This window comes from Aulostomus chinensis, chromosome 16, assembly GCF_037954235.1.
Source record: "Aulostomus chinensis isolate RoL2024-O1b breed Wild chromosome 16, RoL_Achi_v1.0, whole genome shotgun sequence".
NCBI lineage: Eukaryota > Metazoa > Chordata > Actinopteri > Syngnathiformes > Aulostomidae > Aulostomus > Aulostomus chinensis.
In genome coordinates, this window is record NC_141335.1 from 11,687,484 (window position 1) to 11,758,638 (window position 71,155).

A 71,155-nucleotide genomic window follows, 5' to 3' on the forward strand; every position below is an offset into this window, starting at 1 on the left:
ATGGGAAGTGTTAGCATAAGTCTGTCAAAAGACTGTATGTTGTTACTCATTTCATAAACAATGTAAGACAACCCTGGTTATATTCATGCAGGAAAAGACCATCTGAAGAAAAGTGTAATTGGTGACTTCCAACATAAGTTTGCTAACACTTCCCATTCACTACCATTCATTATGCTGAGCTAACAAGCACTTAGGGTTTCTGAGGGTCTCAGCTCCCTAAAGCTTCTTTTACACTGGCCAATTAAACTGCTAACGCCTACAGTGGGGTAGCTTTCAATTAGCATTCAGTCAAGGGTTGATCTGCATCAATGTGACCGCTGTAACTTACAGTCCTTCAGCAAACAGTGAGCAGTCCTTCTACAACTGTCAAAGATTTTATGGAAGCCCAATGCTCTACAATCCTGTGCCATTTTGACACCTTTCACTTGTTTCTTGACTGTGTTTGTGACGTCAAACATGACGCACGGGGGGGGGGGGGGGGGGTAGGAAGGCAACTGGATCTATCTGCTTTTTAAAGCCCACCTTCACAGTTGGAGAAAGGTTTAATGCAGCACAGACTAGACATAATACCTATATTCTCGTCTGGCTTTGGAAATGGATGGATAATAAGCCTGTATCTCAAAAAAGTTGCCATGTTCCTTTAAATTAGATAACATTTTCATGCTGCCTCCAGCCACTTGCACTGCATAAGCTTGTAACACAATGTAATACAAGACGTGTGTGCCCCTTCTTGCTTCCAGGAACAGAGGAATCAGACTAGTCTAGATCAGTCAGGACCTGTCAGCATGCAGCAGTCCTCATTTGGACTCATCTACTAAGAAGAAGAAGATGATGATGATGATTATGATGATGTGGAGCAGCATAAACATCCCTCCACGCTGTGAATGAGAAACCTCCAGCGGTTGAAAGCCTTTTCTCTGCCCTATTCATCAGTTCATGGGTGTCGTGGCAGCGGAATGGTGAATAATAACACCCTCCTCCTCCCACTCCTCCTCCTCCACAGCACCGAGCGTGTAGCTACAGGGCCCAATAGGTGATGGATGTCACATTGCGATGCTTCCAAGCATTAAAAAGTAGGGCAACATCCTCCCCCACCCGCCCTCCCTGCCTAAATATTGACTAGAAAATACCCCCAGTAGCACCACTGGAGCTTCACCATTTTCTCTCAGGTTCTAGCCTGACGCAGTGCGTTGTCCGGGCTAGCTTTAGAGAGCCAAGACAGCGGCTAACTGCACCTTTATTCCGCCTTATTCTAGTCGCCATGCTTTCATCCCCGTCAGAGGGAAGAAGAGAAAAAGCAGCCAGCTCATTGGCCGAGTGGCTCTGCAACAATTTAACCCCCAAACAGCGCTGCCATTTCCTGCACCGACTAGAGCGCCAAGTAGCCCTCTCCCCGCTCGTTATTGTCCCGCTCCCGCACCCGGTTTCACGCCGGTGTGTCCGGTATAACTTACATTCTCGGTGTCCCGCTCGTTCACCGTGGGCAATGGCGTTCTGGTCGACATCTTGTGTGCTTTGCAGGCCGCTAAGCGATGCAGCGGGCTGGGCAGAGCAGAGCAGACGCGGCGCGGTCCGTCAGGGAGGACTGTCCCCTCTCTACATCCCCTGGAAACACCGCAAACAGCGGCGTTTTTACCGCTGCATAGCTCGCACGGGGGCCCCGCCGACACTCCAGATGTTCTTACGGGCTTTGTGCACTTCCCGTCAGGTAGCTAGCGGCAGACAGAGGAAGAGGAGGAGGAGGAAGAGGAGAGAGAGACCGAGAGTGAGGAGTGAGGGAGAGAGAGAAGGGGGGCAGGCCAGGAAGATGCGTCGGTAGCGGACGGGTCTGCGCAGCGGCAGCGCATCTCAAACCTCCCACCAGGAAGGATGGAGGGACCTCTCCCTCTCTCGCTCTCTCTCTCTCTCTCTCTCTCTCTCTCTCTCTCTCTCTCTAACCCTCCCTTTGCTCCCTTTGTCTCCTCTCCACTGCTCTTTATTCAAGTCACCAGAAAACAGTTAGCCAGGCACATAGTTGGAACATTGTGGAGCAGATTTAGAGCCGATCCAAGCTGATCCAAGAGTGTACAGCCTGACAAACCGGTCTGTACTATCATGGAAATGTGTCATCAAGCACTATGAATGAATGAAGGGCTCATTATGACCGGTGAAATAGGAGTTCACTATTTTATGTATTCATGTGATTGCCGCATGTGTTTGTGCTTGAATGGAATCTAATAGCGGAGTGATTTGTGGTGTCCAGAGACAGGCCTAGTTCAAGGGTAAAAGCCTGTGTCTCTCATTTACATGGACAGACTTTGCCATCTGTTGGAGTCTCACAGCATTACAACCCCATTCATGCCTGATAACATTACAGTTCCTGTCATTTTCCTAAGCGGGGTGGGGTCAACAAATCTGCCTGCTGATAAGAAACCGACTTTCAATCCAGTTCTCATCCATAAATGATCACCTATGGTTTTCTGGGTGTGGCATATGATGACGATGATGATGCATGTGTACGTGTTTGCGATCTCTGTCCACTAGGTGTCAGGCTGCACCCGCAATAAGTTGAACATGTGTATTGTTTGATACTAAAGAGCTCAAATGTCATCTCAGTCGTTTTCATTCAGCTATTATGTCTTCAGTCTCACACGCCTTGAATGCACCAGGCGAGGCAACGTCCTTTCCTTTCGTGCATGAGACATCAAGTCTCGTGTCACTGTTAAATCCAGGCAGACAGATAATGCAACATCATGAGTACCGCTCAAATTCTGATTGAAATATGAACTGTTACACTTTTATACTCCTAAATACGATTGACAGTCACAATCTAAATTAATGAATGAAGACCATGAAGATTTTTATGGGCTCTCTTACATGCACAGAAAAAATCTGTCAAGTCACCACTCCAGTCGGGTCCCACCCCCAGCACCATCTGATTGGTTACACATCCTGAGTCATACATAGCCAATAACTGAAGGCTACTTTGCTACCGACAGATGGCTTTGTATTTATTTATGAAAAAAAAAACAGTTAACCACACATGAAATGTCACTGGTAGCTCCTTGTACTTTTTGTTTTATGACGTTTTGTGTTCAGGTTATTCTGAATTTTGATGTTGTTTACAAAGCCTGTCTGTCCTCACTGCAGCAGCCATGACTACAAGAGATGAAAACAACCTACACTGTGCTCTTGTATAAGTGACTGATGTCACATGAGGTTGAACAAATCTGTATGCAGAGGTGGAGGAAGCATAAGGCTGCTGAGTGGAGTGTTTGGATGGCCGATGAGGTTTCTGATGGCTTCTCTGAATTGGGCACGGTCGCTGACAGGAAGTAGATGCTGTGCAGCTGAAACTTAAACTAGTCGTTGATTTTGTGTAACTAGAAGAGTTTTGTTTGTCTTCCTATTTTCATCAAAACATTGCTCATTTTAACCCAAACCATGGTCTTTAAGTGTTTTTGTGAATAAATCTAACCAAAATCTGCCATTTTAGAGGATCAGTGGCAATAATAAACATAATTGAATTTACTTTGTTAACCATGTTTTATCTGTCACTGCTAAACAGGTTCTTTTCATACTTATAAGTGCTACATTTATTTTTGTATTTTTGCTCAAATTCGATTGAAAATTCAAGCTCTCGTAATTAAGTGTTTTTACACAACAGTATAGTACTTTCACCCAAGTGGCTCTCCCACCGCTGCACCTTCCTCGATGTTACATGCCTGGTGGTTTGTCTCACAGCAGCGAGGCCCCAACTATAACAATGGACACAGCGTGACATAACGTATCACAATAACTGATGGTTATAGGACCTGAAAGCCACTGAGAACATTAGGTCTGTTATGGGTTTGAGGAATCTCTAAGTTTATTTTTCACCAACTACAAACTCAGTTCCATAACTGTGTATCAGAGAGGACCCCCCCCCCGCCCACACACACACACACACACACACACACACACACACACACACACACACACACACACACACACACACACACACACACACACACACACACACATCTGCAGTCAGGTAAGAATGCCCAAATACATTTCATTGAAAATATTTAGCCTTCCTGATGTTTTTAGTAAGAGATAACAAAACATTTTGCAAAGAGATAAGATAGCTCAAACAAAAGGGGTCCAACACTCGATCTTGGCATGTAGAGGGGCATTTTTGGAATTCTGCATCTGATCCCAGGATGGATTGAGTCCCAAGATAGCAGATCTTATCCTCTCAGAGCCCTAACAACTGGGACCCACTAAATTATTCCAGCAAACACATCTTTTTTACCACTAATGGTGAGCTATTTGGCTGTGTTTTGTTAGTATCTATTTTGGATTAGATAACATTTACCTAGTTTTATGTGTGTCCACAATGAAATAAAATGATGTGTGCTTGTGTGGATTTACTTGTGCACTTGGAAAAATAATCAATGGAAGTCTTCTGTTGAGCTGAGGCCCTCAGGACTCCTCAGCGCTGAAGCATTGAGAGCACATTGTTCGTGCCTGGGATTTGTATTCTGTACCTGAGTTGCGCTGCTGTGGAATGTAATGGGTACTGACACTGGTTTAATGAGTGCATGTAAACCCAGGGCCAAATGCAATTACATGCTCTCACAGGCAACCATCAAAAAAGAGGCAGCTGTTAACAGCCATTAATCGCGGATGGTCATGCAGCTAACTGTATTTGTAGGGCAGGGGGAGTGAGGAAAGAGTAGAAAGACAGAATGGGGTAGGGGGTAAAGTCATTATGAGACAGATAGCGGAGTAGCATCTGTCAGCATTGGCATGTTACCATTTTGTTCTTTTTGCCTGACTCAGTTTCGCCAGAGAAAGTCAAGCCACGCTTTCCAGTCAGTAAAATGTTGGGACACATCCTGCAAAAGTGTGGGAAATAAAACGAGTGCCTTGGCCCTTCGGGATGGAAGATGTTTTGTAGAGTTAGATATGTATTTTGGTTCCAATTTGGACAAATATAGCAAAATCCATCTGAATTATTGCTGTCCTTGCAAAACAACATCCATTTCAGCTAAAAACAGTGATAAAAAAAAATCATCAGACATTCCTGCTTTAGAAACCTGTTAGCTACACACCTTACAAGGCAGAGCTTGCACTCCACTGTCTGCTCTGACAAGTCAATAAAACCCACTGGTATGCTGAACATTTTTGGTAGGCAAGATAGATACAAGGCTGCAGTGGAATTTGATCAGGCAGTGAGCCAGCCTTCTCTTTATTACAGACCCTCCCAGTGAGCACACCTCAACCTGGGGAAAAGTATTACCGACTGGCACGTCAAAGAGTCTTCACCCTCCTCTCACCTGCTTGTCTTCATCCCTGTCACACATGCATGTGTTCACGCCCACGCATGTTACATACAGTACAGTACACACACTTGCACTTGTGCGATCCTAAATTCTCCCAAGTTGCAATGGGAGGGATGGCAGGAAAGTGGAAAATATGAAAAGGCTCGGCAGATGTGAGCTGACAGGGCGGGAGGGATGGATGTGCACTGGGAATTTTCGGGAGATGTAGATGAACAACAGTTGCTTTCCACCAGGCTTTTTTTTTTTTTCTTGATTGTTTGTGCCATGTGATCTCAGAGGGGAAACTGCATTTACAAGCAGGACTGCATTAAAGGAATGATGGGCCCCTGGGCTATGAGTTTTTCAAGGCCCCCACTCAACTCAGCTGTTGCCTCGTGTACCTGCACAAACATTTGCACAAACGATTTACTTATGGAATAGAGTTTCAGACTGGAATGTAGGATTTTGCTTTGCCATTAAAAAAAAATGCTCAAGCGAAAGCTGAAGAAAGAAATGACACATTTATGTATGTACATTACAGAGCGATGCAGTCATCATGTGAATTCAATCTTAAATGTATCAATTTTTAATGCGGAGGCCTCAAGACCACACCCAAGATGTAAATGATAGATGTGATGTGGAAGGAGTACTCAGGAATACCAAATTAGGATTTATCTGCATTTAAAGGGGACTAACATGCCACTAAATTTCAAACAAAATGCTTTTTTTCTCTCTCTCTTGCTCTCTCTCTCTCTCTCTCTCTCTCTCTTTTTTTAACACCACTACATTTATTTAAATCCATCAGTTTAAGTCACTTTGAAGGGACTGGAAAAAACACCACTTCAGCACAACCATTAGAGGTCAGTGGTTTGCGCTATGAATGTTCCCAAACACTGGAATACACAAAGATCATGGAGAATGTGTACTTTTTAACTTTTGGGGCTTAAGTAATGTCAGTGTCAAATACTTTTATACTTTTACTGAAGAACAATTTGGAATGGAGACTTCTACTTTGACTAGAGTTCTTTTTGATCCCTTTCTCTTGATTACAGTCTGAACACTTGCAGGAGAAGAAGTCTTTGCTCTTATTGTACATTGATGCAACTAAGTTTGCCCTCTACTTTCAACCGATCCTTTATGGACAATGATCAAATGCATGCAGTGCTGTGGACCAACTCCAGATGTTTCTTCCAGTACCAAGGTCAGGAGCACTGACCTTCGTGGTCGAAACCTGAGAAACGCATACAGACAACTGGGGAACCAATGATCTCCACGTTCAAAGGAACTGGGATGGTGGGGACTCGAACCTGTGACCCACTGTGTATATTCTCACACAAACACACACACACACACACACACACACACACACACACACACACACACACACACACAGGACGGATGGCCAAAATCATTAAAATCAAGATTTAGTTCTTCTATAAAACGTATTCATTATCAATGTTAAGGAGCATTTTTCACATGGATATTGAGTCAGATCAAGATTGTACAGCTATTTGAATCTAATTTGTGATTAGGAGGCAAACGTTTAATTAATTTGATTTGATCCTCCACACCATGTTAGACTTCCTCTCGTTAAACTTCCAGACAGCAAAGAGGTGCACTCAAGGATCAACATGCTTCCTCTTCCGACTGAGCCGCTGATCGTAAACACTACAGCAGGCCCCCTCAGGACAAATATAAGTGGGTTTTTTTTCCCCTGATATGAATTTACTGTTACTGCAATTATCATCCTTGTATATCATGTTTTCCCCTTGTAATTATGTCATAATTCAAAGGTTTAGCGAACTGCAAAAAAAAAAAAATCAGGTACGTCATCATCCAGCAAACTCTTCTCTGAGGAACAGAGCCATTAATTGTCAGGATATAATTACAATCCTAACACCCTGAGGGCCCGTCTCGTTCAGTCATCCCAGAGTTACTGCTTCGAGCTATAATAAGAGAATGTAATCACACAGGTATGGACCTCCAGGATTTATTTTTCAGCCCGACTCAAGGCTGATTAAAACGACTTCTGTGGCCGGGCACCAGGCAGAGACTGTTTACGACCTGGCATGTGTTCAACAGCCACATGAAGTGGGACCAGCCTGCGCGCCATACCAGCAGAGTTCCCCCCATTTACATACACAAACAAGCACACATGGATCTTGCTAATTTGTTTGACGTATGTATATTGCTGTTACCTCGGGAGTGATTTCTTGAGTGGCATGCATACCAGTGTGTGGTTATGCCACCCTGGTGTGGCACTACTTGTTGCCAGTGTTAACAAGTGACCTCATCACATTATGCCAATAAACTACTCACACCTCACCTCTTCATGCACTCTCGCCATTAAAACACCTCTTACCTTTCTGCCTGACAGCCGCTCGGAAAGAGCTCAAGACAGGCCGAGGAGAACATGAAGTAAACTGCGCCACACTGAGAAGTGATGTGAGAGATTTCCCTGTGAGAAGTGATTAATCACTTGTTGTAACAGCAGTTTGTGATCAGTTCAAACTTGCTGCTGCAAGGCAGAACTGTTTCCATTGGTGGGTTTTTATTTGATTTCTTATGTTTATGATGTGTTTGTGCCTGTACGGTGGGAATCCCTAGAAAAGACAAAATGAACAAAAGTTTAGGAATTTAATCTTTTTAGTACGACGTTCTCCCCCCGTGCAGTCAGACGGATTTTTACCTGATCTTGAGACCTTGTGCTGTCGAGGTGAATCAGCCAAACGTGGTTGTTGCGAGATATGGAACAAATTGGAATACAAAGACAGTGCACTGCAGCAAACAGGATAAACTGATATAAAATCTGCCTGATTAAAATAAAAGCCGCTCGTGCAGAAACCTGGTAAAAGACGTCAATATTAGAGATGTGTCTGAAAGTTGGAAACTACCCACAAGATTTTAGATGTATTGTGCATAAATCGTAGTGTAAAAACGTACATTTCTGCTGATTAGTTCAACACCATTCAATTGATGGAATGCACATTCCAATCAAGATATTTCTCTGAATAAGATTCGGTTACATAAACAGTATTTTCGAATGAGTTTAACTTGCATAAGGTCAGAGTAGAAGTAGACAATGATGGGATTAAGCTGTAGAGTGCTGAGATCTATGTCACATTCTTGAGGTACACTATAGACATGTATACATATTAATCACACCGAGCACTACCTGAATTTTTGCTGCATTTTATGAGACTGCATTGCTATGCACACTGCAGCTTCCGGTGGCCGCTCCAAACATTCGAGCTGAGCAGTTTTTACTTTTTAAATTAAAAATTTTTTTTTTTACATAATTAGTAAAAAAAAAAAAAAAAGTGAACCAACAAAATGGTTTGAAGCCAAATTGAGCCAGTAGTCACATATTTGCTTTATAGCACATTGAAATATGAGGGAAATAGTCGATAAGAAACACCTTGATCAAAATACTGTCTCAATTAGAGTAGGGTCATTAGTTGGATTATTGCCATACATGTAATTATTTTGTAATAATAATTGTTTAAGCAAGAAGGTTCCAGGGTTGAGTCCCAGCTCCAGCACAGGATCTTTCTGTGTGAGTCTGCATGTTCTCCCTGTTCCTCTGTGGGTTCTCTCCGGTTGCTCAGGCTTCCTCCCACAGTCCAAAGACATCAAGAGGGGACGAGGCTGATTGATACTCTAAATTGACCGTAGGTGTGACTGTGAGTGTGAATGGTTGTCTGTCTCTATGTGTTGGCCCTGCGATGGACTGGTGACCTGTCCAGGGTGAAGGCTGCTGGGATAGGCTCCAGCCCCCCTGCGACCCTTAACAGGATAAACGGTAGAAAATGGATGGAACAATTTTGCTGCGATGTGCCAACAAGGTAAAGCTAACCCAGTTAAAAATATGGAATTTTTGTATGTACTAAATATCCCTTCTTTTTTTTTGCTACATAAAACAGAACCGGACCTCTAGATTTGGTAGAGTGAAAAAAGAATTGGTGTTAGCCTTTATGATCACCAGCATTTAATGATAATCTAACCTCCATCATCTTTACTGACGAATCAGTGTGTTCCTTTCTTCTGAATTATCTTGTTGCTTTTTGTCAGATTCGACAGTGTAAAACATTACAGTCAATATCTTAAATCAGCTCCAGTTAAAAGGGAAAAATGTTGTTACATAATTGGAATGAAATAGTGGGTCACAAACATCCAGCATGACTAATTCGGTTCCTATGATCCTCCGCCAGTCACTTGGACTTTCATCTATATAATAAATCTAGTAGTGATTAATGAAATGTCTAGTTATATACAAGAAGATTAAGTTAATTATCTTCACCACTGCCCTGAGTGGAATATGAATCAAAAACTTGAAAAATGTTCTTCTTTTTATGAAAATTGTAGCATGGTTGAGTCATAGAAAAAGTGGGTGAGCAATGTTTTCTTCTGGGGGTTGAATCACGAACGGACAGCGAAAACAGAGAGCGCCAATGAGTGAGGAGCTGAAGATGGGAAACAATGACACATCGTGGATCATCTTACAAGTCCCAACGCTGCTCTGACTAAAGCCCTAGACAGCAGAATGATTGAGTAACAACTTACCATAAAACCACTCCCAACCAATTTCAGATTCTAAATATGTGTGTGTGTGTGTGTGTGTGTGTGTGTGTGTGTGTGTGTGCGTGTGTGTGTGTGCATGCCGCGTTGCAGGCTTTACGTTTGTCCCTAAGCCCAAACTGACTCAACATACTACATGACTACATCCCCCTGGATCTATATAAACAAGACAGATATGACAGCTAGGTCAATGTGTTTACTGCATTTATCATTATTATATTCAGATGAAATCATCCTCCTGTTTTCCCAAAAGCATGAGTAGAGCAAACGGAGCATTTCATACAAGCGCTGCACTTTCCATGATACTGGAAGTGAAGTCAGATCTTGTTCACACGCACGGCAGAGGGCTGCATTTCTTGCCTTCACACATTTGACTCAAAATCATATTTTATTCCACAATATAATTTTTGCTCTTCAGAGTACAATCAATGTAAGATACATGTGAAAAAATATATTTTAAATAGAAGAAGGGGAGAAAAAAAAAACATGAAAGCATTTCTTTGAGGGGAGTTATAGCATGAATGATTAGTGTTATAGTGTTTACACCTGGAAGGCACTACGGCATGATCGGTGCTGTGACCACACTTTTGATCAAAGATGGATAACTTTATACATTTTTCTACACACAGAGTCCAACAACATGTGGTTTTCAGGGCTGCATGTCTCCACTGTACAGTGTTTCTGCAATAAACCAGAGCAGACACATGGAGTCATGAAAGGTATAGCAGTTAGTGAAAGATCTCTCATCTTGCCAAAAGTGTGGTGACATTGTATTAACTCTTGTATAACCCCCTGTGTCACACATGAACCAGCTACATGGCAAAGCACTGTAATTATCTCCATCACGCACGCCAGCCTGGTGCCAGCGTGACTCCTCGGCTGGGAGCGACATAAGAAAGCCGAGCTGTTCCTCCGGAGAATCGCAGTGGCACCAGTGAGCAGTTGATTCAAACAAGCATGACGGTGCATCGAGCCAAGGTGTGCTACGAAAAATGACATTTCCTGTGCGTGTTCTTGCCGCTCAGACCGAGGGCTCTTAATACCTCATCCAATAACTGTTATTTGACTTTCAAGTACTCTCAACTCTCCCGTACGGCGTCTGAAGGCAAATAATAGCCAAACAAAAACGTCCACTTGCAAACTTTCAATGCATCATCTGGTATAATCCATGTCGTCTGTATGCTGAGTACTCGCAAACGCTTAGATTTAAGCAAAAAAACAAAGCTCCTGAGCTCATTCGCAGTAGCACCGAACTGTAACTGCTATTATTTGCTTTACCTCAGACCAAAATATACGTGTAATAAAGATGTGGATTATAGCAGACGATGTGCTTGAGAGTTTGTAAACAGATATGTTTTTTGACAGTTTTGCCGTTGTTAGCCGTCAGTCACCACTGGCTTCAAGCTAAATATAAACTGCTGGCTCTTTCTACACTCTAGAGATTAATGAAGTGCTGGGGGGAGGGGGGGGCATCTTTGATACCAATACAGAAATATTTTTCAGTACTTCAAAGGTAAATTACACTTTTTGGATGAAGTATTACTTTAAGACTCTATCACACTAAGGTATAAACAGCTCAACCACAAGAGTTGAATAAGCTCTTTCTCACTCTTACCTCTCTCTCCGTGCGTGTTTCACACTTCCACTTGCTTGCACACACACACACACACATCCACACATGAGCACACAGATTTGTTACCTAGGTATATACACGACTCAACCCCTGTGAGCTAAGTCACGCATCAGGCCTGCTCAACAATGTTACAATGTTCTGGAAATGATTACTCACAAGTAAAACTATACACAAACGTGCATGAGTAGCATGGTGCAGCAGAACTAACATTTATCAACAGAGAATTGTGATTGAGAAGGTTTGCAAATGCATCAAAAGCTGCTCATACGGGATATTTGTCATGTGCATTTATATAGAAAATATGATTTCCTCTCTTTCTTACAACAGAGTGCTGCACTGCTGCTCACACGTTTAGCAGTGGTGGTGTGAGTGAGGTGATAAATGGAGCTGCATTCCACATTCATCACAGTTTGAATATGCGTCCACTAGGTGTCTTTTCCTGAGGAAAGCAGCAAACAACCAATATGAGTGGAAATATGGCATCCAGTAACCCTTCACCTCAGGCAAAACATTTCAACTTTATAGAGGAAAATGTTATAATGTTAAGTGCTGTTATTGAACCGTGATTCCCCAGGACCCTTCATCATGATGCTTCCCAGCATCCTGATGGAAAAAGACACCCAGTGGTCACATCATTACACTGTCATGAGCGAGCCTATTGTAACTGCCATCCCGGGACAGCCTCCGTTATGTGGCGTATATTGTGATGTATGGAAAATTACAGTATGTTATGCTGAAACAGGCGTCTGCTGTGTTGCACAGCTGACGCGAACTGTGGTGTTCAGAAAGCGTAGGCCCCGACTATGATGGTGAGCCGTAGCAGTGAGCTGGAGCGGTAGTTCATGGTCAGATGGTGCGTGATCATCTCCAGGTCCACGACATGCTCCCTGGGGCCTGACAGAGGCTTGGTTAGCACCAGCATGGCGCTCACGTTGCTGGAACGCTGCAGGAAAACAGGATGAGCAAGAATGAGAACGCAGATTAATAGTCAGTGGATTAAATTACGTTAAGATACTATTTCTTCAGTGTTTTCACTCCTATAATTGACGAGTTTTCCCCATGGTTGGGTTTGTTTTGAATGCTAATAAGTGTCTGAAGCAGGAGAAACAGTGTAATACAGAAGGCAGATCCTGAGTTCTCGATATTTCTCCTACTTTTTTGCAGATATCATCTACAATTCATACTCAAATTTATGGAGAACACCTATTAGTTCTTCTATGTTGGGGTTGGATCATGTTTGCATAAGTATTTCTTTACAGCGTGAAACGCCACGCTACCCGAAAACACACCACAACAAAAAGGCAAACACTTCAAGGGGGGCACAAGATGGTTTCTAGAAATAAATAGAAAATGAAAAATGATTAAAAGGCCTAAATAAAGCGGTGCAGAAATGAGTACTAAGACCTGAAACCAAGGTAACATTATTGAAAGTCTGGTTCCCTCCTTTCAAAGTCAATAGGTTATTGTTTCATAGCCTGAAATAAGGTCTGTTGTTAACATGAGCTTCAAATATTTGAAAGTTTTTGCTGTAAAATATAAATCAAGTCAGTAAATACCACATGCTTACAGGTGGCTAAAGAGGAGTGAATGTTTAAGTCTTGCTGTAAATGAAATGTCATATGTCGGTTGTATAGTTCACTCATAGCCAAATGTTAGCTCTCCATTTCTTGTGATTCCATTCATGCTTCAAAAATCCTAAAAGTGTTGGTTATTCGTGTAGAGGATAAAGATGAAAATAAGTTCAATCTCGTCAATTTTTATGTCTTTGAGAGTATATTTTTGGCTATTGTTATTTTGGTTTTTTTTTGTTGTTTTTTTTTAATTTCCCTTTACTTTTTAGAGGGCCTGGATCATCACTTCACTTGTCTATGGTGCCCGTGAGACGTTACAGGTACCATGTTGATTGATAGTGGTTTATTGTACAGGGTGGAAACGTGAGTAATTTTATGGATTTCACTATAACCTGCTAGTTTTTACAGCCCAGCACAACAACAGTTTATTTACCAGCCCATTATCATCCTATTACACTCTCCCCTCACACACACGCACACATTCACACACACTTGACTTACTCGAAGGAAAAACTCTCCTGCCTCATTCCCGGCTTTGATCCTGAAGGTGTTGTGTGTGTTGGCGTAGATGTTGGTGGCTTGGATCTGGAAGATGTCTGCTGGCACAGGCCGGTCCGCCTGGATGCTCATGTATTTGTAGACAATAGACGGAGGGAGACCCTGGCACTCAGTCTGAGAGCGGCAGATACAGCGACTGCAAACACAAAACAAACAGGGAAATCTCAGCCTGGCTGGATGAACTGATAACAGAGAAACAAAAGAACAAGATGGTGTTTACTAACTTTTCAGAAGTTTTGGTGTAAGGCGCCTCACAAGGGTTTCTGGGATAACAGCGAAAGCCTCCATAATAGTTCCAGCACATTTCATCATCTTGGCAGTTATGGGTTCCTGTCTCACACTCGTTTATATCTAGTGGTTGGCAGAGTGACAGAGAAAAAAAATAGTCAAAAATAGCTGGATTATACTGGTATGGCCCACTTCTAAAACACACACTTGATTGATGAAAGTTTAGTACATGTAATTCAAGGATAGCGCTTTAGGGTTGTGTTACGGCAGCAATAAAACAGGCGTGAAACAGGTTTGTTCGTGCATTTCCAGCAGCTGTGGAGTCGAGGGAAGCCTGCAGGGATCTAGTCGAGGGAAGCCCCCGCTACAGCATCAGACGGCAGCTCTTTCCCAGCAGGACCATGAAAATAGTGCCTCAAACCACAGGGCTATTTCTGGCACAACTACCTGGATTCATCACCCAAAGGTCCCTCTGACACAACAAGCTGGATTCATGGCTCTCTCTATAAAGCGTGCACCTGACCGAGCGGGAGAGGGAAAACATAACAGCTCACTCTTTGAAAGAGCGCTTGAGTGTCAAATAAATCCACTTAAATAAAAAATAACATCATGCATATAAATTTGCAGAGGAGGCTGTGCAGGGCAACATAAAGTTTCTGTGATTGTGCCACTTCATCTCTGCATTCTTTCCATGACAGCTGTGAGTAGAAGTAGAATAGTGGATGATAGCTAGAATGATCAAGTTCCTCCGAAAAGTTATCTTCAAAGAGCTCAGGAAGAGGAGGAAGGGAGGGGATGAGTCGCTGGGGAGATTTGTTGTGTGTAAAAACTGAAGGGAGGGTAAAATACATAAATGAATACACGTAGGGGGATTTAAAATTAAAAAAATAACAGATGGTGGAGGGATGAGGAAGGTGGGGGAGGAGTGTAGTACCTTGACAGAATCTGTTTCCTTGGAGCTGATAGCCTTCCGGACACTCACACGTGTAACTTCCTGGGCTGTTAATACACTGGTACTGACACATGTAGCTGGAGAAGCTGCATTCATCAATGTCTGGAAAAATGCAAGCAAGCACACACACACACACGTGATTTTTTTATTAAAAGGGTTATATATCAACCACAGCATGTAGTGTATGTGAGGGTTTGTGTGTGTGTGTGTGTGTGTGTGCTAGTTTGAACGTGTGTGTGCGCGTGTGTGGGTGGGTGTGGGTATGTGCATGGGCGCACACCTTGGCAGGACACCATGTCTTGTGCCAGCTCATATCCTTGGTCACACTGGCACAGGAAGGAACCAATCAGGTTGTAGCAGTGATGCTGACAGGGACTCTGTGTATCACATTCATTGACGTCTGAAACACACAAGTGTTACACATGCATGATTAAACAAGGATACTGGTTCATTACAAGCAGCGTCTTAATTCAATCACTTCAGCCCTTTTTGAAATTAGTAATATTCACATTACATTGAGCTGGACATTCGTCATAGGCAAGCTTTTATGCCAGTTGTGAATAATGTTTATTATCTCGGTACCTGTAACATTGTACTAACTTTTTTTTTTTTAATAAAAGCAAAAATAGAAATTCTTTAGAGGAAAAAAAAGCTGAAAAGTTAGCAAATCAAATACCTGTAGATACATTTTGTGTTTGATCAGCTGTTTGATCGGGACAAATATGTAGTGTGTTGTAACCACTCTCACTCAGCATTGCCCTGACTGTGTTTTAACACATCAGGGGTGATGTCAAGTGGTATCTCTCGTGACTGAACACTTTACACTCACCGCGATGAACCGTCAGGCACCGTTTGATTCATCATGAAACATACCAAGAAAAATAACGAGCTCAGCACCAACCCAAGTTGTAAAGCGGTCATGCTTATCATGCTTTCTTTGCACTTTTGAATTTTGCTTTTTGCCTCCCATCCCCAATTAGTGTCCTAGTCATCGCCCCACCCTGTCTGCACCGCTGACACGTGGAGTCGTCTGCTATATCTTTTCACATGGTGGCAAAGGAACTTCATCAGCAAAGCACAACTTATGGGAGGATTCCCCTCTCCAAACAAACCACAGGGGGCGCTAATGTAACAACCGGGATTCATCAGCCTGCTGCGCCATTCTGTCATATCCATTGTAGCCAATCAGTTTCCGGGGGAAATGGTGGTCTATTACCAACATTTCAAGAGACTTACTTTTATTTTTACCAATAAATCAAAACCATAAAACCTGTTAAACTACAATCAACCTTGAAATACGCCACAGAAAACCACACAATAACATACGATTTAATTTTGGGAAGGAATTTCTCCTTTGACTTCTCCAACACAGGCCAAAAGACACACACACACACACACACACACACACACACTAAATAAAAATAGACAGGGAACCTAGCTAGGAGCAAGTCATGGCGTTTTGACGGGTTTCTAAATCTGTTTCAGAAATAAACAGCAGGCTATAGTGTAACTTTCAATAACATCCTGAGAAAACCGAGGACTTGGAGAAACAGAGCAAATGTTGACAGTGACCATCTGTACAGGGGTAGCTCCAAAATATATATCTGACCTCTCCAGACCCCCTATGAGCCTACATGCAACCTGAGATACTCTGGTTCATTGGTCATTCCGGACCATTCCTCAGTCAAATGTGATTCAGCTTCTTAGTTTTGTTGATGTATTTTACTTTATCATGTGCACAGTTACTTCTTTTCTCCCAGTGTGTGGTTTTCTCTCCCACTCTTTATAAAACGCGACATAAACAAAGATGATTCATTCTATTTATAACTGCTGTCATTTGCTTTCAGCTTAATATATTAGATCATGTGATATTCAATCTGGTGGACACCAGCACAAGATGTCTCAAAGGCTCCTTTTGGATTACAATGGAAGGTTGCACACACACACACACACACACACACACACACACACACACACACGTGTGAACACATGTTGTTTTTAGTGACTTACCAATGCAGCTGTGGTTGTTGCTGGCCAACATGTGACCTGCGTTACACTCGCAGAAGTACGAGCCCTGAGTGTTAACACATTTGTGCATGCAGTAGTGTGTCAGAATACACTCGTCTCTGTCTGCAGGAAAACACAAACACACAGGGATGCACCCAAGCACACACACAAACACACACACAGACACACACACACACACGCACACACACACACACACGCACACACACACACAGTTAAATAATGTTTACTTGCCCTGAATAATAAATGTTTCTAGTTAGGCGCACATTCATCCCATCACCAAAAAAAATCCCTCTCTAATGTGCTTTTAAAGGTGCAACCCTAACAGATATTCACACTCCAAAACAAAAGGGGGCAGCATTTTAACCAAAAAGTAGGTGTGTCCATCCTTAATATAAAACAAGGAAGTGCTCAGGAGGACAACACTCTCAATTTTCCAGTGGATTATTGTTCCAGTGCAAGCTTTGGATAGTCATTTAATGATGAGATGGCAAATACAAGCAGCCGTGATCAGTTTCCTCCGTGAGGGTGGACGGACCTCTCCCTCCAGCTACACTGGATCACCATCACTGCTTGGAGAGCTCTTCGAGAGCTTGTTAGTTACTGTGACGTTGAGTATGTGTTCATACAGCCAACAAGCCTGGCTCAGACTGCATGTTTTGTAGATTTGGGCTCAAGTCCGAGGTGGGGTGACTACTCTCTTCCTTTACTACGGTTACGTATTGTAACTCAAGGTTCAATGAGTATAGAGTGCAGCTCTTCTGGTGCAGCAATGGCTCCTTTGCTCCGTGACTCATTATCAAAGGGGAAAAACTCCGGTCAAAAGATTGTTAGTTATGTATTGTAACTATGAAAATAGGAGCTGCCCTTTCTCTCAGTTACTCCAGGTGAAGAGCTCCAGTGAGAAAAAGCGCGGCTACAGTGACGCAATGTTCCCGAGAGGAACAAAGTCAAGGCAAGTGATGGGGGGACATGATCCACTTTGATTCCACTAAAGCTCACAGGAATAAAGCATTGTTCTTTTTAAACCTTATGGTTTTGCTTTTGAAAAACTTTAAGTGGACAGAGATGAAAAAAGCAAGATAAATGAAAAAAGCAGGTTTCATGCAGTTTCACTGCACTGCTTGGACCTCAACTAAAAAAAATGGTTCTCAGCATCGCTGGAACTGGGACATGTACAGAGATCCCAGTTAAGCTTGGACCCCCAAAGAGATGAAATAATAAACAGCAACAAGTGAGTGGACAAAGTATGTTTAGTGCGTCAACGACTCACCAACACATTGGTCTCCATTCCTCTGATAACCCGGAGGACAGTGGCAGGTGTAGGAGCCTCTGGTGTTGTAGCATGTTTGCTCAGGGCCACAAGTGTGTCTCCCTGTAGCACATTCATCTATGTCTGTGATGAACACACAGAAACACACATGCACCACACGCACGCAAACACACATAAACACACACACACACACACACACACACACACACACACACACACACACACACTCTCAGAAGCTGAATCCTCCATGGACCACAAAGTGTGGGGAATCGACATCTTCGGGTGATTAATTAGCTAGTTGGATAAACTGGAGTAAACGGTGCCATTTAACTTGGCATTTATACTAGCACAAATCAATCGTCACTAGTTTAGTTGTTACCAGAAACAGAGACAGAGAGAGTAAAGTACTTAAAAAGTACTACTGGTATAAAATGCCAGGTTCCAGTACTATGAACACTAGTACTCAACCCTAGATGTAGTTTATGTCCTCTCTAGGTTGAAACATATGGCCGACAAAGCAAAGCAACATGTCTGGACTGTAAAGTGCTCTGTGATCTGTCATGTGTGAACTGTTTTCCACAGACGGTAAAAATCTGTGATCACCGTCACATCACGCACACCGACATAACACACATGTCCACACAGAGAGCAGGCGATTAAATAAAGAGGGTTTTTTACTGCACAGCTCCGGGTGAAGGGGAAAAACACAGATCATATCTTTTACGAACAGGACAGCTTTTTGAAGGGGGGAATCACGCGCACGTGTGTGTGTGTGTGTGTGTGTTTGAGCGTGCGTGCGTGTGTTTGTGCATGCGTGTGTGTGTGTGTGCATGCGTGTGTGTGTGTGTGTGTGTGTGTGTAGAAAAGAGAGACAGACTTAACTGAAGAGTTCAACTATGAAGTCTTGTGCTTTCTATCACGACAGATGCAGTATTTTATCTCCCAGTTCAAAGTATTTATTAATTAAAAACTTACCATAATACTTCTAGGATATAGATGCTGCATTGCACAAAATTCTCAAAATCCACTGTTAGCGTTTAATATTTGGATAAAGGGTCCATACAGTTTACAAGAACTTTCAAGGTATCTCAATCTAATACGTCCAGAATCACAGTTTCAATGCTATTGTTAGTAACTTTGATGATTAATACCAGGCCAAACAAATGTGATGATGAAATAGTTTTATTTCACATATATTCATAAGAGTTACTTTGAAGGAGAATATTAAAATTCAAGCATATTCTCAACCTTGAAAATTTGCTAGTTAATATTAAGCATTTTCCAAACTTTCAAGACCATTAATTGTGTGTCCTTACTTTTCAGATGACCGACTCCAATAATAAATATATTTACAATTTCAAAAATAAATTGAATTGTAGCATAAAAATGTTTAAACAACCAAATGACTTTTTGTCATGAAGACATAGCATTTGGTTAAAACATGACTCAATCGTGGAAAGATTCATGTTTTTGTTTATCCAATCATCCCCTTTTTCTAAACTTTTCTTTCGCTCTCACAAAGACACACACACACACACACACACACACACACACACACACACACACACACACACACACACACACACACACCCATATCTTCTCCACCCTGCAGGCCCACCAGGAGTCCTCCTGGGTGGTCTGACACATCCCATCATACACACAGACAGCCAGTGGGCATCAGTTTAGCAGTATGTCAGACAGTTATACCACACACACGCACACACGCACACGCACGCACGCACACACACACACACACACACACAGTGGAAAGGAAGGGGGTACTACTCCTACTACTATTCCTGTGATTTCACATGTGTGTTAGCCAAGTAAGAGTCAAAGAGGTGAGACAACTGGAAAACCTGAAGTCTCCCCTGAGCAACAGGTCGTGCTTCTCTAACAGATATGATTATATCATTCCTGCTGCTGGCCTCGGCTGTGATATGGAGGAAACACTGAGATCTAACTTGTAAAACCGACCTGATTTATAAGCAGGAATTTTGCAGTTTGCTTGACATGCTACAGAAGAGCCCACAAATGTGAACATGTCTTTATTCAAGAAAGGAAGAACAGGAAGAGGGTTATGGACAAAGGCAGGGATAATCTAAAGGCACACCTGAAAGATCAGGTGCATACCGCATACGGGTGGGGAGGTGGAGCCAAGAAAGTATGCTCCATGATCCGCACAAAAAACAAGGGACATAGATAAAAGCACAAAAATCTTCTCTTTGTTGTGGTTTTAAAGGGATCTGAAGAACAGAGCATCCACAACCAAGCATTGTGACCAACTGAACACTCCATACCAGCTGCTTCACTCGCAGAGTCACTGACCGCTGGAAGAAGCCCAAATCTTTCATAGCATAGCTTCCCTGGTGGTGTAGGTAGTAGCTTCAGGATTCAAGATTCAGCTTGTCCAGTCAACTCAACTTTATCTGCATTTTCATGATCAATTCTATGTATTTATGATAACTAACTGTTAAAGTATCTGTTCATGTCATCTCAAGATGCTCTGCGGTTAAGACATGCAGACATTTGCAGGAAAATGGCAGGAGACAATAAAAAGCCACAGTGTTAACGATGCGCTAACAGGGTAAACTTACTAAATGAGTAAAAAAAAAAAATCTGTATAAGGGACAGCAAAATATGTGAACAGACGTCAAACAAATAGTTAGAGAAAAGACAGCAACAGCCCGAGGATCTAGTCCCTGTGAAACACAACCACGCCTTCTAACTGGAGGTATTTGGTGATTCATTGAGACTGGAAATGGCCTCCCTTCTGGCAGGAGATTAAGACAACACACGTCACAGACTAATGACTCCTGATAAAATCTTCTCTGTAGGTGCTGTCATAATGCCGAGATGCAGACAACACAAGCGTGATGCTGCCAAAATGTGATGGTTTTGGTGACAGAAAACTTCACTCCTTGTTTACATCAGTTATCCAGTCTACAACCACGCCAGCAGCTGTGAGGTCGTCCTTTATCTGAACGCAAATATCTGAGCTTCTTCCAGTAACCGTTGAGATATTTCACTCCAAAGCACAGAAACAAATGGCGAAAGATGTCAGTCAGCAAGCCTGTACTGAACTGACATGGATACTCAACTCACGACCATAGCGTGATGAGCTTATATGTTAATGGGGTAAAACCCATGGGTGCTAGCATCTGTCACCAGCATAGCTTTTCACATGTTGAGGAGTGAGATTTACTCACTTCACTTCACTGTACCCACTGGCTACTGTTACACACACAGTTTTCAATCCAATCATTCAAGAAAAGAGTGACTATTAGCCAGCCAAAATAATTTGATTATGGGCCCATGTTTTAATTTCTTTTTTCTTATGTACAAATGTGGCTGGGTTTGCATCCAATATGTTCCCAGCCCATGCATAAATACTAGGAAATTGTTCATGGATAGTACCCATGGAAGAGGGCTGTAAAAGATGGGTTTTAGTTTTACCCATAAACCGCTGATATATGTCAGATGACATTTTTCATTCAGTCATACCCATTTGCTTCTCAAAATTTTCCATGATTAATAACAACCTTTGTAAAAGAATACTTTTTTTTGCAGCCTTCTTATTTCTTCTGTTTCACATCTGTTTGTTTGTAGCCTCATGCTTTCTCGACAGCTGATTTACACCTGGCACGTCTGCAACATGGCTGTCACTGCAGTTTGCAACCATTAAAACGCAGCAACCGCAGCGCTAAAAGAGAAATTTGTTTTTTTTAATCCGACGTTAAAATGTTTGCGGATTACCGATATACAGCTGGATAGAGAGGACATCGATTATAGTGGATGATGCACTTAAGAGTTCATAATTAGGTATTTTTGGGCAGTATTCTTGTCGGTCACCATTAGCCTCAAGCTAAGTGTCCTCTTTCTGCATTCTACAGGCACAAAAAGTAAATCAGGAGGGGAAAACATCCTTGTCAGCTCAAGATATCTATTCATGAGTGTCTGAAAAATACACTTTTCAAAGTATTACTTTAACAGTACACCTGATGTAGTAGGTTTGGCTTGCAGCTTTGTTGCCCTCCAGAATCAGATCAGGTGCACATATGATGACATCATTCAACTGACACGGTGCTGCAGTTATGCTGGGTAGAGTGGTTTTGGCTTCCTGGGGAACTAGTAACAAGTAAAGAAGACGCTGGTGTTGCAGGGCAGACATCTGAATAAGGATCATGTAGCCTCACATGCAATGGCTAACTGTAGATAAGCACTGCAGCAATGCTTCCTAAGAAGTCTATTGAATGCGAGGGTCATCCTCCTCGTGGTCTTCAAGAAGGCTTGAGAGCGCTAAATAAAAGCATATGTGCTGAATGCTATCCAGAGGTTCATTCATGGGAATATCTTGCGGTAAGTGCTACTTTGTCAGTAAACCTTTTAAGACGTTGCCAGTACAAACGTTTGTGTGTGTGCGAGTGTGTTTGTGGGTGGGGTGGGAGGTCATCCCATACTGGCAGGGCTCTTAGGTCCAATAAAGCCTCCACGATTTACCACATCCAACACAGTCCTCATAGTTTACACAGAAAAAACATGTTTAACTGCAACAAGCGATCAAATGTGATGATGTGTTGCGTGTGGGGAGAAGTGACTCTCGTCTGAGGTCAGATTTTTCTTTTTATCAACATTAATTTAACACAGCTTTCTTGTTATTTTGTCCTAACAGTTTCTAAGACAAGGCTATCCAGAAGACAAGTGGAAGGAAAGAATGAGTAGAAAGGGCGGAGGCCTTTTTTCAAACAAAAAAAAAAGCGCTTTAAAGATTTGAAGTAAGATTTACGGCCGTGTATGCATGTGTGATGTCAGAGTTGAAAAACTTCTTGCTTTTTGGGGAGATTAATTCTAAATGCCTTGTGGGAGTTGGGGGAGTGACAGGCATGGCGGCAGCTCAAACAATGTGAGTGTGCATGGATGTGAGGGTGGGTGTGCGTCTGTTTGAGGTGTTTGAACATTAAATAGCCTTTATACAGACTTTACAACACAGAGCAGGGTGATGAACTGTCAAGGGGCGCTTCTTCGCTGCATGTTCACATTTGTCAAGAGTGCGAGGGGAAAAAAAAACGTACATGTGTAAAAGACTAAAAATTATTTGGCGTGAATTCAGAACCATGTGTTTTTTGCTGCAGATTTATTCTGACATGATAGGGCTTGTTGTAATTAGCACTTGAGAGCATTTAGTCTTGTTTTCACTGAACCGCTGCAATGGAAAGCAGGAGTTGCTCCAAATAATAGTTGGAGCTCTCCTGTAGTTGGACAACATCTCAGTTACCCTCTCATGATTGGATAATATTCGGTCTTTGTAAAAGCAGGGGGCAAGATGTGCGATCTTAACAGCCCATAAAATTCACAACTTCTAATTAATTATCGTGCCATAAAGCAGCTTCTAAGTGGTTTTGTTTACCCTCAAACACCTTTATTTCCCCCGTCGTTCTGTTTCATTTGTGTACTATCACTGTCTTACACCTCAGGACAAATGGGAGTGGTGGTGTTTCCCTTTCACAACAAGCCCAAACACACAGCTGATAAGAAAACCAAAAAAATTCAAGACACTTATATTTGAAGTATTTTCCATCCATATTTGGGCATGAAATATTTCCATGCACTGGCTATTCACACCCCTCCCAAGATTTACTTCTCATCGTGCTCATTGTTCAGGAGGAACAGGAGTTTAGTCATGCTGACACTTACTAACTGATTTGTGAGTTTGTTCCGCGCTCTTCTAAAGGTCGGGCAGTCTTGATGTTCTTGAAAATCCATCCAGTGTGCCAGTTACATTCCCATCTCGCTCCATCTGATAACAACCCTTCCTGTTGCTTTGAAAATGTCGGACCAACTGAGCAACTCCTGCTATTCAACATGAAGATCAATCACGTTACCTGCCAGGCGTAAAGACTAGCCATGTAACGGCTTTTTGAAGCTTATTTTTTTAATAGCATCATGAACAGAATGTAATCTGTAAATACGGATGTAAGATATAGAGAATCGAGGCGAGGAGAAACTCTGCATGCGAGTGTCATCCAGCCGAGCGGAACAGTGATTTATAGTAGCCTTGTGTCCCTTTCCATCATGAGGTAAACGGAAAGATCATCACATGGAAGCACCTCTGAGGAGGAAGCAGCTGGCTGTTGGACCGGCACCCAATAACAACAGCATTATGAGCATTTCCAGAGAGGAGGCAGAGCAAAGCTGCTTCCCCCTTTGCTCATCTCTGCCATCATTGATGTCAGCAGCAAAACACACACACACAGTAACACTGTACAGACACACTGCACAAGCCAAATGATTGGCTGCCTGAACAACGGTTGGGATATAGTCACGGAGAATGAAAAATACTCCACTCTGCTCTGGTCACATTAAAGGAACATTCCAGTGTTTTAAACCGGGACTATTGTCTCATCTTTCTGGATTCGAGTTATTGGTAGTGACAAAAATAATTGGAACCAGTCTGTTATTGAGTGAGAATACTGTAACAAGCAACTGCGAAACAGCTGCACGGGACAGTTTTCTACATCGAAGTTAAAACACGAGGAGCTGAGATGATGAGGAGCGTGAGGAGTGAAGAGATGAGGCAAAGAAGAGAAGACATCCTGTGATGAGGGGCAGGAAAGGTCACAAGTGTAAGTGTAGATGTGAGGAGTCAGGCAGAGGTGAAAATGTGTTGAGAAGGGAGGAGTAAAAAAACAGAGAAGACGCGCCTGGACCCCCTTCAGTTTGGAGTAACGCTCAAATGCTTATGGCATTTGGCTCCAGGGAAGAATTGAGTGCACAAAGTATAGTTTTGTGTCCCCTGAAAGATTCTTTTTAACAATATCACGAAACAAAATGGTGCATTATGGGAACATACTACCTTTGGAGGACAAGAACAGGCTAAACACAGTGCCTAAACTGAACAGATTACACTCATATGAAGCTTTTAGTCACCGAAAGCACTCTACAGCATATTCACCCATTCACACACAAACTGATACCATCCAACTTGTTAATACATGAATGTGCATCACGAAGCATCGGGTGCAAGACACTTCAAAAGAGGAGGATTTAGCCGATGACCCTACGATTACTGACAGACCTGTTCGGAGCTACCTGAGCTCATCAGAAGAGCCAGCCATGTGTGTTTAGCTTGAGGCTTATGTCGTCAGACAACTAACTGTCCAAAAACCTCAGTTTACAAACTTTCAAGTGCAGTCGTCCAATATGATCCACATCTTCCTTGTCCAGCCGTAAGCTCAGCGATCCACAAACTCACCTGTTCTTGTTCAAGACATCACTGCTCTGGAGGGGTTCTAGTTTGCTTTTTAAGTTCAAATCAGATTTTGTGGATTACTGAGCATACGGCTGGATGAAGAACAAGTGGATTATACCGGATGATGCACTTGAGAATTTATAAACTGACATTTTTGGACAGTTCTATAGTTGTTAGCCATCAGTCGCCATTAGCTTCAAGCAAAATAAATGTGCTTGGCTCTTAATATATTTTGAAGGCATAAAAAAGTGATGGAGAAGGATAAAAAAAAAGGTTTCTTTGTGAGCTCAATATACCCATTTGCGTGTATTAAAAAGGCAAAATACACTTTTGGTGGTGAAGTATGGCTTTAAAGTATCAAACACCACTGAGATATTTCAGTCTGGAACAACTGACATGGCTAAATAAACCAACAAAAACAACTACAAAGGTGCAACATGAATTCACCAAAGGCTGGTTGCTACAGCTGAGGCTACAGGTGCACTGAGATGGCAGGTAAAAATCACAGGGACAGAGTGAACATATGGTGATGCAGGACAGTGCAAATCATCAGTCTGTGCACAGGTGGAAGAGCTTAGCTTGTAATAGGAGGGTTCAACAAGCACAAGCTGTGCCTCAGGTAACCCAAGTAAGGCTCGGTGTGTTTGATCCCACTTCCTCCTGTCGAGCTACAAAAGTGTTGCAGAATGTTTGAATCTAATAGCATTTATCACATTCATGGCAGCGTTTAAGCCTTCCCTCTCTGTGGAACATTTTCCATATCTGTGTTACTTTCCCTATCTTTGATGGAGAAACAAACAGTAACAGGATAACATCTTGAGGAATTTCCTGAATCTCTTTCTGTGTCCCTACATCTTTTTATATTGTCTCGGATCTGCAAAGACTGTTGGGATGTCAGGATGAGACAACAAGAAGTGGAGCTATGAAGTCAAAACTGTAAAGGTCAAATTGTGAAGCCCGCTGGAAGCGTCGTGGCAGCTCCCTCTGCTTGTTCTGCTCTCTGCATTCCTGTTTCTCGCACATCGATCCGATGCTTATCTGTCAAGGTGGTGAGTAATTTCTACCATCACAAAAGATGGAAGCAAACGGAAAAAACAACCAGCACTGACATTCCAGAGATATTCCTCCCAAGTGCATTGCATGTTCGTGGAAAAATGTTATTGCATGCGCTCGGGCCTTCTTCGGAAAAGTACACAAGTTCTCTGTCACACAGGGCTTAACAGCTTTAATAGAACATATTTAGGAAAGATTTCCATCCATTGCAGGTGAGGAGAGTCCAGACTTCTGTGAATTAGTCAGGCATGTAGGTGGTAATGTAGCCTTCCTGACCTCAGGAAACCAGACAGGTAAACAGGAGTGGCATGTCCTTTCATGTCCCATACTGCAGCACATGAGTATCTAATTTAGAGATGAAAAATAAATAAGCACCCGCTAAAGTATGTCAAGACTAAGAGAGAGAAAGAATATAAAACATGATGATTGTGTTCGGCCAACGCAGAGACGCCTGAGGACACTGAAAATACAGTTAAGCTGCCATTTCTTCAGCGTGTTTGTCAAACAATGTTGAACTGTAAATCACATTTAATGAGTGATTCAACTACTTTTGATGGACGGCCTCCATCTCTGAGAGGAAGTGATCTCACTTTGGCTGAAAATAAGAGTTAATATGCATACACAGGACTACAACAAGCCACTTGTAGGCATATCCCCCTGGTAAACACTGTGTGTGTGTGTGTGTGTGTGTGTGTGTGTGTGTGTGTGTGTGTGTGTGTGTGTGCGCGCGTGCGTGCGTGTGCATGTGTAGGTTTGGCAGGTGGGGGAGTCATGGAAATGCAGGGCATCATTAAGCTGTCACACATACAGTTAAGGTTCATAGTTTTTGTGCGTCGCTGTAATGGAATCAAGAGCCAACTTCCCTTATGTGTCACTACAACAACACACTCAGGCTCAGGTTCAAACCGAGGGCCAGCAGCAGTTTTTGCCCGCGTGTTAACAGCTGTTCCCATGGGAATTATTAATATTAAAGCTACATTAAAACAACAATATGTCGCTTTTTCAGACAACAGCGGCCTCTGCTGCCCCAAGTGGTAACAACAGGATGATGGCGTGTAATATTGTATTTCGTGTGCGAAGCAGCACGGGAACCACATCAATGGAACAAAAGGTACATGCTTTTTGTTCAGGATTTTAGGACAAAATAATGTTTTCAGAAAACACAATTTTTAAAATTTTCTTTTTTTACCTGCTCTAAGACAGCCATAGATGTGAGGTGTGCATGTAGTAATGAACAGATCAGTGCCTTTAAAAGTGTCTTCCAAATCAACCACAAATCACTACTAAAAAAAATGGTTTGTGATGTGTCAGGAGGTTTTGAAGCTGCCGTTTTAAATTAAAATAGGCATGTGTTACATTAAAGCCATAGTTTGGCAAATTTGTCTCCATCTTCTGGCAGCGAGAGGTATAACAATAATACTGTTGACACATGCTTATGTCATAGGCTAGCCCACTGCATAGTTACTGCTGCTGTAAAAATGCTGGTTCTATCATTTTTAGCATCACACAACTCCGATGAAATGATGAGATTTGTAACTGGAATTTAATCAATTTGGGCTGATAATATTTTCCTTATGCTGCCATTGATACAAACTCCATACAGTGTGAATAACAGAGAGATTTAACTGGAGCTGAGTTTAATTAGCACTGTGAGAACTCAAGCGCTTGAATGGGAGAGACATTCATTTAAATGAAGATATCATGCATTTGAGCTTTAAAAGGTTATGTAACAATTGCTCTATAAAATGTCAAAAGGACCACTGGCCATATTTTTTGGGGGGGGCTGTGTTACATTTTTGCATCACTGTTCAAACCCAGAGTTTCATTCAAGGTAAACACTGTGTTTAAATTTTGTTGACTGTCTATCGGGTATCCCTTGCTTGAGTGAACAGAATGTTACAACATTCCTCAAAATGTTGATAAAGTAATATCCTCTATGAATGGGCAACCCCATGATGGAATTTACCACATAGCGTTAGCTACATTAGCTTCTTGGGACTTATCTAATGTAAGTCCGCATGTTAGCGTATGGTTAGCTAATGTTAATAGTGGCTATTTCATTTGAATAAACCCATTACACATGTGAATAAAACTCAAATACATTCCCCTCATCAGTTAACATGGCTTGCATTTGTGTCACATCAGATTCGTCTGTAATGGTGCTTGTTTAACAAGGACAACAACTCCCATGATCCCATGCTACTCTGATCTTAGACTGTGTTCTTTTCACCTTGAAACTCAGAGTTTGGATGTATGTTGACCGTCTCCTAGTGGAATAAAGTTAAAAACACACATATACACACACACACACACACACACACACACACAATATTGATGTCTGTTGTTGCAGTACCAGTTGGTGATACTGCGCGGTATTTCGCATTTAAAACAGTAGTAGCAACGAGTCTTTTTTTTTTAACCTTTATTTATACAAGAGATACTCTCTCAGATTAAGGGCGGCACAAGAGTAGGGCGGGGCTTCATCAAGTTCCCCTTCGGCTATATCCTGCTGTCCTGGCAACCCCCCTGGTCACAATCTGGTACCCCTTAAACTCTAAACCGCCACAAAACTACATCATTGTTTCGAATGCCCATAGCAGCAGGTGATATATAAAATAAGCACAAATGTTCATTTCACATCAGCTTTTTTTCCTTTCAGAGACAATTGCTATTAATAGTAACGTTTAACTGATCTCTTCTATTTGCCACATAAAGTCATCAAAAACAACTCAGCAGCAGCTCCAGCCATAACATTGTTACAACCTGGCTGGGTTAGTTCTCTGTGGTTCTTCAGTCAGTGTTGGTCTTTCATCTTCCCCTTTGCCCTACCTGACTCGGCACTGGAGAGTGGTGAGTTAGCAGGGAAGGAGCCTGCTGTAAGCGCTATTTGATACATTGAGGTTTTCCCTAAATTGAAAGTTAATGGGAATTCCTTCGCTAGCAAGATACGTAACTGTGTAAAAACAGCCACTGTGGAACAAAAAAGAAAAAAAAAAGAAAGAAGAGATAATTCCGTCCAAGAACAACTGGCTCATTGTAATGAGTTAAAGGCAGAATCCAGAGCCTGATGTAAACAAAGATTATACCAGCAGAAATTAAGGCACCAGACGCCTCCCAGTTAAAGCTCCAGTCATTTCAAAGTAATAGCACTGACAGCAAAATCCTCTTTGTTTAGCCCACGCACTGAAACGGCACGCTAGGAGATAATGCACCCTTGCCAGCCATTATGTGGTTACTCTTGTTGATACGCTGCCATATTTTACACTCCAATAAAACCTAATTGGGTTCCAATTCAGAGAAACACATGAAGAGCATCACACATATCGTTGCCCCCAGGTGTGAAATCAGATTTGCTACTTTCACTGCAGCCCTGCATGACTGCAAAATTCACCACAATGCTACTCACCACACACCTCTGCCTTTTGGCAAGAGGAGTTCCTAACCACTGAACACATGTAGGGGTAATTCACTTTGTCTGAAATTGCATTTATAGAGCAAAGCTCACATATCTTTCACCCAATAGATCACGTTTAAAATAGGAGCGATGACAAAAGAGGGTATGAGTCAGAGATGCTCTTTAAGGTTGGCAAAAAAAAAAATGCCACAACAGTGTGTGTTTTCTTGTGTGTATGTGTGTGTGTGTGAGTGTGTGTGTGTGTGTGAGAGAGAGAGAGAGAGAGAGAGAGAGAGAGAGAGAGAGAGAGAGAGAGAATCTTTAAACCACTCCCCGTTTAAGAAGATCAAACACAGGCACACACCCCCATTGTCTTGAGTCAAGGCCCAGGGAATAGCCACTGTAGGACAACACGCAATTTGATCAAATCTCCTTGACTGGCACCTGACGCGAAGCACCTCAACACTCACACCAACACCAGTTCTTTAGCTTTCAGTGAGAAGCTGAATTCAGTCCAAAAACATCAGGCTGCAAGCAACCAAAGAGTTTACAAAACATGACATCACAGCGAGAAAAAGTGAGAGGCTTGCAACACATCTGGCTGCTGCGCATGGTTTAGCTGCTGATGACTGTCAGACAGATGGATGAACAGTTCACCTTTGGAGCTCTGCTTACTGAGCCTCTGAAGTCATTAGCACATAATTATCAAATACCTACATAGTTCTGCTAGAGACGTACATCTAGCCAAGTGCAACAAAAGCATACTGCTGATATTCAGGAGATAAAAAGCCCTTAAGGCCAAATACTTCTCAATATCAAGGCTTCATCTGTACACTGCTATACAAAGCTGTCAGTAAAAAGAGATTCCAATCTGCAGCCACATTTTAGGGTGTTGTAATCTGTCTTGTGATGGCCTCTTTGGCTGGAAATCAATTTTTTAATATTCTGGAACATTTCAGAAACACAGTTTTCATGGAGCAAGTGTGGCAGCCACCCCTTTTTGCACTTCCAGAACATATTTTGTGGTTACACCTCTGCTTCTGCTGACAGAGTACGATTTCTCTCCTGGGGATCTTGTCGACGCCACTTGCTGAGATAAGAGGAACCGTTTCCATGTGTTGATGTAGCAGACAAGACTAATTTTTCAAGGAATGTTGCATCAAATTGTAGTTGAAAAAAAATTTTTTTTAATTCTCTTTGGTAGTTGACCTTACCTCTGCAGAGGTTCTGCTCATCTGCTGTGAATCCAGGGGTACAGCGAATTGTCCGGCTGGGCTGAGGGACCCTCTGATTGCCTGAGAACACCCGTGGGAGCTGAGGCTGGATTGGTGGGACCACTGGGACAGGAGGGACCACTTCTGGCAGCGGCACCTGCTCGCCCTCTTTACTGATGTAGATGACGGCGCTCTTTGGGAGGCAGAGGTAGCCGCCAAAGTGGTTAATACACTGCATCCCTCCTTTGCAGGCATCGTCCAGCAAGGCACACTCGTCGATGTCTGACAGTTTGAAAGAAACAAAGACACATTCAATTTGGATTCAAACGTTTAGAACGTAATCACAGGCAGCCTGAAAATGTTCTCACCTCTGCACTGTTCTCTGACACGGTCATACTCATAGCCTTCTGTGCACTGGGAAGGACAGAAAAATATGATATTCATGTTATTCATCCTCAAAATCCTCTGTTCTCAGCTTCTGTCAAAACTGAAAAATGGTCAAATGTGTCCTCTTACTGTGTAAGAGATGGGCTCCTCAGCCTCCTGGGAGAGGACGTGTGAGAAAACCGCACACAGACACACGCAGATCCCCAGCATGACGACGGAGCAGCTCTGCAACCAGATGCACATGAACCCAGTGGATCGAGCGTGCAAGGTTTTTTTTTCTTCTTTTTTTTTGGCTTGACAAGCCAACAAGTTTTAATACCAGTTATTACATCATTGATGGCATTGCTTAACGAGTCCCAACATCTCCCGCTGCTGGCGTGATGTTGATGTTGGCACCGCTCCAGCTAAATCTGCGACTTCAACTGAGTGAACTGTTTTTCTGCTGTTTTCCTCCAAATGCCTTCGTGCGTAATACGCATGAAGATCGTGCGTAAACATGCACTTGCGTGTCAGCCAACGTTCGGAGGGGGAAATGATGAGTTCATAAGGAATTCTATATCTAAACCAAAAACACGTCCTAAAGCTGTTCGGGTAATTATTATGCGTGTTTTCTTTTATCCCGTGTTGTTTCAGGTCGTTACTGAGACGTTCCAAGAGACAATTCATAGCAAACAAGTGGCACGGCAGACTCTGCCTCTGCTCGTTGAGTTGAGCGTGTTTCTGCATTGTTTTTGTTGTTAAGTGATCTTTGTCTGCTATAGCCGTGTCATCCCGTGGCGACCTACCTGGATGGTTACCTGCGGATCTCCAGGCGCACTCGAGAAAACGTCTCCGCTCGATGGCTTGTTGCAAATCCGTGTGCGCGCGATAAGCAGACGTTCGGTGATCCGGTGGATGTCAGATGATCAGATGGCTGAGTGAGAGCAGGCTGCTCTTGTGATGAACATGCGGTTCGTGCAGTATGACATGCTGGGGGCGGTGTACCGGGCAGGTTGGGCTCGGGGTTGTTCTCTCACCGGGGTGCGGTAAATGATCAGCAGGCTACAGTGGCTCCCTCTATAGACTGATGACGAGCAATAAAAATAAATAAGTATATTATATAATATGCATTGCCAGAAAACCTTCTGGTATTACTATTTTCTGAGGTTTTTTTTTTTTTTAAAGACAAATATATTTTATTTTCATAAAAGTTTAAGGTTCCCATTGTATTTACAATTTGGGCTCACGTCAAGTCACCCTAAACCTTGAATTTATTGGTAACTCATTAAAGTTAAACCAGAATTAAATCTTTGCCTTTAATTTCAATAAAGAATCATTTTTTCATGCCTTTTCACTCTCCTTTATAGAGAGTTACACTGTTTTGTTTCTTGAGTCATTGCAATATTTATAGATCTGGAACCACTTCTGGTTGGAATATGACATTTTTACCAGTAAATTTTATTTTTTCCATGACTGTGTGAAAAATTTCCATGACCCCTACATTCTCTAAAATGTCTGACATGAAAAAATATATATATATATATGTATAAAAACCTGAATTAAAATAAAGTGATATTAACCAGACAATTTTTTATTTGACTTTTCCTACATTTTCTTCCTTATTTTTCAAAAACATTTCCAAACCTGGACAGTCATTTTCAAGTTGACCTTTCTCACCTATGGTGTATCCACAGTAAAGCTAAAATGAACAAGATTAAGGTGGCAAATAATGCTTTTAGAATCTTGTTAAAGTACCCAAGGTGTGAAAGTGCCAGCAAATTAACTGTAATGTTCCCACTTTCCAAGCTCCACTCAGGAAATTCATGTATAAATGTAGGTGAAGGCTGGTTGAGTCCAAGAATGGGATTATGTCTTTAACTGACCCTTAATAATGTCATCCAGCCTCTGGATATATTGGAACCTTCATTTGTATGTATTTTAACCATTTAGGGCACATGTCTATCAATGTGTAATCTTTCATGTTTGTCAGCGTACTATTTTTTTTTTTAATATCTAGACCTTGAGTCTGTCAATAAAGATTATATTTTCTACTGAAATGGAGGTAGGCCCTACTTGCAAATCACTTTTTTTAATAGTTAGCCTGCACTAAATTTATGTCCAGATAGGTTAATTATCTCATGAGTTAAGTCATCATTAGTTGCTTAATCACAAGATGAAGGCATAAAAAATTGTAGCCTTTCTCATGTCTTACTTTTCCAGGATTTTAATGGCTGTATGAACCCTGCAATTTGGGTTGAGACTTGGAGACTGTGTCATGCTGTGAGAGTCCTCAACCTGGGTGTGTGTGTGTACATATTTATACTGTACAGTTACTGTGTGCAGCAGGTGGTAAAATCAAATCATGCGTTGAGGACCTCTGTCAGCAACCGCCACATTAGCCCCCCAATACATTTCATGGTGTTTACAAGATGCCTGCGTTTCAGGAACATCTGTTGGAATTGGCACAGGTTCCTGGATTTCCCATGGGTGAAGACACAGCAAGCGATTGTGTGTTTGCAAGGCGAGTGTGCCAACAGCTTGCTGATATGAGAAAGGATAGAGGAGGACTTGGCACCACCTTCTTCAATGCTGACCTTTCCTCGGAGGGTGTGGATGCCACAGGATTGCAGAAACATCCTGCATGGCTTGATATCCTGTAGGTGCAGGAAAACTTTCCTTAGCCAAGACCACATTCCTCTTTCAAGATCAACTCCACTTTATTGTGTGCTTTTAAAGTGAGTATTTCACTTCTATTTAGGAGTTAAAACACAAAACTGGTCAATTTATTTCTAATGCTTTTCACTGGTGACTGGAAAAACTGATCATCAATGTAGCCAAATAAAAGGTACAGATGTTAGTACACTCCCTAAAGTATACGACCCCAATAATAACAGCACAAAAGCCTTGGCTCATTACTTCAAGTTTATTTTACTTGGAAAACTTCTCAATAAATGCACAAAAAAAGCAGAGAATTACCTTAAGGCACTATCTTAAGAGGTTTTAGATTTTATTGAATACTGATTAATGTGCGTACAAGAGAACACTCCCCCTTGGTCCTCTTCCTCACTGTAACCAAGAGCCCCCCTTTCGCTTGGTGTAAATCTCTTGATGTGAAAAAAGGGTCGCAATTTTTATTGAAGTCAAAGCAGAGGAGCACACTGACATTACAAAAGATCCTAAAGATGGAATACTTGTATTTATTCAAATAAAGGTAGGATGTAAGAAAAGGTGCTCATAACATGAAGGGGTGTCGGTGATAGACTGGACCTCAACATGAGTACCGCTTTGAGTTTCACAACATCCCTGTGATCATTAGCACATAATCCCCCTGCAGCCCTCAAGGATGACTAACACACCCTGTAACCAAACAGCGAGTATAACACTGATCACTGCTGAAGAACGGATATACAAACTCACAAAGAAGAAAGCTCATTTCCAGAGCATCAAACGACCCAGCGCTTTGTGACGTTTCTTTCGATGCTGAAGGCAATGCATCAGGTACTGTTGGCTACGGAAAATCAGCCAATCAGTTCCTGATGCAGTATCATCCACATCAGAAAGCTCTTCCTTCCTCCCACCATCAGCGGAACCAAGGCTGGGTAGTTTGCAACACATTTGGTCAATGCGATATTAGCGAGTGATCCACAAATAGCCCAAACTCGTTGCAACACTCTTCATTCTGCGGTAACACAATAGCCGATAGTGTACAGTACACATCATTGTAAGTCAAGATGGCAGCAGAAGCATCTGGAAAGTGAATTCATGCAAATTCAAAGTGGGCATGCATTATGAAAGAGCTGCAAGGAATGAGGCTGCACTTCAAAAAGACTGTCAAAAAGAAATTTTTTAAAAGTGGGGAAAGGGTGGGGGGGGGGGGGGGAGAGCAGACAGAGGGTGTGTGTGAAACGAGCTTGTGTAATTGCAGTGACATCTTCATTGAGAGCCCTCCATCTCTTTCCTGTGTGCTCCAAAGGGCGTTGCTGATGCCGGTCGATGGGGAGAGCAGCCGAGGCGCTGTGTTTAGCATAATCCCAGAGGCCATTGTGAGAGGAGCTAGTGAACGACTCACAGTTGCCAGCTGAGATTTCACCAAAACACAGCAGAACACAAGGAGAAGGGGATGAAACCAGAGGTGGAGGAGGGGCATGATTGTGGAAAAGACTCAAACAGGAGATAGTCGTATCAGGGAGAAAAATGCATCTGTGCCAAATATGACATTACATAGATTTTGAATACTCATGCACATGTCTTTTGCTGAGTTGTGGAAGGCAGGACACCTGTGGGATAGGATTGTTATGGTCATGTCTCACGGCAAGACAGGGGAACGTGCTTTCTTCCAGGTGGACTGCACCTGTTGGTCCTTATTCAAGACCGTCGTTCAATAATCTTCCCTATTTTGACTTGTAACAGTCAGGCATAAAGAGATTAAGCTCAACTGTCTCACTGCACATCTATTGTGCTGTAATTCCTCTTTGATCAGTGCTTCAGGAGGACAGACTGTTTGTGAACCAACCTTCTGTAAACACTTTCAGGAGGAAAAACACTAATTTTAACAGTCCATGATGGAGAAAATGAAAGCATGGACTGTTAGACAAACTAAAGAATCTCTCCAGGTGATTGTGAGAATATAAAGCACCTTCACAGTTGCCTGCAGAGATTACTCAGTCAGCCCTTAGATTTGTCTCCAGTGAACCTTGACTTTGGGGTGCGTGCGTGCGCACACACACACGCATTCACGCACACACACACACACACACACACACACACACGAAAACAAGCACACACATACACACAGGTCTGTGGTTGGTACATGTTGTGTGTAGAGTCAATTGGTAGCAGATGGTTAACACCGATCAGAGTAAACACCACACAACACCCCCCCCCCCCCCCAAAGGTCCTCTGATACCATGGTGACCAGGGCGAGGCACGTGCCTCCCATTGTTGAGCTGTATCCTCCAGGGTCAGCCACACATCCAGTTAGAGGTCAGATGTCACCGTGGCCTCTCAGTCAGGTCACCACTCACCAGCCCTCAGCCTTTGACCTCAACCACTGAAACAAATTGAGAGATGGGGGAGAGGATGAGATAGTACAATCAAACACTCGGCACACTGCACAACTGTCACAGGAGACAAACTGAGGTAAAGTTTCTGCTTCAGGTGATGTGAGTGCAGCTGCGTGGGCGATGTACAGTATGGTGGAGAATCACTGGGCTTGCTGCAGCATGTCTCCCTCTTGTGGTCAACTGTGATACTTTGAAAATGTCATTTTATGTGGCAAGCGTGGCACAAAGAAGCTGAGTGTGGTGATGCTGGTGGCTTAGAGGTAAAGACCCAAACCAAATAGCCTCCTCGCATCAACTCTCAGATGTGACGGGAGACTACTCCGTTATATATCCTCCTTGTCCTCTCCTGTTTTTGTCTCGTGGTTTTAAATTTAACTACACCAACCCAGCCATGTTTCTTTTTATCTTATTGCGCTTTCACAGACCAAATCAAACATGTCTGCACATTTCTGGAAAGTTTTTGGCCAAAGGTGCCACCTTTTCCGGTGAGCCTCGTAGCAATTTGGGATATTTGGGTCATCGGGTTGTAAAGTGTTGCTCAGGCGTTGACAAAAGAAAAATCTTAAGTTTATTAAACGGAACAGGCTGACAGTCCACACTTTGTTAGGCAGTGAATGAACAGAGTGGTTTTGACAGGCCTAACCTCTTAAGCTTCGGGTCCCACTGAGCTCGGCACAGCTAGAGCTAAATGCCATCTGTCCCAACATCATGAGCCCACCCACTCCCACCCCCACCCCCCCAACCTGTCCCCAAACAGTTTAGCATAAAAATCATGCAATTCTGCTATCAAAACCAAATTCTTCTCCTCTGATGTAGAAAAAACATTGCTTCAGTGTGCCTAAAAAGCTTCCTGACTGGAGCTGGGAAGGTTGGGACGCCACTGTACATAACTGTCCTAACATGGACGGCCCGTTCACACCACTGTTGTCTTCAGTTAGTCTCTCACTGTGACTCATCAATGGATATTTCAAATTCAGTTATGAACCAGTTCGTTTACGCTTTGCTGACCGCCGCATAGAGGAGAGAACAATAAAATAATGATATCACCATATGAACTTTAGTCTCCAGCCTTTCACAGGGTTGTCTGCTCCGTTAGCTGTCATCTAACGTTAAGAGCAAAAAAAAGTGACCCCCGTGCCCTGTAGCCAATGTGTGTGCTTTAGCACTTCATTAAGGCCCTGGACCTCCACTGCACCAGCAATTGTCTTCCTCTAACAAAAAGACTGACGCATTGTATCAGTTGGAGGTAAATTTATCAAAGGGAGCCGATACAATGGATAGAACAGCCCAAATTATGAACCAGGTCTGTAAGGGGCCTCCTGGGGAGCCATATTGTACTGTTTGTTGATGGTCCAGTTTGGACTGAATGATGTGGGGTGAGACTCAGATGGAGATAGTAGCACTGCAGTATGAGAAAGTCCATATAGACAAATTCACAATGTACATGTTACAATGTCAGTGGTAAAAGGTGACTCATGCAGTGGTGGTGTGAGCTGGTGTGGGGTTCGCATTTGTGAGGCTGACACTACATGGAGTGTTCAGGAGGTTCACAATGGTTAAAAACAATTGGGATCTCCATGAACTGATGTGACATGTGTACTGGTCCCAGCTTGTCCGTTAGGAGTCCCACTATAGAGGTGAAAGGATAAAAATGAATGGAAGAGAGGGAGGGAAGAAAGGTTGTAAGATGAGGACCCTTCATCCAGCTGGAGGGTCAGAATCTCAGGATGGGTTCGAGCAGATCCGCAGCCACATACACCATGTGACCGCACTTGAATACAAAGAGATGTCACAAACGTGCAAGATTTGCATGATTAGTCTTGAAATAAAACACCTGATTGATTATTTAGCAACCTAACCTGTTATTTAACAGTAACAGCTACTCCACTGTGAGGATGTGACGCTTCACTCATCTGGGTATTCAGCCATTAGCTTTTTATCATTATGAACCAAATAACTTCTGTTGGTTTGAAAATATCTGAAGAACCACTCTGTTTAAATTTTCTTTTTTTACTCCAAATTGATGAAGGAAAAAAAAAACTAAACAATCGGCAACAAAGGGCTGTTGTGAGTACTTCCTTTTTTTCTGTTAAACTGATCTGTCCCAAAGTGTAATGGCCTTTTCCTTGATTCATGCTACACGCATCCCCGTCTCCTAAAATTTTCCTGGTACCATTGCAGAGGGACAGATATGTTGGAGGTGATAAATCGTTAGTTGGGGTTCTAATCTAATCTGTATCAGAACAATATGCTGCCAGGTGAAGACTCTTGCCAGACTTAATTCATATAAAAAGCTGCAGTATTGTGGTTTCAGCGTCTCTCGGTGTGGGACCTGCTGCTATTTAGCTCCGCTCGCCAGTCTCAGATGAAATGGGCCGATCATCCTAGTGACCGTCCTCGCCATATTTACATCCCGTCCCAGTTATTGGACACATAATTCCACCACACAATCTTACATCACCCCCCCACACACACACACACAAACACACACAAATACACACACAGTTGACCACAATTATAATTTGATATGCTTCAGTGTATGAGTGAGCGGAGCAATTTTCTGCCATTTAAATGTGAATTTATGTCTCATGCAAATGAGCAGGGAGTCGATTTCGGCCCATTGGAGGTCTGGCCTTTTCTCAGGGAGCATTGCATTATAGGCCTGCTGGTCATTTCAAGGTTCCCGTTCATCACCTTGATTTAACAGCACCGACAACGGATGAGGTCTCACCGTCTTATCAACTTCTGCCCTTACTGTGTGTACAGAGCCTCTTCTAGATAAGACATCATTCATTCTCAGAGTCACAAGGAGACATTAGATGGTAACAGAAGCATCTCCCATTGCTAGACATTGACTGGTTGAATGTAAAGAAACCAAAATTCAATGTCAGGACTTCATCTAATGCCAACACGAGTGAAAAATAAATACTATATCTATGTTGATGTTAATATGTTGTTGGATATAAGACATGTCTTCCACGTCTCATGAAAACACCGTCTTAATGCCGATGATGATGTACGATGTCAATTGTTTTTCAACCAATTCCCTATAGTTTACAACCAATTTGGCTGTCAGCCGACATTTACTGCCATCCATATTATCTGTGTGAAACCAAGTTTATGATTTTCCCATTTTGCACCGATTGAAAAACACATGTAAATATTTTGATTTGAAAAAAACTCAACTCAAACAATTTGAGAACGAGGTGCTGAATCCTTAAGGGTTAAATTGATCGGTACTTTCAAAAATTAGATGCAAGACCGCGACTCCCATTCAAATGAACCAAGTAACTAAAATAACTCAGATTCAAAATTTGGTTTCACATTAAAGTCCCAAAATTTTGGTGTTAAACTAACATCCAGTGCCTTCTGCCCCTGGCCTTATTATTCACTTCTGTCAAATCTCTCCAAGTGCTTTGGAGATGAATTATGATTTACTTTCAGTATTTTTTTTAAATAACCTGAACTGACAACAGTATTCAGTTATACAAGGGTGTCTTTGGATCTCTGATAGATCAATTAGTGCCGTTTCACAGAATCAGTTATTGGCCGTTTTATTGGCCACATCACAACACTGCCAGCAGTAATGTGTGACCTTTAATAAGAGCATCTGACAACCCGTGAACATCACGTCAGCGAGCCCTATCAGAGGGCAGGTTTCATTTTAAAGGGGGCACATTAAAGTGAAACATTACATTGCTTCAATAACTTTTCTCCTACTCAGACATTCTATACATACTAAGTGGCTAAACAGCAACAAAGAAAGAATGTTGTAGTTGGCAGCTGTTTTGGGAGGAAGGTGGCTCCTATCACCTTATTAATGCAAGTAGACGTATATGGTGGGCTCTTTTTTTTTTCCACGGGTATGTTAGCCAAAGTTGCTCCGTAGATAAATGTGAAGTGAACCTCTCAGCTGATCAAACTAAGTTTGAAAAACAAGTCCTTGACCACAAGATCGATTACCTGCTCTTATCACAATCACCAGTCCACCTGCTGTTTATCACACGCCCTCTTCAAAAAAACCTCGCCAATATTGCAAAATGCATCGAGCCCTAAGCCAACTCTACCTTTTCGCTTATCCAAGGTCTTTGCAAGCATCTTTCAAATACAGATGGCTTATACCCATACCATAAACTACACTTAATGTGATGGGATCCTTTTAGTTTAATGAGATGTTAAATTTTGAGTTTGTAAAAAAACAAAACAAAAACAAAACAACAACAACAGTAAATAAGGTGAATTTGAAAGATTTTTGTTTAAAAGATTAAAAAAAGAAGGTTGATCTGTAGATAAATATGGGTCAAACGTATAGACAGAAAAGTAGAAACCTGCTGTTGTAATGGGGGTTGACATGCGGCATGAAGAATGCTTAAATAATTGACCCTGGGTACATGTAGGAAAACAAGATGTCAGCAGGCGTGTAGATGCATCAGGCAGGAGGTTAACGCGGACAGTACAGTGAGGGTGAGACCTACAACAGCATTCCTGCTACTTTTGTAAGGAAGACTGATGTTGCAGGAACTGCAAGGAAAGACCTTTCACTTCACCTTTTATTTAGAACATTTCTCTTACTTTAAGATCGTAAAAATACGGTGAGCGCACTTGCAGCATCAAAACCTGGCGCAAACAACCATATCTAAGTACAAATGAGGTTGACCTATACGTTATATTTTTCTCTGGTCATTGTTAAAAAAAAAAAAAAAAAAGACGTGGCACCGTGAAAACGCGTTGCAGGGTTGAGATCAAGTCCGGAAAAGTGCAGGGTTGCAGGTAAAGTGCTGTTTAATTCCAGCCGAGAAAAGGACGTGAGGGACCAGCAAAATGGCAATGCGGCTCACCACGCTTTTGTGATTGATGGTCTCGCCACTGTGCAATAGCTGACTGAGCAACATGTATCTCTTATTCACATACTTAATGTCATGCACACACCCGACGGTGTGCTCAGTGTAACATGTATGGGTTATGAGTCCATATATGCGATGTGGAGGTATCTTAAAGTCACATGGAATCACGGTGGTGCTGTTGAACAAACATACCGTGGAATTATGACATCCTGGTTTGGAGAGCGACCTGGGGTCTTTGTCGCATGTCCTCTTTCACCCCCTGCTCTCCCTCCCATCTCGTGCTTTCTCCCACCACAGCACACTGTTGAATCACAAAGAAAAGCCAGGAAATCTTTAAAACCCTTGAGAAATGTACATATTACCAAAGTCATTACACTTTGCTGATATCATGGATCAACAATACTGCATACTGTATGAGCCCCGTTTGGAGGCCGCCCCCCCCCGCCCCCTCCACAATCCTTGATCCTGTCACATCTCTGTCGATTGCCAAGACATGTCTAGTCTGGCGTTTGGCCAGGCTGGGCTGGTCGCCACCGCGGCCCCAGCAGCCTAGCAGGCAGGCAGGCCTAGCTTAATGCTGACACATCGCTAACATCAGCCAGGGAGAGGAGACCTCTGGGAGATGCTGAAACATCAGCATCATCAGCACAGCACCATTTCAGATATACAAGGAGGGATACACTTGCTCATCCGCAGTAGCATTCAGTCACATGAACATTGTGGAACGTTTTAGTAATATCTCCCTTGAAGGTTAAATAATTACACATATTTTAAGAGAACCGTGAGGCCGGGATAATGTATGTGTGTAGAAATATGCACACTAAAATGCCCTACAAGTACATTCATTATCCAATAACATTTTGAGACATTTATTCCAGATATTTTTCCCTAATAAGAAATACGTAGATCCACATTATTGATAAAGCCCTTGTTTTCAGCGGTTTCCTTTCAGTGCACCATGGCGCTAAGAGGGTGCGGCATGAAAGAACTAAAAACACAGATAACACTCTGCATAAGGGATAAAGTAGTAGTTTCTAATTAGCTGAATATTGAAGACTTGAATAATTCTCATTTGTTGCATTTAAAACAAAATACAAAAGACATATAACACGATATTTTCTTCCATACAGCTTATTTTTGGAAGAAATCAAGTAAGCAATATTGACGAAAACGTATAGCCATTGGCAAAATGATGGCTAAATTTAAAAACACTATTGTATAAGCTGGCCCAGGACTAGCACAGCCCCCTCCCTCACATTTATATGATTATAACGCCTGCTCTTTGTGCTTAGAAAGCCATGCAAATGAGACTGGTAGGAACGAGTGTGAGTCATTGATATGCACTGGTATAACCAGGAGTGCCACTGATTGATGATACAAACCTTCTCCCTTCAGCCTTGTTTGTGACCTCTGACTTCTCACCCCTCAAGGGGTTAAACTTATTACCCTTTGACTTGTGTGACCTCTGTTGTAAAAGGAGCTAGATTGAAGGATGACCACAGCTTCAGCCCTATTGGCCACTGTTGGGCCAAAATGTGTCCAGAGGGTTGACCATCCACACCCTAGAGGGATGTGACCCTGGTGCTGCCACACGCTCGGTGGATAATACTATTAGCAGGTCAATACAAGCCTAAAATTGGAGAAGGGGGCAGGAGGGGGTGCTGGTGCTGCTGCTTTAACCTTCAGGATGAGGATGAGGGATGGTGGCGAGATATTGTTGAAGAAAAAGATTTACAGGATGGATTTTGAGGGTATTTTCACCAATATGATTTCCAAACAGTGGCGCAATTGCCTGGATTCTTTAAAAAAATGTTAAAATTTATTGTCATATACCAAATAGATTATTTCTAGTGTCCCCAACAAACAAGCAAAAGCTATGAAAAAAGAGCCAAATGCCCTGCTCACGTAAGAAACTCAACTATTGGAAAGCCCAAAGAAAATGAGCATTCTAGCTTAGTCATCCGAGTAAATGCTGAATATTTAAACCAATAAAACAGTATCTCAAATCTAAAAATTCAAATAGCGACGTGTGTAAAGTAAAAAAATGATCCAGAGTAAATATTTTCATAAACACATTGGAGGTGTGTTCTTTACGTTGTAGCTCAGTCTGAGCTGAGAGGGTGTACTGGGTGTTTGCCAATACAGCACGTTACATGCAAGACATGTGCTCTCTCACGCACGCACACACACACACACTCACCACATTGGATTAGCCATTTTCGCTGCCATCTTCCTGACTCATTTCTTGCTTCAAAAGTACACATTCTGGTTCAGAACTGAACTAATTAAGTTTTGGGGCCCCTCTTTTTTTAATATCACAAAAGAATCAATTCTGCTGTTAAAACTGTTAAAAATGCTTGAAAATCCATTCAAAACTGTTTATCTCCAACTCTTCATTCATCATCATGACCGCCACATCCAACGACAACAACGGCTTAAACCAGAACTGATAGCCTGCGACCAAAAATCACCAATACACACATTAAGGGATATACACAAATAAGATAATGTGTTCTTTCTTTCTCTACATTTGTAGTAATGTGCTGATTAAAAAACAAATATAAGTATAATGCAACAAGCAGTCAAAGCCAGGGCCCTCATAAAATTAGTTTTTTTGGGGAAAAAAAAAGGTACTGCATATTTAATGTAATCTTAAAAAAAAAAACAGCACTGAAACATATGCAGGCAACAGAAAGTTACCAGACATACAGCTATGCTAGAGCTTGTAAACAACCACACAAACATCAAGTCAGCCTGATAAACACACATGCTACCACACAACACATGCACATTAGCAGCAGAGGCTGGCGGATAATTCTAACGCGAAGAAACAGAGAAGGAAAACTAAGAAAATTCAGTAGAAATCGCAGAGAGGAGAAAGAGGATGTAGTAGTACCTTCTGAAGCATCCATGAGAGGAGAAGGGTGGGACACCTGCAGGACCTGGCATGGTCTATCCAGAGCTTTTCAGCGACTGCTGCCTCATGGAGCAGAGTGCATGTATGAGCCAGAAAGAGAGTATGTATGTGTGTCAGTGGCTGAGGGAGGGGATCCTACCCCTCCTCCTTAGGACTGCCTCCTTAACAGGATGGAGAGGTAGGTGGGGCCACTGCAATAAAGCGCACACACATTTTTTCATGGTTGTTATGTCCTCACTTTTCTTGCTCTTTCCCGCCTCCACGCTTCCATCTTTCCAAGACTTGCTCTCTCCCTCCTTTCCTTGCAGTCTCGCTCATTCTCTCTCTCGCCTCGTGCTTCCCTCAGAATCTCAAGTCTGCAAGGCTCTCCCGGTACCTCTCATCCCTCAGCCCTTGTCCCCCATCCCTTCCTCTCTGACTGTATGGTCATATTAACATGCTCTCATTAATTTGGAGAGGAGAGGGACATATGCTGGTTCTGGCTGGTGGTCCTCAACCTGCTAAACTCCTGGTGTGTGTGTGTGTGTGTGTCTGTGTCTGTGTGTGTGTGTCTGTGCGCCCCATTGGTCTTTAGTCTCATAAAATAGTGCTAAGACTAAGCGGGACAGTGAGAGAGCCTGGTGTGTTTGAGATGAAAAAAGAGGAGAGGGACAGCAGGAAGAGGAGAGGAGTGGTGCTGTGATCAACGGCAGCGACATGCACTTTTTTTAACCTTTAGTTCTTCCTCTGGGTCACTGTGCCACCATCCCCTCTTCCCCTCCACTCATCCAGATAGCCATCCTTACATAAATCATTCCCTTATTCCATGGCCACACGTTACATCGGAAGTATTGATTTTTCCCCTCCCCTACCGCAGCACTGATTGCAAGGAAACCCTTCACAACGGTCACAAACAGGAAGTGGAAAAACAAACCAGGGGTGTGTTTCGATTGACCACAATGGCGGACAAGAAAGCTTTGGTCACAACACTGAAAAAAAAAGGGGGGGGGGGATCAATGCCTTGCTGCACACTGCCCACTTGAGATACCATAGAATACGGGAACAGACGATTGCAATCGAGTTTTCCTCTTAGGAAAACCAACATTAGTGCATTTCAAGATTTTGATAACTGACATTTAACCAAAGAGATGGAGTTTGGCTGCTGACGTGAATAAAACACGTAGTTTAAACTGTAAATAAAGAAAAACAAAAAAATGGGACAAATTGACAGAAACGGGAGCTCTCTAAATGAACCACTGTCCCAAGATTAAAACTGACCATCAGAAGAGCAAACTCTCCGTTTCCATGACAGCACAGCTGAGGATACTTTGAACTCTGACCTCGTACTTCTGCCTGTGCTCTGAAGCGGTGACCAAACTCAGGGTCAATTAAAAAGAAGGTCAGCAGGGGTCAAATGGTAATGACCTTTCTCTAGTTACGCAACCGCATCATATCAACCTCCTCCAAGCAGCATCTACGCATCATTCATCCTAATCAGAGCAGCACACCTTCGAGGGCTGGAGCTGCCTCGGCATAATGAGCGTATGACAGGTTATGTGATTATGTGTCCAAGACAGAAAACCCGACGACAAAGAAAACACGATAAAGCTACATTAGAACATTAAAATGAGAATTTCTCTACATTCTCATAGTCAGATGTGCTCATGCACCAGATTGTTTTCTTTTGGCAGCTAGTAGTAAAGTTAAAGTCGGGCAAAATTGTGCAAAACAACACAACACAAAACCAGGCCTTCAACAAAGCATGAAATTAGAGAAGTAAATTTAACCTAACTAATCCCTTTTAAGACCAACTGAAACTGCATTTTTAGAACGTGTAACACATGGTGACTTATTTCTAAGCAAAACAGTTGCAGGAAGTAATGGCAGGAATTTTTTTATTAGAACACTGAAAAGAGGGAGAATCCAGGGTATGGCTTAACATAAATGTTAAGTAAATGGTAAATAGACTAAATTTTATACGGCGCTTTTCTACCTTAGCGGCACTCAAAGCGCTTTACAGTGTCATCTCATTCACCCATTCACACACACACTCACACACTGATGGTGAAGGCTGCCATGCAAGGCACCAACCTACTCATCAGGAGCAATTATGGGTCCAGTATCTTGCTCAAGGACACTTCAACATGGTCACCAGGGTCAAGGATCGAACCAGCGACCCTTCGGTTGCTAGACGGCCACCCTACCCCTGAGCCATGCCGCCCATAAGTGAGGCCTTACAGTGTACAGTGACAGGATAGCAGTATGTGTCACGTACTATACTGGTGCCAGCACCTAATGATCATGTTTATTTATTCTTTTTTAAAGAAACCAGACTTTGAAGTTGCGAATAGCTAAACGCCCAATGACTTGCTGTTATTCCTAGCTAGTTAACAAAAGCATCTGAGCTTGAAGATGAACATCAGGGTTTTAACATCTTTTTTAACAATACATTTCCCTGACTGCCAGGAAAATTTTCATGACAATCCATACCCCAGATCATCAGTTTATAGATGAAAAATAAGACAGAAATCTAGCAGTGTATATCTGACTGAAGGACAAGCTGGGTGTAATACAATGTAAACATCTATGAGAACAAAGTCCATCTTAAATTAACCAAATACTGTATATTCCAATATTTATGTATTAGTGAGGCAATTTTCCATGACTTTTCCTAAAATATCTGAAAATAAATTTTAAAAGGTTTCCAAAACCAAACATTTGTTACTTTCGAATGTCATGACTTTCACAAATGATTTATAGGATGGAGCCATGATATTTCTGGCTGAAACTGGATGGTACTAGCTTATTTAATCATGCACCATTTTGTTTTACAGAGAGAAAAAAAAAGATTGAATTTTGATGCAAAAATCTTTAAGAAATAGATTTTTGTCAGTTGTTCAGCTTATATTTCTGAATAGGTCAGGAAGCGACCACAGATCTGAACCAAAAGGGTTAACAACTTGTCGTTGTTTTTTTAAGCCAGGGAATTTTCGAATATTATATTGGTGAACTCTTTAATGAACAAATGGCCTGAATTGTTTCATAATCATATATTACACCTTGCAAATGACAGATGGCAATGAAAGGGGGGGTCTCTGCAAACGGTTAAATGAAACATATTTGTAGGGTTTCCCATCTCAGTACTGATATGGCCTGGAAATCATTTTGTTGCAGGAAAATCAGAAAGAACAGTATCCCGTTCGGAAATGTGGGAAAAGCCACAAACAGGAATGTGTTGAAATAAATGCCCAAAGAAACGAGCGCGCTGCTTTTTTCATGTTGTTTTTTTTTTTCTCCGTTCCGTCTGCCACCGAGCCGGCGCCACGCTAGGATCGGTAAGTGTTATTTAGTAATATTCTGGGGCAACATTTTCTACGAGATGCATTTGCAGCTACACTGTGATGATGAGTCAGCACAAAATAACGTGTTTGGTTTTGAGCAATACAATAGTAAAGCTCCATCAACAGGGATGTAGGACAAAACTACTGCCTGATAAGATATAATGACAAACAAGGAATGCAGTCACAACCCATCGGCAGAGGAAGAGGGGCTGATCTTTAAGGAAGGATGACACCGTCTTGGGGCAGAGAAACTGGGTTGGAATAGAAGGGGGAAAGACAGATGAAGGGGTGGAGGGAGTGATCAGAGGGGTGCCAGACACAAAGAGGCCAGGCCATGGCCAGTGGCACGCGATGGGCAGATTAACCAGCGTTTCCTCCCCTAACTGAAGCATTAGGACACCTGACTGAGTCCCGCCTATGGCAGGCAGCCAAGGATTTGTGTGTGTGTGCGTGTGTGTGTGTGTGTGTGTGCGTGCGTGCGTGCGTGCGTGGGGGGGGGGGGGCAAGCTGGGGCTCGCCTTTCAGCACTCAGGCTCTTCAACAACACAAAGAGGGGTGGGGTGTTCTTGGGGTGGGGTGAGGGGGGTGTGGGGGTGGGTTTAGGGGTGATGGGTTGGTGGCTTGGAGCAGAGAGGGGGGCTCCAAGCCTTACCCCTCACCATCTGCTGCCCAGGCTAAGTGAGGACAGGGGTAGGGCCAGAGTGCAGGGTGGAGTATGTGAGCGCGTGCGTGGAAAACACACATGTATCTGCGTGCACGCACCTGTTAGTGTGTCAGTGGGTGGGTGAGTGGGATGGCAGATGGACAGGGCATACTCCTGGCACCGGAGATTCAACGTTAGTCATCCAACATTAAGGAGTATCCCCCTTCCCCCACATTCCTAACCCCTGCTAACTAATCCACTGTGCCAGCCAATTCTTTATGTTTTGCTCAGTTTGATTAAGACATCCATGATTAGAGACATTATGGGCCGGGCGAGGGCGCGTGTGTGAGAACCACTCATCCACAAGTCTGTTACTATAATCAACGCCAAACAGACGAAGCCCCTTTTGCCCCCACGCCACTTAGCTAGCCTTTATTCCACGTTGTATCAGTCAATAACTTGAGTTCTCATGGTCAGTTCATATTTACTAACACCTCTGCAGCCCAAAAATAAATCCCTGTTTGATATAACCCCCACCCACCTTATGTGTGTTTATTGCACATGATCTGTGAGCAGTTTATTCCCCCTGTTAAAAAGGGGGTCAGAGCAGCAGACAGTTCAGTCTTGCTGGGCAGTAATCTGAAAATGCCTGTAATCCTCCACACAGAGCCCTTCTGGAGACCGAGGTAGCAGCGAGGAGAGGTGCAGCCTCGTCTCCGTTCAGCAGCCATGTGTCTGACTGAGCTTGACACGCAACCAGAGCCTTACAGCTGCCAGGACACACACTGAGAGATGAGGCACAGTAAAGCTGCCCCGGTCACTCACTGGAATAATTGCCATTTTTTGCTCTATACAATGCAGACTGAGGGCAGGTCACTGAACTTATTCAAATGTTCAACCAAGTATATGGGAGCCAAACCACTGGTTTATCAAGTTATCATAAAATATTGTCTGTTAAAAATGCACTTTTCCCTGAGCGTTTTGAAGATGAAAACACACTTGACACAGCCATATTTTGTTTACTAAAAAGACACATGTAGGTGACACTCGGTTCGTGTGAGCACACGTGAATCTCTCCAGGGAACTTCTGTAACGACGAAATGACACTGAAGCTCCTGGAATAAATAGCATTTTAAGACAATTTGCACAACGACAGACTATGGGCACTGGGGCTGAAAAATTAGATTTTTGCTGCATCACCTTGCATCTTGAACCCGAGTCGTTTTCAGACGGGTAAACACATGGTTGACTGGCAGCAGGGTCCTTCTTGCACATGGTGCGTCCCAGCTGCACATCCAGGATGTAGTTGATACCCGCCACTATCTGCGGGACAAAAGTCATGGCGAGTACACGTCGGTTCATAAGTTTCAAACGCTCCGCTAACTCCATTGTTGAGCTTTACCTGGACTGCAGCCGAGGTTATGTTCACTATTTTATAAGAGAACTGGTCGTCAGTGTTGGCTTTGTTGAATTCGAGCACAGCGAAGCGTGCTGCCGCCACCACGTCGGTGTTGTTGACTGACACATGGCGGGGCTGACCGGTCATCACTGGTCCAGCAGCTCCAGCCGACACACACGCGACAATACACACCAGAACCAACATCTTACACCCTGATACTCGTGTCCTAGTAGGCTGGGTAGAGGGGGTCCCGGTCCACGACTTATACTTTGGAGGAGTTAGCGGAACACAAACACACACCTGTTTGCTATCCGTTAATTAACATATGAAGGAGCAGTAACTGTCCAACTCCACCAGAAACTTCTGTGTTGCGCGGCAACCACGTTGCTAAGCTGGTTGCTAGGTGGCTTAGGTTGTGTTGCTGGTGGCTAACTAACGTTAAATCACAACTGACAAACAAATAAAACCCCGTGCTATCTCCAATATTGGAGTAATAAAGTAATTTATCAAGAAAGACACAGAAATGTTTTATCAACGGAAACATTTTTAATTTTGATTGAAAGTGTGACTCCTACATAATCAGCATATCTACCACGTTTTCTCCGAGGCAACTAAGAGTAAATTAATAAATACAGGGTTTTCTTTAAGTGTTAGTGTGTGTTTTTACAATGCTAATTTTAAAGCAAAATCATTTTATCACAGTAAAAACACTGGGCCTCATACATTAAGTATTCCTACGCACAAATACCTTACACTATAGGTTTTTTAAACCCTCAATTTGGTCTTACAGACAGGAAACAAAGCTGGATTGCTATTTTTAACTCCTTGCCCCTGGCATCTATAGCATAGCTTTTTACATGTAAGTTTTTTTGGTGTTTTTTTTTTTTTTAAACAGTGTGGAAGAACATACAGTGCATTCTAACGTTTCATGACTGATTCCTTGTATATTTCATGTTCCACGTCAACCCAAAAAAATTCTCAGGTGCCACTGACTGTACGATATTTCACATTAAAGAAAAAAAAATCTTTACGTAATAATGTATGCAGTATATTTAGAACCGTCTGCTAAATGTACAAATAATAAATCTACTCACAGTGTTACATCGATCATATTTATTTTTTATTTCATTTCTTTGTTGATACAGTATGAGCTGCACTTTAATGCTATCCAGGAAGAGCTGATTTCATCATCTGATCGTGAATAGTCATATCTCCATTAAACAATGCTTGAAGCAAATGGATCCGAACATTTTATTGTTGGTCACAACATAAGCCAATATTGGCCAACTGTGGCATCGACCCCTATTTAAAAGCCACGTAATTAAGATGAAGGGAAGCCACCTGTGTGTGATCAAGGTGCGACAGACTTTGAATATGCTGAAATCACTCTTCTGATTCATACGTGTTCTGGAGAGAGTTACACAGAGGTTCAACTAAATGAAGTAAAATAACTGGTGGATCCTAAAGGGGAAAATGTTGTAGTTATAGAAGTAAATAAGACCTATTTTCACAGGCCATAAATATTGACTCCTGAAGCTCAGAACTGATTGAATTACCAAACCAAAAGAGCACATTACATTAAAAAGCTAATTTGTTCTATTTTGATATTTTGATTTGGATCTACCAGTTCAAATCAATCATTTTGATATGAGACATTTATAAACTGTGATTCAGTGTTAAAATAATAAATCAAATAGAATTAGAACATTACCTCACAATTTAATGATCTCACGCTGAATCATGATTAGATTAAGTCATATGGTCACTGAAAAGGCCTTACTCTCAGAGGACATCTGCACAGGGATGCAAAATGTTTGGAGTTGATGGGTTCAGATCTTTTTGCAAAATATTTTGAGCTTGAAGGCTCGTCAGTTTCTAACGTACAGTTATGTGTGCAATTGATGACCCTGTTTCATTTCAGCTTTTAAACCTGTAAATCTGTGATTGACGTATGTCTTGTTGCTTGCAGGCAGTCTCGTGAACACTTTTCAGATGAGATCTTGCAAGGATTGGCAAAGAAATAGGTTCACAGGTCTGGACGGTATACTGGCAAAAACTGTTTCTGTAAAAAGCAAGCAATAATAACCTGTACTTAACATTTAAAAAACAAACAAACAAACCCATCCCTTTGAGGCTCTCAAAAGTATTAGAATCCTGAGACATGACACTGCTTGGGTGAGTGACGGCATAATGAAGCTGGGAGCATCTTTGTTTTGCGCACAATAAATCTTTTCATAGGACAGTAGTAACGTTTACTGTGGTTGAAAACTATTTCAATGTACATGCCAGCAAAGCAATTCTGGACCATCCTCCAATGGAAGTCAAATTACTGCAGTTTAATGCCAGATATTAGGCTAATAACGATTCACAATATAGGGTATCAGGTTAGTGATCTCAATATGAGGTAATAGTACTGTCCTTTGAAAGTACAAATATAGAAGATGCTGTATTTATAGAAAAAAAAACATTTTATTGGTCTTCTGAGCAAATTAACATTTAAGGAGACTGATGATTCCTGACAGTGAGCAGCAGTGAGAGGAGAAGAACGGTGCAAATCAGTTCCAGTAATAACACACCATTAAATCACTCGATCAAATGTATCAGTTCATGCTTACTAAATTATACAAAAGTAAAATCACACAACAGTGACTAAACGCTTTTAAATCCATGAAATATTGTTTCAATTGTGAAACAACAACTGACAGAATTTCATTCAAATTTCAATTTGCAGGGTCAGTCACCTGAGTCTGCTTGCAAGTCACCGAAGAGATATCCACATGGCTCAGGTCTTTATTTCCAGATGTGGCCCTCATCTCCAACATGGTCAGAGTCTTTTATTTCCAGGTGTGAGCCTCATGTCTGTCCAGGTCCAGTTCCTTTATTTCCACATGTGCACCACATGGCATCCCCGACGTCCTCCGAGTCTTTTATTTCCAGAAGTGGGCTACATGTGATACCTTACTTGGTCCAAGTTATTTCCAGATGTGGGACAAATGTGATGCCTGACGTGGTCCGAGTTATTTTCAGATATGGGACAAATGTGATGCCTGATGTAGTCCGAGGCTTATTTCCAGATGTGGGCCACATGTCATGTTCAATGTGTTCCGGGTCTTTTATTTCCAGATGTGGGCTACATGCCATGTCCAATGTGGTCCTCGTCTTTTATTTCCAGATGTGGGCTGTGTCATATTCAATGTGGTCCTAGTCATTTTATTTCCAGATGTGAACTACATGTCATGCCCAGAGTGGTCCTAGTCTTTTTATTTCCAGATGTGGGCTACATGTCACGCCCAGAGTGGTCCTAGTCTTTTTATTTCCAGATGTGGGCCATGTCACGTTTCAAGTGTCCCGACTCTCATATTTCCCAGATGAGGGCCAAACGTCAGTGATGACACAGAGTGACTTATTTAAGCGTTCTTAGAGGGTGTAACATGTGGTGCTGAGGAGTTCCTAACATATTTTTCAACTGTATTTCATATAAATCAATGAAATAATATCAGCATACGAAAAAGATTGGCAGGTAAGGCACTGAATTTATAATTCACTGCAAATTTACAATGATCTCTTGACCAGTGCAACATCGATGAATTTCTCTGTCCAGGAACACGTTTTTTAACCACTTACTGCCTTGAAAAATTATTGAAAGGAATTCTTAATTTTGGTTTTTAAGTTTCTTACATAAACAAATGGGACAAGATATATAATCACTTTGCAAAATACAAAATGAAATGTCTGTTGTGCACTGTTTTGAGTGACTTTTTTTTATTGGTCAGTTTCCATCTTTTTATCCGTGTACTCCATTGTTACTATTCTTTTTTTTTAACACGATTGCATGTAAAGCAGTTTGAGCTGCATTCTCTGTATGTAAGGTGTTATATAAAGATTTGTATCAATATCATTAATAAACTGGGTCTATAGATGAGTGCATTTATACACTCGAGTGGGAAAAACGTACAATTTTAATGACTGGCGTGCCATTTGCCATATTTTAGTCATTACTGCAGTTAATACAACATCTTGTTGATCATCTTGTAAAAGGTCACAATGTGCGTGTACAAATAAAGTTGAGGAAATGTGGACAAATTAAATCACTTTATTTTAAAACAAAAATATAAACCACACTACACCTTTGAAAATCCTTTTTGTCTTCTTTGTACATTTTAGTGTTCAACAAGCATTTTGAAAAATGGCCACATGTGAACAATCACTACAAAGACAGCGAGTTCATTTCATTTGGAAACTAAGCTTCATGAAAGTTCCTATTTCTGGTGGTCTGATGTGAATGTGTTCTTAGTGCAATATCTGATATGTAGATTTGTCTGCACCATAAGCATGCAAAGTAGTGACAGGTCTCACTCCAATCAAAATACAGAAAGTAATTCCAATCAATATTGGGCTAAAACCTACATAAATGAAAACCTTTCTCTACTATGACAGCTCCATCAGAGCAAAATACAGTCATAATATCATACTATATACTCAAAAATAATTCCTCGGACAATATAGGAATGTAGTGCTGGTTCATCTTTTAGATGATAAAAACAGTCTGAACACAGAATGTGAAAAGTATCCAACTAAAGAGCTTAAATATGACAGAAAAACTTGGTTTAAGCTACACCTTAGTTGAGCACAACCTTAAATAGTCTTTGTTAAAGCTGTTAGTGGCTCCTCTGACGTGACTCTTAGGGCTCTATGTTGAGTGCTTTGGCACAAAATGTCTTTTTAATTCAGCATAATTAAAAAGATATCTTAAATCAGTACTTTAACTGTGTAGGTTGTGCTAATATGATCAACTGTAAAACTGCAACCAATGATTTATAGAACCTAGTACTGTATAGTTTCTGTAATACTGAAAACTCTTGCTCATTTACATCCATTTTAAAAATACACTCCAGTTATTTTTTTTTTTCATTATCGTGGGAAACTTCACACCTGAGGTACCAATAGCATATACTTCAAAATCATAAACATCAATCTCACCCAGTCAAATTAAAATACAGTATGTGTACCAGCATTTGTCCTAGATTGTTCTTCCTCTTTTTGACCAGGAATGTAACAGTTTTGACCGCAGCAGCATGGTCGCACAACATATCTGCCAACATGTGCCTCTATTGAATGTCTTCGCCTCTCCAAAGACCGCAAAATCCAATTTCTTTCAAAGTCAGCTCCCGCTGCTATTGGTTTTACTGACTTTGCTTGTTTGGATGTAATTAAATACCCATTTCTGATGTAGAATATCGTTTAAAAGCCCAGCAGGGCTTTCAGTGTGATTCCCTAGTTGTAAAAATTACATGATCAGTGTGCATGATAATGGGCAATGGGTAAATACTGCCCATAAAAAAAAGAAAAAACCGCACAGTGCACGACAAACTTCCATTTCAAGATAGTTTTTAGGCTTCATGGTCATTCTGCGCTTTTACGATGTTCTCTTAACACATAATACAATCTGAAAATCTATTTTCCATTAATATGTACATGACATGTAGAAATATGAAATATATTCACTAACAAGGTTTTGCAAATATTTTCCATTCATTTCTTTTCTATTGCTCACGTCCAACGTCTCCTGGGGGACCTCAACGTATTCCCCAGGCCAGATGAGCAATACAATCCCTCCAACATTTTCTGTGCCCACCATTAGGCCTCCCACCAGTTGGACATTCCCGGAACATCTCGAATGGAAGGTGCCAGAAGCACCTTAATCAGGCCAACAAAACTGCTGCACCCAATCTCGAGATTCCCTAACTGAACATTCTCCTCCCCCAGCGGTGCCTCAAGATTCTGTCGATGACAATTACAGGAAGAATGAGAGACAACTGACAGCCCTGACTGAGACCAATATCCAGCGGAGATGTGTTTGTCTTATTGCCAAGAATACGGACACAGATCTGACTGCAGTTTTACAGACACGGACGGCTCATAACAACAGCTCTGGTACTGCTCAAATGACACCCCGAGGCCACCCTGCTAACACTTTTCTTCTAGTATAAACAGACTGGATGGGTAAAGGTAGGAGCTGGTCCACTGTTCTAGGGGTCTGGATGGATAGCTGCGTTGTTAGCCCTCTAATTTCCCATCGTAATCCCGTAGAGTTTTTTTTTTTTTTTTTTTTTTAAATGGGAAGCACCATCAGCTCAAATCCTGTCTCAGACTTCCAAGCAATATCAAGAGGCTTCCTGAAAACCCTCCTCCATGGCTTCCAAAACTCCTCACATATCTGTCCTTTTCTACACTTTCAGTAAACCCCTGGATCAACCAGAACCCAAAGGGCCTCCTCCAACGATTACGCCCACCAGCAGATTCTTAGTTTCCAGCTACGACCAACCAGACAACATTCTAATTACAGCTTAGAACTGCCTCAACATTGGAAGTTTTTAACACTGAAATTAGTACAGAGGCGAAGCTGAAGACCCCAGTTCACCTGCACTACCCCGTCCAACACACTGACCATTGAGATGTTCCTGTCTTAATCCCAGAGTCCTCAGCTGTAGATCTGACATAAGGTGTTCTGGTGCCCAGAAAATGTATGAATTAGCCAGTAATTCTTTCAATTGAAATTATTCACATGAAAAATTCTAACGTTGCTTTTGTTATTGAGATCCCCCCTTCACAGGAATTACATCAGTGCTGACTTTTAGCACAGTAGTTTTCAATTTGCTGACAAAATCGTTAAGAGATTTCATCCCAAGCTTCCTGAAGCGCTTCTGGCACTTCTTGCAAACTGTCTAGTTAAACTGCTTCTATTACATACCAAAACGGCTAAAATTCAGCAACTTCAGAGTTTACTGCTTCCTCCAAAAATAGTTCTTGTACAGTTTGGACCTGCGTTTTGAGTCATTTGCCAGTTGTTGAAGGAAATAATCTCCAATCACAGGGTATTGGAGCGAGAACCTTCCTTCTACGAGATCCTTCTAACCTTGCACAGATCTCCAACTTTACCACCAAGGCAGCCCCAGACCATCACCATTCCTCTAACCATGCCTAGCAGGTTGTGTCAAGCACTCTGCCAGGACCTTTTCCTTTCGTCTGACCCTAACAAGGGCTCCACTCTGATCCGAACACTGAGGGAAAAAGTGCTGTGGGTATACAAATCTAAATTTGAAGCTTTCTCTGCCTGGTTTGTGCTCTTGTTCTATTCTGATTTGTCGAGTTGGAGATGCAGCTTTTTCTCACAGAGCTGGCCTTTGGCTGTTGAGACTGGTCTCCTGTAAATACTTTTTAATGAAGCTGCTGGTTGAGTACCTGAGAGGCATCTGCTCCCAAACTAGACAGTAATGTACTTAAGGTCTTGCTCTCTCCTCTCTACTTTGCCAGATTGGGTTTCTCCATGTACGATGTTGTTGAAGATCTTACGTTTCTTGGCAATTCCTTGTAAGGAATTAGCCTTCTTTCCTCCGAGCCCCAGGAAACCGGCACATTTCAGATGAAAGCTCTTAGTGTCCTGCCATTTTTCGGCTGTCGTACCTTCACCCACACTTGCTCCAGATGAAGACCAGTTTGCTTCTTTAGTTCGTGCTAGGTTTTGAGCTTTGCGAAAGGGTTTTCTAATCATCAGCCTCTAACAACGATAAACTTGCTTGTGTGTTATTGGAACACGGCTTAAATTGCTGCCATTTCACATAAATTTAATGGTAAAAAAAACATATTGGATTTTCTTTCACAAATAAGTGACCCTTAACTTTGAATGGTAGTGTGTGCTTTTGTCTGAGTATAACTGAATGAGGTCTGGTATTGGACTAGTGGAAAGAATCACTCATGATCAAATTGTGCAGCATAATACAATCAGCTAGCAGCGGTAAGTTGAGCAGCGTTGACAGATATGTTGAGTGATGCACGCCGCATTGGCAAGATCACATGGAGGGGTACACCCTGGTGAGCATACATCTTTTTCTGCAGTTATTAGTCCATTTGTGCAACTGTGTCCTACAGTGTAGTATTTTCTGGAGAGAAGAGTGCTGTCAGGCCCATCGCGTCACTGTTCAGTATATCCTTGTCAGGCTTCGTCTTTTTAAAAAGCAATGGGAGATTCCGGATGTGAACCTCCTTCCTGAACTGCTGGCACAGAGCTTTCTGTTGGCAGAGCAAAGGGGGGAGGTTAAACAGAGCTATCTGAGAGCTACCAGAAAGAATTTCATTACCGAGTGCAACCTTGTTGAGAAGCCGCACAGTTTTTGTTGTCTAGAAGTTTTACATCACAGGCTGAACCACACTGCAGAGTGATGACTTGCACTATTAACGTCTCTGGTCACATCTTTTGAGCTGTTTGAAGTGAGCTATACTAGGGCAGTACTGCCCTCTGGTGACAAAATGTGGCATTACCCCAACAGTTCCTGCAATGAGCTTTTTGAACTGGTCTTTCCTCTTCTTGTCTCCAACCTTCAGGGCTTTGGGGTCCATCAGTCTGTGATCGTAGTTGTCCAGAGCCTTCTCATTGATGTTGGGGATCTGGACCATCACTGCCCTCAGGTCTATGTAACGAGGCCGCTGAGATGGATGGAGAAATGCAAGCATGTCCATCTCGCAGATCACATCTACACTTTGAGAGTCACAATATCCTGACCAAAAAGACCTCTTAATTTAGGTCAGTCCTAGACAACCGAAAAAGGTCAGATACGGTAGAATGTTACTGCCATCAATCTTACCAGATTCTCATAAATGAGCATAGCCAGCTGACAGAGGGTAGCGTTGCAGGCCTCGTGCTGCCCATGAACCTGGAGGGCCCTAAGAACGCTGGTGAAGAACCACGTGACTGCCTCGGGAAGAAGATTTCCCACCACAACCTTGACAGAGACGTGGGGCACAGGAAGGACACATAAGAGGAAATTAAACTCCAACCTTTTAAGAAAAATATTCAGTAACAATGGTAGTGAGTAACCCCGCATATTAAGATGAAAGAGTTACCGCTACACTAGGGACCTCATAAATTTCTAAAATACTACCAGAGCTATCCACCAATGCCAAACAAATTATATAGAAATCTGGTGATTTGTACTTTTCTTACTTGCTGCTGTTATAAACAATGGCGCAAAAAATTTGAAGAAAGTACTCAAACAATTGCACTGGTTTTTTTTTTTCTTTTTAAATTGAGTTTGCTTCACCTGCTACTGTGTTTTTACTATAGCAAAGGGAATTTCTTGAATGAAATGTGTTTGACAGCAGAAAAAAAATATGCAGGAAAAAAAAAAAACAACACATTATAGCAAGACTCAAAGTGTCCTCATATGTTGATGAGCGATGGGATATCTTTATGCAGTTGCGAAATTTAAATAATTTTTACAGAGCTTTGAGCTGATATCCTGTTTAAATTTCTTCAAAACCTGTGTTAAGAAAGAAAAAAAACAAACAAACACTTGAGTGGCAAGTACATAATCAAAAACAGCAGTCCTTTGGACGTTCCCATGAAACTTTGAAGCAAAGCGTTCTCGATCACAGGAAAGCTAAACCTTTGCTATGAGATTAGAAAATGCCTCCTAAGCCTACGGCGGTCAAACACCTGCCAACTGAGTCCAAAGGGTGGCGACAGTGCTTTGAAGGCTACAGGGGTAGTCTGTTCAGTGCAGTATTCTGTCAATGAACAGTGGAGTGTGTAGAACGAAAATGTCTTTAATAAAATAGTTCCAATTTATCAGTGCTACATGTGGGCTTCCTTATAGTCCTTTCGGAATGTGCGCAGCCATGATTCTCTTTTTTTTTTTAAATCTAATAATCTGATATAGAGCTTCAAATAAAGAAAACAAAAAAACTAACATGTCTATTGTAGGCAGCCTCGGGATGAATGCCACAGACATGACTAGAGAAAATGGAAAGTTTTGACGGACAGAATACCACATTGTCAGTTTTGATAGCTTTATGGGTTTTGTGGAAGATTAAAAAAAAAGAAAAGAAAAAAAAAAAGGAAACAGACTTATATTGTGCTACCTGTCGCAGAAGAGTCCAGCAGACCATGGAAGCAGTGCGGTGACAGTTTGTGGTGTCTTTCCACGATATTGAGGTGAAGGAGAGAGTCAACAGGGTCATGTAGATGTTCTGGTAAAAAGAATAAAAAAATGTTGTAAAAAAAAAAGAGTGAGGGAGAGAGAGAACTCTTGAGTTTATACGCAGCCCGTAAAGAATGACAATGTCGCCTGCTCCCTTCTGTGTCCCAGTCTGACCTCGTGCCTCAGCAGACATTTCCCCAGCTCAGTCAGCTCCTCTGTGGGCTGTGCAGGAGAGGCAGTCTGCACCGAATCCATCATCACGTCTTCCTCTAAGAATGCACATTTAAACAAAACTGAGAAACTTGTCTCTAAAAAATTAAAATCGAAGCAATCACATAGATTTTGATTTCACTCTTACCATCGATTTCCTCCTTAATTGCTGCTTGTTCAGGCACTTTTTTTGAAATACAGCTCACAGCTAAAAAGGAAGAAGACATATTATTATGAGTCAGTAAGGGTTGATATTACAGTCTATTCATCATTTATTTTCCTCATATTTTTCATCATCGAAAACCAAATACCTGAGATGCCAATAGTTTTTTTTAGTTTACACCGTGAATATATTTGAACTTGGGAACAGCAGTAGAGCTTCAGATACATGAAAAAGATTAAATATATTGAATATAACCAACAATGGTGGCTAAAATCTGCACTTTGGCTTCGTAGCCGGCAGAAGCACAATCTTAGCACGCGGCTTAAGTGCACACGCAGGACTGGGCGATAAGCCACAAGCTTAATTTCATACCCTTTAGACAGGAACAGCCGATTTATTTATAACAAACTTCACTGTGATTAAGTCGTTTGCAATAAACAGTGCTTTTTAAAATCAGTTTTACATATGCTATGTAGCTAACACCAGGCAAGATAAACTACTGAACCGTTAACCTGACTTGGTGGTTTATGGGGATTCACGTTTCACATTTGCAATGCTGCTGAGAGTAGTTCAAACAGGAAGACAAAACGTATCTTCCTGTGCTCCGTATAAACGCCATGGCAAAGATCTCCTGTCTACGATTTTTTTTTTTTTTTAATGAAAGCTACGAATAGCAATTAGTAACAAGATTTTTTAAAGCACAACTAACAACATACATACACATGACATCATCTGGGGGCTGCTTTAATGATCCTCCCCCACCCTCACCAACTCATAATCATAAACAGCCTGCCAGAAACAGTCATGTTGCTCTGAAGAAAAAAAAAAAAAGATAAACTGGCCACTTCTCCTCAGCAGAACAGACAGCCCGACTGACTTGTTTTGGTTTTTTTTGGACCGACAGAATTAATTTGTGCCTGATTAATATGAACATGACTCCTTTTGGATGTGTGTGTGCTGTGAATGTTAAAAAAAAAAAAAGGAAAAAAAAGTGCATTTCCTAAGAGACGAGCAGCAAACTTACTGAGAAGATCCAGAACCTCCCTGGTGAGCAGTCGGACCAGCTGCTCTTCCAGCATCTCCTGTGTCACCTGACTCTCCTGGCACACCACCTCCTCCTCCTCCTCCTCACCACTAAAATGAATAAATACAAATTGATAGATCACCTTCAGGTACGATTATATGAAACACAGCAATGTAACAGAGCCATTAAGACAGTAATTGAAGCCTTTACAGTAATTTCAGAACTTCAATTAAATTCAAAACTGAATTACACTGAAACGCATGAGACTTACTTGATGGACGTCCTCTGATTGATGACCTGCCACTTGTTGTTCAGAGTCTACAGAATCAAAAAGAAGCAAAAACATGAGAATTAGAGGAAAAAAAAGTCACTGAAAGAGTAACAGATATCTTAAATGACTTTTTGTTTTCTCTTTAAAAAAGAGTTAAGTGTGACCTGCAGCATGAAGGCGAACAGAGGGCCCAGCAGGGGGCAGAGGAGACTGTCGTAGTATTCCTGAGGACATGACAGCACCAACTGCCTCAGAAACAGCCGTAAAGACGGTTAGGGAAATATGACAAATCAAGTGGATACCGAAATCTACCAATCACTGTCATTAAATGTGGGAAAAAACCGAAACTAACACGAATAACACCACAAGGTATGTCCTGAAGTGAATATTTAAAATCTCCCTTTCAAAACACACAGCACATGTACACACAGATAATTAGCAACTATGTGATGGAGACAAAACTTTAACAGCTCAGAAACTCCATTTCCCATGAGCCCTAGGGGCACTGGGAGGAGACACATGCTTTTTATTTTTTTTCCAGGATCATACCTCACTTTCGCCACAGTTCCAACTCTGCAGAACACATGAGCGTCTGCACAAATACACCTTGCATATCCCCAGATGAAAAACCACAAACGAAGCAAATAAGGATATGAATCATTGGGCGAAGTCTGTAGTCAGGCACGTGGTCGAAGGAGACAAAAGCAGAGCCGGCTATTTCTTCTGCCAACCTATCGATGTTGTAGAAATCCTGCAGCAGGGAAGGACCTGCGTTTCCAAGGACCTGGAAGCTACACAAGTACACATATATTTTAATCAGTGTGTGACATGTAAACAAGACACGTAAGATAATTAGGGGGGAGGTGGGGGACTGTAAATATGAACTTCTCACCAGCTGTCATACAGCTGGGTGAAAAATCCCTGCATGCGCTCCAGGTTTGTTCTGTAGACAGGAGAGTCGTAACCATCCAGAAGAGGCTGAGAGAGACCTGGAGACAGAATTTTATAATCATCTCTTGTCTTTTACATGAAAGATCGCTGTGGGGGGAAAACAAAAACAAAAAACTTACCAAGAACCACTTTTTTTTCCAAATCCATCACATCATGGGCCCTGGAGAAGGTGTCACTCAGACGAGCCCTGTTCTCTGGTGTAAACAGACTGTTCTGAGTCCTGGGGGGGGGGGGTTAACAAGCATTAGAGACGAATCAAAAATGATCAACACAAAACTTTCACCGATGTCTCACTGACGGGGTATCAGATGTGTCCCAACTTAGCTCATTCCTACCTGATCAGAGCTAGCAGGTTGGGCAGCAATGCCAGAAACTGGGCAGCAAAGGGGTTTCTGTAGATGGGGGCTCCAGTAGGGGTGTAGCCCACAACGAAGTCCCCAGCTTTAGCTTCCTCCAGGTCTGCAGGCCAACGGGCTCGTTTGACTACACCCAACATGGCACATAAACAGAAGCCCACCTGGAAAAATGTTAAAGACTTAAGACTGTAATATAAAATGCCCATTTGAGAGCCAACACAGACTCATTTTATCACCACTCGGACACCTACCCGTCCCCGGTTGATGGCTGCTACATCGGCTTCTTTACTCTGCTCCGTGACCACCTGATCAGCACCCACAAAGGTCAGAAACACGACCGGATTCCACAGCACACTGGAAAGCAAAAGAAGAGCTTTCTCTGCGACATTCAAAAACATATTCAAATTTGAGGACAAATGGAAGGAATCCGAACGCACTGCTTCATCTCATCGGAGGTCCACTCGGCAACCACTGAGGCCATGAGTTCATCGAGGAAAGCCTTCTGCTTTGCAAAGTCTTTGAACTGGTTGCTGATGAGAACCAGAGCTTCCATTAGGGAGCACTTCTCCAGGTGAGTCAGAGGGACGTTGCTGGAGAACAACTTCTTCACATGATTGTAGAACATGTCAAAACATGGCTGTGGAGTTTGATGGAGAAACAAACATTCACGCCTGCTCAGTAATTCAGACCCACATCAATAAAACCCAGCAACTGGAATGATGCAAGGACATTTACCAAAATCAACTGTGGGTAATCCCTGCATATCTTTATGATGGAAGAGCAGGCGTGCCTCCTCACGTTATTTACAGCTCGGGACCGAGGTGCCTGAGGAGGTAGAGGATACATGTTTGGTCTCGGATGAGAGGGACGAAGAAGAGGAGTGATAATTGGTTCTGTTAGGGTGACTCACCTTCGTTTCCTGACCAACCTCAAATGTGATGGATTTAAACAACTGTCGTGAAAAAAAAAGGAAACAGCAAAGTTCATGTCTTGCCCCCCAAAAAGTTAATCCATACAGTATTTATTAAACGAAACAAAGATCCGATGAGTATTTCAAAGCCAGGTGCTTAGACTGCAGACAGTGAAACTATCAAAACAATACTTCACCCTAAAAAGTGTATTTGTTGGTGAACATTTACTTTCAAGTACTCACAAGCTAATGGGGACTGAAGGCCAACAACAGCAAAACTGTCATAAAGTGTCCTATATTTACAAACTCTCACTTTCATCCTACGGTATAATCCATGTCTTCTTTATCAAGCTGTATGCTCAGTAATCCACAAACACTTTGATTTGAGCTGAAAACAAACTGTAAGCCTTATTCAAAGTAGCATCACGCAAGAAATGACACAGTGTGTTTGCACATGTAATGCAGGGTGAAACGTATTTGTGAACTAAAAACATCCGTTTGTGGGTACTTGAAGGGCCAAAGAAACAGTGAAACAACGCCAAGTGACAAGGAAAATGAACAGAACCTTCGAGAAGGAGAAACTCAGCAACAGAACAGTGTGAGTCTGAATTCAGACTGTTTTGAGGACGAGATTTTTAGAGTAACTTGCCGCCGCGTGACTCTATTCACCTTAAAACCTGATGTATATTAGTTCTGCTGCTTTATCATTAGGTCCGGACCTTGACATTTTAGTAAAAAGCATTTGAGTCCTGCCTGCATATTTATGTCCTAAAGATACATGCTGACTGCCCTCTACTAGTTGAAACACGACTACCGCAATTGAGATTTGTTCTCAACTGATCTGGCAGCAGGCAATGTAATGGTTCTGTCACCATCTAAACCTCCCTCCCCTCCCACTTCAGCAATCACACAGTGTGAGCATTGACCCTCGAAAGTTATAGGAAAGTTTACGTTCATTATATTCACAGCAGTCATGAGTATTTTGTGGTTTTGTCAGATTGACGAAAAGGTCAGGCAAGCACTTGACAGAGCAGATGAGAAATTCATGACGCATTTCAATATGCCCACAGCTAAAAATAACAAATCAAATATTGTATGCGCATGTGATATTTATAAAAGGACTGACCTTGTGGAGGACCTGTGTCAGCAGGTGGGGCCTGTGCGTGACAAACGGGAAGAGCGCCGAGACGTTGGTGAGCACACAAGACAAGATGAGCGGATCTTTGGTGTCGTAGTTCAAGACGGCCTGCAGCAGCTCCATGCTTTGATCGATGGGCAACTTCTACACAGAGTCAGGTGGGGGGGGGGGGGGCAAAACTTCCAATCATTGCCATCAAAATGTTTTCTGATGCATTTTGGTGCCATTACTGACAATAGGCCAAGTTCCTACCTGATCCCCGAGGTTTTTTAAAATCTGAGCAACCACACACTCCATGAATACAGTCATGGCATCCCACTGGATCACTGATGGAGACAGCATGGAGCACAGGCCCTCAGCTGCCTTCGCTGATACGGCGCAATGAGAGATGTTCAGTGGGCGCACACACACACACACACACACACACACACCAAAAATGATGATAAATTCTGAGTTGTTGTAATTTACAAAGTTCCTAAATTAGGTAGTCTAATCAAGTCAAACATTGCATGCTTCTGTAACTGTCAGAATGAGGCAGTTCATGTCTTAAGGACAAGTACTTACGTGTGGCGTCCCCAACATCAATCGGGCTGGTGATCTGATAGCGTAACCATTCGGCTGCTATGTGGAAAGCCTCCAGAGGAACGATACGACACGCGTTCCTCACCACTTCTCCCTGCTGCGCTCGGAAAGCTGCGGAAATGATCAAAAACTCAGAGTCAACATGCTCGGGGGATACATTTAATAACAATGACCTTATCACTTGCTGCAGAGCAACTGTTACACTTGCATTACTTACAATTAAAGAAGGAGTGGAAGTCCTCATCGCTGTCAAAGTCCACACGCGAGTACTGACAACTTGGGTGATCGTTTCGTGATGGAAAGCCCATCTGGACAGGAAAGTTGTACAAATCTGAATCAACACCAAGTTTGCCTCTAAGGATCAAAAGGATGTAACAATATCCAATTTCACAGAAAGGTACAATATGATATTTCATGATATTAACCCCTCACCTTGACTAGGTTGTTCATTGATGCTCGGACGAATTTTATGGCCATCTCCATGACAACGGCGTCCTGCGACAGAGTCTCATGTCTGAACAAAGCTCCCCAAGTAGATAGAGTGGATGACCTTAAAAACTGAAGGCACACACGTGGAAAACAAGTCATGGAGGGAAGACAGCTACAGAACTCATATTTGGATCCAGTCAAATTCACTATTTATTAGCTTGACATAATTTTCGTCTCACCACACTGGCATGTGTCGTAAAAGCTAGAATTGCTTCCATGTACTTGATGAGATTTGCAGGCACCTCCACCTCGACATCTGAACCCTGAGGACATGACACGATATCTAACTGCTGAAACACGCCACTGTGATTTTACGGGCCGGTCAAAATTGAACAGAAGTATTTTGAGACATTAAATTTATCCTCAATTTGTAACAGACTCACCACTAGTGAACAGAGCTGGCTTCCCAGAGCACACAGCACCTGACACAGCCTCTTTAGGAAAGCATAACGCCGCTCCACCACCTCCACTGGTCTACAATACAAACACAAGTCACCAATAGATATTTAACGACCTAAATATCTGTCGCTGCACTGCACTGCAGTGATCATGTGTCCCTTTACTTACTGTGTACCAGAAGATTCCAGTCCATCTGCTGACCTGCGGACACAAACACAGCAGTCTGAGACAGCAAAGAGTGTGGAATACAGATTGTGAAGAGACATCATTTATACTCACTGGGCTGCGGATAGGATGTAATGGATGGCCACATCATCAAACAGCAGCATGAACGGCTTCCTGTCCTCCAGCTTGCCCTGTGGAGGAACAACACCTTTATGAGCAATTTATTATCATCAAAATGTCCAGGATGCTCTAAGATGTACTCTAGCAAGTCTCATCATATTGATGGATGCAATCATAATTACATTCATTGGCAAAGTACACATAAACATACAAGGAAGCTGAATCCTTATTGCTTTCCAAGACAGAGTAGACTTATAGCTTCTGGAATTAATTTAGAACTTAACTCTTTAAAAACTAAATGTCAAAGTGCAATAGTGCAGTGGTGCAGAGTGTAAATGCTGTTTCACCAAACAAACATGATACAGTTAACAATTTAGGATTTCTAGGGCGCAGATTTTTTTAAATATATGCGAACAAAAAAGCAGAGAGGGCAGATACTCCCGAATAAACTTAAAATGTATTCATCTGCATCTGTATCATTGAAAAATAAAGGTGGGAAGGGATAGCCATGCTGATTGGCCAATGGCAGCTGTGACTGAGACTCATGAATGATAAATACACATTAAAAAAAATACACAAATGAACCCATAGAAATGGGTTGAAACTTGCAATGTTCTGAAACCTGCCAATTTACACCACTGCAACTAGATGAGATGGTGTACTGCTTCCATAGCAATCATGCTCTGCACTTCCACTGTAAGAACGTAAAACAGCCATGGTGAGTTACTGTGCCCAAAGGGAAGCCCTATGACTCACCTTCCGGCTGATGGCGATGAGCAGACACTCGGCTGCCTCCAGCTGCAGCTCGGGCTCACTCAGCAACAGACACAATATCTCCAGCAGATGACAGTTTCCTGAGGTGATATGTACCAGAGACACCCAATCTATGTAGCCAGCAAGTGTGTTCAGTGTCGTCACAGCCACTCGACAGTGAGCTCGGGCCTGAGTATGGGAGCACTAGAAGGAGGTGGAAGCTGAATCAAGTAACCAAATCAAGGCCATGGCGGGTTTATCTTATAATACCTCTAATTTCTCACCTTCAATTCATGTCCTGGGATCCCTTTCTGAATAAAACAACACAATATTTCATTAACTTTAATGATGATTATGACTCAACAATATCATGTTAATTTATCAATCATACCAATTTGCGGTAGTCTTCAACATTAAGATGCAGAATGGCCATGAGGAAAGTGAAGATGCTGTCCATGTTTTGCGTAAGCGTCTGCTGGATGTCTCTGCGGCGCTGCTGGGGCAACGTCTGAAAGGTGATGACATCCTCCGCCAACCTCAGCAGGATCAACATCACCAGCTCTGTCTGGGCTTCCTGTCACACATACAATTCAGTTCTAGTTTGACTTTACACACTTTGAAATAAAAGAGCTGCACTATTATCAATATGTAACAAATATTATGATGTCCTGGTGAAGCAGGGTTACAATTAATGTGACTACTACTAGTTTATTATTACATTCACAATTCACTTACACCCTGGCTGGTTAGCTTCTCCATCTCCTTCAACATGTCTGGCCAATTTTGAGGCCATTCTCTCTTGATCATTTCCACTATGATTCGTGAAAGGGCGTCTTTGATATGGCTCTCTTCCTCCAAGATAGGGTGGGTACCCTGATACAAGCAGGAAATGATCAAGTCTCAATAAGAAATTTAAACTGAACCATATATCACGTGGTTATGATGTACACTACCATACTTACATTTGATAACAGCTGCATGGCACACTCCTTCACCTGGACTTTTTCTTCTTGCTGCATATCATTCCATCTAAACCTTTGAGGAAAAAAGGTAATCTCTTCTTACTCGCCAATTTATAATTTTACAGTTGTTTTTAAAGCTTCATCATGATGTTACACTCACTTGATAACATGCTCCAACATTTGAAAACCAAAGTGTCTCACTACAGCGAGCTGGGTTTTGTCAGCTAACTGTAAGGCACATGGGACACAGATGGAGCTGGTCTCCTTAAAATCTTCACAAAACTGTAAATTAAACATAGTCGTTATGAATATAATTCATGAGACAGGAGTAGTGTCATTCCAATCATATAAGACTGTTAAATAACACAAGGCTACGAGATAGCCGAACAGCTAACGTTAGCCATTCAAGCTAGGTGAATGATAGCATTTAACAGCACAGCCGTAGCCATAATAGACTTATGGAATAGCCGTTCAGGCTACGTGTGTCTTAGCAATAAGCACTATTATCTTTAATAACATCCTGTTAAGCAAATGTGTAAGTTACTAAACCAGATACTGCCACTTCTGAGAATGAATGAAGGAGAACCGGTGGATGTGGTAGTGAGGTTACAACCACAAAGCCCGCAAAGCACCTGAACATCATCGTTAATGCGATATTAGTATAGTAATGTAAAGAAAAAGTATGATAGACGCTATTCCTGCTTCCTCTGACGACAAAATGACGCGTTTTATTCAGCTATGAAAGCAACTGTATCCACTTTCTCTACAAATATAACAAGTTAAGCTAGCAAGCGGTTAGCTAGCGACCAATCATGATGCTACCTTTAGGGCCTCCAGTCGGTAAGTTTGGCTCGTTTCAGCATCCATCATCACATTCACAGCTTTGATAAGCTGCTCACACATGGCGGCCACCTGGTTAGCCATGGCTGCAGGTATCGTCCGCTGGCACACTAGTGAGACGAAAGCAAGGAGCTTCCTTATGCAAAACACCTGCACAACAACGGGCTACGTCAGTCCAGGGAGGCTCCAACGTGCACTAAACGTGCTGCGTGGTTCAGATGAAGTTTGGACCCTCACCTTGCCGTCGAATGTGAATGCTGGGTATTGTATTTTATCTAAAGATCGTCTATAAAGAAAAAGACGGGTCACTGTTCTCAATCAGACTCATTTCTACCTGTACATACTTCATGTGTATATTATATTTACATACGTTTGATACATTAAAAAAAAGACACACACCAGCATTCATTACATATCATTACACTGATGTGATGATCAATAATGAGAACTTTTTGATCTAAATTTTCATCTTAAATCAGTTGTGACAATTTTCAAGCCGTTATCTATGCATGTGGAACCCCTGATCTCTTGTAGGGAAACATATTGTATGGACTTTTGTTATCTGATAATGAGATTATTATCAGTTTTCTTGTGATATTGGTAAACGATGTCTTATATCCAGATACAAAAATCAAGCCATGCAAGTTTAAGTACACAGGTTTGTTTGTTTTTTTGTTTTTTTAACAGGGATTTGGTGAATGACTCCTTAAATCAGTTTATCTGCTTATTATCTCACAATGACAAGATAATAGCTCTTTGTAACAGGTTCATTTATCTTGTCATAATGAAGCTCCTTATCTTGTGATAACCGGATAATATCCTGTTTATGCCAAAATTATTTTAATGCAAGTAAGACCTTTCTTGGCACCCATACATTTGGCCTGTTCCGTGTGTTGTCCTTCTGATAAATTATACAAAAAAGACGAAGAAAAAAAACCGAATATACAATTGTTTCACTTAGACTGAGGTCATCTCTCACTTGAAAACCTCTGTCTTGGTTTATTGTTCGACCTCTTGGTCAGGTAAACCCCTTCCCTAATTGCTTTGCTATTGCCAAATACAAACAGAGTGACACCTCTTTCTTCAGCTCTGTCGTTCTCCTACCGACGCTAAAATAGAAATAAATATCTCCCTGTCACAAGAATTTGGCGAGAAAATAAATATTTAAACCTGTGTGAAATAGTGTTTATTGTATGTGGGTGTGAATGTGAGAAAAAGCGGTCTATTTTCCTACAAACACGGGACTCGTCATGATGGGGGTGTTCTCTTTTTCCCCGGCGAGGGGCGGAGCTTGAATTCCAAAGTGGACCGAGCTCCTCCTCACACGTCACTCTGGGATCGGCTGCGAGCTACGGAGCACCACCGTCACTCAACGGGCTTTTGGGCTGAATACCTTTGAGTCCCCGGGTAGGTAAAATCTTAAATTCATCCAAATATATCCGGCCTAGATATTTAATTTATTCCATGTGTTGCGAAGGGAGTTATTACGGAGTATTTGGCGCTGGAAGTGAGAGGTTACAAAGTTCTAAGCGATGCTTCACCATCTACAACGGAAACTTTTCAAGTGGAGGCCTTGTTATTTGTTGCAACAGGTCCACAGCACGGGACATGTATGTGTGTTTTGTGTATTTGAACTACATAAAACAACAATATTGTTTGTTTTAAATGCAGGACGGGTGGCCCAAGCAGGAGAAAGTCGCCTTTCCCACCGCGGGTTTAAGCTCGGGGATTAAAGTGACCGTCAGGCTCTCTCTCCTTCCGTCGAAACTGGCAGCCGGGATTCATGTTTGTTAGCTAAATGCGGTACGAAGCTAAAATGATGCCGGTGAGTTTCTGTTTCATTTACTTCACTTAACATCTCAAAGATGCCCCATGTCTTTAAATTATTGTTTCGACTTTAAGTGTCACCGCACAAACACGGTGATATTACTACCGATGTAGCAGTAATGTGTATTTAAATGGACGTGGGATAATGCGGCTACCCTATCCATCACTATGGCAGCCAGGGTTGGTGTTGTGAAGTTTATTAGCTGTGACAGATGTGTGTGTGTGTGTGTGTGTGTGTGTGTGAGAGAGAGAGAGAGAGAGATCACTTCATGCTGTTTTAGCAAACGACTTTTATTTACTTAACAGGATATTCTTGATAAACATTGTTGAACAGCATTGTTTTTGTGTATTTTATACTCCATGTTGAGCTAGTCCTGTTCAGGAAACTTTATTCAGAAAATTGCTGTGTTAGTAGAAATATTGGCACCTCAGAATATACAACAAGCCGAGGTT

The 71,155-nt window shown here is 42.1% G+C and overlaps 5 protein-coding genes across 10 annotated transcripts in view; 1 reads left to right on the forward strand and 4 right to left on the reverse strand.

The window, feature by feature from the left end:
• mark1 (MAP/microtubule affinity-regulating kinase 1) overlaps positions 1-1,823 on the reverse strand; it is a 34,498-nt gene extending 32,675 nt beyond the window's left edge. For both annotated transcript variants that reach the window (XM_086181466.1, XM_086181465.1), the window contains exon 1: positions 1,455-1,823. In XM_086181466.1, the coding sequence (XP_086037592.1) occupies positions 1,455-1,505 (51 nt within the window). In that variant the 5' untranslated portion in view covers positions 1,506-1,823. The remainder of the gene's footprint in view (positions 1-1,454) is intronic.
• A 7,864-nt stretch (positions 1,824-9,687) lies between these two features.
• efemp1 (EGF-like fibulin extracellular matrix protein 1) lies at positions 9,688-32,415 on the reverse strand. Of its 2 annotated transcripts, none has more exons than XM_086180507.1 (11): positions 32,198-32,415; positions 31,530-31,625; positions 31,382-31,427; positions 31,014-31,295; positions 18,104-18,226; positions 16,816-16,935; positions 15,086-15,205; positions 14,788-14,907; positions 13,850-13,976; positions 13,569-13,761; positions 9,688-12,439 (listed from the first exon to the last, which is right to left on the reverse strand). In XM_086180507.1, the coding sequence occupies exons 2-11, from the start codon at positions 31,608-31,610 to the stop codon at positions 12,278-12,280; spliced, it is 1,374 nt and encodes a 457-aa protein (XP_086036633.1). In that variant the 5' UTR covers positions 31,611-31,625; positions 32,198-32,415; the 3' UTR covers positions 9,688-12,277. The 2 variants fall into 2 exon arrangements, with proteins under 2 accessions (XP_086036633.1, XP_086036632.1); XM_086180506.1 differs by having other exon boundaries at positions 32,186-32,415.
• Positions 32,416-33,680: 1,265 nt separating this feature from the next.
• On the reverse strand, positions 33,681-49,920 carry LOC147247491 (cystatin-like). 2 transcript variants are annotated; one of them, XM_086180508.1, is made up of 5 exons: positions 49,569-49,920; positions 49,367-49,489; positions 41,479-41,587; positions 36,312-36,429; positions 33,681-34,033 (listed from the first exon to the last, which is right to left on the reverse strand). In XM_086180508.1, the coding sequence occupies exons 1-3, from the start codon at positions 49,767-49,769 to the stop codon at positions 41,486-41,488; spliced, it is 426 nt and encodes a 141-aa protein (XP_086036634.1). In that variant the 5' UTR covers positions 49,770-49,920; the 3' UTR covers positions 33,681-34,033; positions 36,312-36,429; positions 41,479-41,485. The 2 variants fall into 2 exon arrangements, with proteins under 2 accessions (XP_086036634.1, XP_086036635.1); XM_086180509.1 differs by lacking the exons at positions 33,681-34,033; positions 36,312-36,429; positions 41,479-41,587 and adding an exon at positions 49,116-49,281 and having other exon boundaries at positions 49,569-49,919.
• A 3,726-nt stretch (positions 49,921-53,646) lies between these two features.
• Positions 53,647-69,102, reverse strand: xpo5 (exportin 5). Its single transcript, XM_086180731.1, has 33 exons — positions 68,858-69,102; positions 68,196-68,317; positions 68,036-68,108; positions 67,809-67,946; positions 67,465-67,647; positions 67,358-67,384; positions 67,077-67,277; positions 66,315-66,391; positions 66,204-66,236; positions 66,020-66,110; positions 65,816-65,899; positions 65,580-65,705; positions 65,365-65,455; positions 65,130-65,258; positions 64,818-64,933; positions 64,554-64,709; positions 63,428-63,469; positions 63,253-63,342; positions 62,955-63,154; positions 62,769-62,871; positions 62,497-62,678; positions 62,281-62,381; positions 62,103-62,199; positions 61,865-62,001; positions 61,375-61,472; positions 61,211-61,257; positions 60,940-61,049; positions 59,901-59,960; positions 59,717-59,811; positions 59,484-59,591; positions 58,208-58,345; positions 57,885-58,049; positions 53,647-57,635 (listed from the first exon to the last, which is right to left on the reverse strand). The coding sequence occupies exons 1-33, from the start codon at positions 68,957-68,959 to the stop codon at positions 57,489-57,491; spliced, it is 3,669 nt and encodes a 1,222-aa protein (XP_086036857.1). The 5' UTR covers positions 68,960-69,102; the 3' UTR covers positions 53,647-57,488.
• Positions 69,103-70,157: 1,055 nt separating this feature from the next.
• The window catches only part of tp53bp2a (tumor protein p53 binding protein, 2a), a 34,550-nt gene continuing 33,552 nt past the window's right edge, over positions 70,158-71,155 (forward strand). For all 3 annotated transcript variants that reach the window (XM_086180137.1, XM_086180135.1, XM_086180136.1), the window contains exons 1-2: positions 70,158-70,282; positions 70,547-70,700. In XM_086180137.1, the coding sequence (XP_086036263.1) occupies positions 70,674-70,700 (27 nt within the window). In that variant the 5' untranslated portion in view covers positions 70,158-70,282; positions 70,547-70,673. The remainder of the gene's footprint in view (positions 70,283-70,546; positions 70,701-71,155) is intronic.

What these genes read in the sequence shown, in the direction of transcription:
- efemp1 (XM_086180507.1), bottom strand. Translation starts at nt 31,610, where the DNA reads ATGCTGGGGATCTGCGTGTGTCTGTGTGCGGTTTTCTCACACGTCCTC. An exon ending in TGTCAGAGAACAGTGCAGAG is followed by an intron (nt 31,296 to 31,381) that starts GTGAGAACATTT and finishes TCAAACTGTCAG; the next exon opens with ACATCGACGAGTGTGCCTTG. An exon ending in CAGGAGAGTTTTTCCTTCGA is followed by an intron (nt 12,440 to 13,568) that starts GTAAGTCAAGTG and finishes GTTTTCCTGCAG; the next exon opens with CGTTCCAGCAACGTGAGCGC.
- xpo5 (XM_086180731.1), bottom strand. Translation starts at nt 68,959, where the DNA reads ATGGCTAACCAGGTGGCCGCCATGTGTGAGCAGCTTATCAAAGCTGTG. An exon ending in TGATGTTGGGGACGCCACAC is followed by an intron (nt 64,934 to 65,129) that starts GTAAGTACTTGT and finishes GCGCCGTATCAG; the next exon opens with CGAAGGCAGCTGAGGGCCTG. An exon ending in AACCTGCTAGCTCTGATCAG is followed by an intron (nt 62,382 to 62,496) that starts GTAGGAATGAGC and finishes CCCCCCCCCCAG; the next exon opens with GACTCAGAACAGTCTGTTTA.
- LOC147247491 (XM_086180508.1), bottom strand. Translation starts at nt 49,769, where the DNA reads ATGTTGGTTCTGGTGTGTATTGTCGCGTGTGTGTCGGCTGGAGCTGCT. An exon ending in TAACCTCGGCTGCAGTCCAG is followed by an intron (nt 49,490 to 49,568) that starts GTAAAGCTCAAC and finishes TTTGTCCCGCAG; the next exon opens with ATAGTGGCGGGTATCAACTA. An exon ending in ACTCGGGTTCAAGATGCAAG is followed by an intron (nt 41,588 to 49,366) that starts GTGATGCAGCAA and finishes GTGATTCAACAG; the next exon opens with TGTGCTGTGGTGGGAGAAAG.